This window comes from Paramisgurnus dabryanus, chromosome 7, assembly GCF_030506205.2.
Source record: "Paramisgurnus dabryanus chromosome 7, PD_genome_1.1, whole genome shotgun sequence".
Classification (NCBI taxonomy): Eukaryota; Metazoa; Chordata; class Actinopteri; order Cypriniformes; family Cobitidae; genus Paramisgurnus; species Paramisgurnus dabryanus.
Genome location: NC_133343.1, coordinates 48,464,789 through 48,536,877, shown reverse-complemented (window position 1 = coordinate 48,536,877; position 72,089 = coordinate 48,464,789). Strand labels below are relative to the sequence as shown.

General features: G+C 37.5%; 1 long non-coding RNA gene, 3 other non-coding genes and 2 pseudogenes across 4 annotated transcripts; 5 read left to right on the top strand and 1 right to left on the bottom strand.

Moving 5' to 3' along the window:
* Positions 1–26,076: 26,076 nt before the first annotated feature.
* LOC135735422 (U2 spliceosomal RNA) lies at positions 26,077–26,267 on the top strand. Its single transcript, XR_010527584.1, has one exon. It is a non-coding gene; the product is annotated as a U2 spliceosomal RNA (small nuclear RNA).
* A 2,547-nt stretch (positions 26,268–28,814) lies between these two features.
* On the bottom strand, positions 28,815–29,503 carry LOC135735415 (uncharacterized). The gene is made up of 3 exons (XR_010527580.1): positions 29,463–29,503; positions 29,283–29,362; positions 28,815–28,896 (listed from the first exon to the last, which is right to left on the bottom strand). It is a non-coding gene; the product is annotated as an uncharacterized lncRNA (long non-coding RNA).
* Positions 29,504–33,665: 4,162 nt separating this feature from the next.
* Positions 33,666–33,830, top strand: LOC135735420 (U1 spliceosomal RNA). Its single transcript, XR_010527582.1, has one exon. It is a non-coding gene; the product is annotated as a U1 spliceosomal RNA (small nuclear RNA).
* A 15,600-nt stretch (positions 33,831–49,430) lies between these two features.
* Positions 49,431–49,532, top strand: LOC135735423 (U2 spliceosomal RNA; annotated as a pseudogene).
* An 11,741-nt stretch (positions 49,533–61,273) lies between these two features.
* Positions 61,274–61,420, top strand: LOC135735424 (U2 spliceosomal RNA; annotated as a pseudogene).
* Positions 61,421–62,182: 762 nt separating this feature from the next.
* Positions 62,183–62,347, top strand: LOC135735421 (U1 spliceosomal RNA). Its single transcript, XR_010527583.1, has one exon. It is a non-coding gene; the product is annotated as a U1 spliceosomal RNA (small nuclear RNA).
* The last annotated feature ends 9,742 nt before the right edge of the window (positions 62,348–72,089 follow it).

Here is a 72,089-nt window from a genome sequence, read left to right as displayed (position 1 = left end):
TATCATGTTTTAGCCATACAAAAAGCTGAAATACAGTTACTAGCATTACAAAAATAAACCAATGTACAGTATTTGAAATTTAACTTCATAAAAAATAATGCATGGCAACACAAAAATACCCTTCACCACAGTAGCTTGCATGGATTGCCACAAAGTCACTGGGATAAAACTGCTCACAAATGGGACAGGCTGTCTTGAATGCACCACACTATTAAAAAAATTACATTGTTATGTACACCCCAAATATTTGTTTAAGCGTACTGCAAAGATAAAAATAAAGGGCCACCAAAAGAAAAAGGCTTATTTGTAGAGGTTCAATTGTGACAGATTTTGTTCAAATCTAACCAACAGGACAAAGAAAATGTCAGAGTGATCTAGCGTTTTGTTACAGGAAATTTTGTGATTGAATGGTTGCATATTGAGTATGAGTATTCTACTCTCATGCCCCCCGAACCGGAGCTCTTAATTTTGGTGACCCTTGCCTCTAACACTAAAGCTTAGAATCTGTAGCCAAAGCTTCTACTTTCACAATTTACAAAATTTATTTAGAAAAATTGGTATTTAAGTAGCATTACATTAGGATTAAATTAAAAGTATTAGTATTAATGTTTAGTATTAAAAAGAAGGTCAAAGTTAAGGTGGAAGCAGACGTGTAATGCATGCCTCAGTTATTGTCACGGTCCTGTCAGACATCTGTGCTGGATGTAGGTCTGAGTGCATCTGGCAGGACCGTGATAGTATTATGTTCTGTGTGGGGACATGTGGAATCACATTGTGTGCGTGGTTTCCACATGTTCCCGGTGTCTTGTTGCTGTCATGATCTTGCCAGACCTTAGTATAGGTTCAGGTCTGTGTTAGAGAGCAAGATCATGACAGCATTGTGTCTACGTGGGAACACGTGTGTTTCACATCATGTCTGTGTAACACGTGTTCCCAGTGTTTTGTGGCTGTCGTGATCTTGCCAGACTTTGGTTATAGTCCAGGTCGGATGTTGGCAAGATTATGGCAGCATTGTGTTTATGTGGGAACACGTGTGTTTTCACATCATGTATGTGTGACACGTGTTCCCAGTGTCTTGTCACTTTTAATCTACTCCCTTATGTACTCGTGTCTTAAGTGATTAATTATGTTCACCTGTTCCCCATTGATGTGCTGTCTATTTAATGCCCTCGTGTTCTCTGTGTGGTGTGCGTGCGTTGTTGTAAGTCAGAGTTTCATGTCCTTCGTGTGCTCTCATTTCTAGTTCCAGTTTTGTTCCAGTGTCTAGTTTATGTTCTGTTTTACCCCCTCGTGGGTATTTATGTTCCGTTAAATAAATTCATAGTTATATTTTCATACATTTCCTCTGCGTTTGGGTTCATCCTTTTGTTTCCACTTTCCGGTGTTAACCGATCGTGACAGAACGCACGCACCAATACTGAACCCAGCGAGGATGTTTGCTGGGAGCCGCCTGGCGATACGGGGAAGAGGATCCCGTCCCGCATACGAGTCGGGTTACGAGTTTTACGACCCACTCGTATGCGGACCCGAGGTGAATGCCAGGCGGCGACCAACTGGGCTTGCTGGACCCCGCCAGACTCAGTCCAGCGTGAGGGGGATTTTGACCGGCGCCATCAGGATGGGGAGGTCGAATTCCGTCTCCCCGACGCTAGAGACTACCCCAGTGACCAGTGGTCTTTCAGAGCTCCCGGTGTCTGGACGAAGGAGGAGGAGAACAAGGAAAGTCTCGCAGCCAGCACAGTCGGAGACACGTCACCTGCCGGCGCAGCCGGAGACTCGTTACCCACCGGCACAGCTAGAGACACGTCATCCGCCGGCGCAGCCGGAGACACGTCATCCGCCGGCGCAGCCGGAGACACGTCATCCGCCGGCGCAGCCGGAGACACGTCATTCGCCGGCGCAGCCGGAGACACGTCACCAGTCGGCTTTTCAGCCGCGGGACTTTAAGACTCATGTTCCCCATGGACATTTTGTTTCCCCTGTTTTTGCCCCACCACCCCTTCATCATATATTGTTTTTGTTAAATCACCCCAATCCGTTTGTTACGTATGTCTGTTTACCTTTGTTGTTTGTGGTAATGTTGTCGTGGTTGTCTTCTGTTGTGCAGTCTTTCGTTCCTCGTGTTTAATGTTTTGTTTGTTTTTGTTCATGGCGTCTTGTATCCGCCTTTTAAGAGGGGGGTACTGTCACGGTCCTGTCAGACATCTGTGCTGGATGTAGGTCTGAGTGCATCTGGCAGGACCGTGATAGTATTATGTTCTGTGTGGGGACATGTGGAATCACATTGTGTGCGTGGTTTCCACATGTTCCCGGTGTCTTGTTGCTGTCATGATCTTGCCAGACCTTAGTATAGGTTCAGGTCTGTGTTAGAGAGCAAGATCATGACAGCATTGTGTCTACGTGGGAACACGTGTGTTTCACATCATGTCTGTGTAACACGTGTTCCCAGTGTTTTGTGGCTGTCGTGATCTTGCCAGACTTTGGTTATAGTCCAGGTCGGATGTTGGCAAGATTATGGCAGCATTGTGTTTATGTGGGAACACGTGTGTTTTCACATCATGTATGTGTGACACGTGTTCCCAGTGTCTTGTCACTTTTAACCTACTCCCTTATGTACTCGTGTCTTAAGTGATTAATTATGTTCACCTGTTCCCCATTGATGTGCTGTCTATTTAATGCCCTCGTGTTCTCTGTGTGGTGTGCGTGCGTTGTTGTAAGTCAGAGTTTCATGTCCTTCGTGTGCTCTCATTTCTAGTTCCAGTTTTGTTCCAGTGTCTAGTTTATGTTCTGTTTTACCCCCTCGTGGGTATTTATGTTCCGTTAAATAAATTCATAGTTATATTTTCATACATTTCCTCTGCGTTTGGGTTCATCCTTTTGTTTCCACTTTCCGGTGTTAACCGATCGTGACAGTTATATTCTTACTTTTTCAGAACCTTTGGCGCTGGAAGGAAGATCTAAATTGTTGGAGTCCTTAAAATGTAAAATAAATTTTAAGTAGCATTAAATTAGGATTACATTAAAAGTATTACTATTAAATAATAGTCTACCCTTTTGCCATATATATGTTATTACCTTAACTTAGATGAATTAATACATATCTATCTTTTTTCAATGTGTGCTCTGTACAGCGTGTTATGAATGTGTTAGCATTTAGCCTAGCCCCATTCATTCCTATGGTACCAAACAGGGAAGCCACCAACACTTCCGTGTTTTGCCTATTTAAAGACTGTTACATGAGGAGTTATACCAGTAAGTATGGTGCCACAAAATAAAACTTTTTTTTGGTTCCAAAGAAATGAATGGGGCTAGGCTAAATGCTAACACATTCATAACACGCTGTACAGTGCACACATTGAAAAAAGATAGGTATGTATTAATTCGTCTAGGTTGCGGTAATAACATAGTTTAATATGGCAAAAGAGTAGACTATTCCTATTAATGTTTGGTATTAAAAAGAAGGTCAAAGTTCAGGTGGAAGCAGAAGTGTAATGCATGCCTCAGTTATATTCTTACTTTTTCAGAACCTTTGGCACTTGAAGGAAGATCTAAATTGTTGGAGTCCTTAAAATGTAAAATAAATTTTAAATATATATTTAAGTTTAAGCTTTAAGAATAACAGAAATATTATATAATTTAGAACACATGTCTGAATTTATATCTGCAGTTTAAACAAAGACACTTACTGTCACAGATGTCTCAATAGATGGAGTGTCATCTGGGGAGTTTTGCATGCTAATGTCCATGACAGGACTATCTAGGGAAAACACAGAAGTCTGCAAGAAAATAAAAAGACGTATTACACATTGGGCAACACAAATGTTATTAGTAATTTAGAATCAAAAGTAAAATATTTCTTGCCTGTTCATCCGAGTCAGTAAGAAGTTCTACTGTCTTACAAGATGCAACAAGTGCAGCCAATAACTGGACTGGCATGCTTTCAGAGCAGGTATGACATGATGCTTTTGGCATTTTTTCAAACTCCTTCGCAGAGTAGGGGAGAGGTGAAGTATCAAGGGTACCTTGGAGTGGTACTATGAAAAGTGTTGACTTTCCACGTGCCACTGTATTTAGGTAAGCACCTGAGTAGCCTTCTGCCTCAGGGGGAACTACACACAATTTTCGTTGTCCAGATCCTCCTACAGTACAAGGAAGAGATGTACTATTTAAAGCCAGTCAAATCTATCATTATACCAGGTAAAATAGTAGATTAATAATAGATAGCTTTAATATCTTACCGATAGCCTTGTATAACATCCATGCCCCCTTTAAATCAGCCATTTTGGAATAGGTTTCCTCAAGTTTTTTAGACAACTACAGAATAATATGAAAGTATTTCAGTAAAGAAAAGCCTTTGCATAATGTACATTCCTTAGTAACATAACTTTCATTAGCAGTCTAACGGTCAAGGATAATACTGTCATGACCTCCCAAACCACAAGTATGTTATACAAAGGCAATGCAGCTCAAATTTTCATTTTTAAGTATTACAATACAAATGTTAAAAGTGTTTTGTAACTTGAAAACATAAAAGAGCAGATTACTACTGAATGGTATGAAATAACAAAATTGCATGTATTAATTTGTATGTCCTAAGCACAACTTGTTTTTCAATCAGGGTGTAAAAGTAAATAATTGTGTACATTATTAAGGTCTGTCAAAATGTAAACTCATAGAATTTGAGAACATCAAAATATAGCAACACACAAGCTGTGATGGATTTATTAAATTATTTCATAATTGCAGCTTAGTGTGCTTATTTTAATGTGAATGATAATTTGAAATATTTATTGAACAACTAAGAGCAAGGGTGATTTTTTGGTACAGCTTACCCATAAATGGTCAGCATCATCTGTGATATTGATGGTTCTTCGACCCATCCCAGCCTGAAGGAGAGTTAACTTATCTAAAGCTTTTGGTGTCTTCTCCATATACTTGTTCACAAGATAAAATTGAACTGGAAAAGACTTGACAGTATTAAGTCTTCTTTTCAAGTCAGTAAAAGTAGAATGTGTTCCTCTTTTCCCAGTCACCTTTCTTCCAGAATTCTTCCCAAACAATCCTGGGAAGGATCTGTAAGAGTGAAGTAAGAGACAGCATAAGATAAATGCATCTAAAGCAATGTAAAGCATGTGTTTCCCAATCCTGGTCCTCATATAAAGTTTTAGATGTCTTTTTATTTAAAACACTCGATTCAACTCATCAGCCTCCTTCCAAAATGTTCCAGAATAGCCGCCCACGTGTAAACGTAGTCTAAAACTTTCTGAGGGGGGTACTCGAGGAACAGGATTGGGAAGCACTGATGTAAAACACTACATACATTTGTTTTTATTTTGAAATTTTCCTAAAAATGAATACAGCTCCCAATATGACAACCTTGCCATGTTCTGCTCCAATGAGGTACTTTGCTGTGGAACGTCTTGTGTAGTCTGCTGCTGATTTGCAGAAACTCCTTTTTGTAAACACAGAAAAGCAAAAAAATTTTTAACACTCAAAAAAACTACTATTTGACTAATTAACAACATATAATGTTAATATACCATCAACACATAGGCGGAGCTTGCAGGGGCCAGGCCCACATTGGCTAAAATGATTTTTATAAAATAAGTTATATTCCACAAAAAATATACATATTAATGTGGGTTCGTATACATTTTAAAAAGTTACTTTGTAAGATGATTGTAAAACAATTTTATTCTGGTTTCATTTTTATATGTGTATTTATCAAAACTACTAAAAACATAAAAGTTAATATATCTTGTAGATCACAATATAGCACTCCATGCTACCAGAATATGAATATGTCCTAATTAAACAATTATCTGCTAAATCTGATACTTATAAAACAGTAATTGGGTGAAAGTTTGTATAATAGCAACAACTGTGTTGTGTTTTAGAAGTACAGAAAATCTTTTCTTTTAATGTGATATACTAGTTAACTGTTTTCCTGCCCGCATTTTTGGAAAAAGTTGCCAGTCAGTGCCAGCATTTTTTATGACTTTTACAAAAGTACGTTTCATAAGTTGGGTAAGAGTGCCAGTTCGTGGATATTGGCGTTAATATGGATTGCCCTACAAATAGTTGGCAGGGAAGCGTACCCTCCTGTATCCTCTTAATTTAAGATAACTTAAAAATAGAAACCCATATCATGTTTTTTAAACTAACATTCTGGCTATGTTATTTTAATGTAATCAATGGAAATGCTTTGAGTTAAAGGTAAAAATCATAGCACATGTTACGTTGTAGATTATATGACAGACCAGTCTGGCCCCCAGACTCAAATTTCAAGCCACGCCTATGCATCAACATATGACAATTTATGCTATTAATGTAATTGTCAATATTAAAAAATAACAGACAGCATATGTAAAGGTAAGAAAAATCCTCACTGTCTTTGACTGCTGGCTGAGAAAGCGCACTTTGCAGCAGTGACACCACCCTTCGCGCAGCATCCTGCAGTTCTTCCTATTATGACAGTTTACACAACAAATAAGTGTATAGTTTGTTATATCTGTTAAATTATGAGCGGACAATGACTACTTTAAAGAACTCAATGAGAAGTAAAAACAAAACAATATTTAGACCATCTGCACTCCCTGTAAGTTACAAGCACTAACTCCACGTAAAGTTAATATCCTTGTTAACTACATGGATCATGGATGTCTCATCGGATGTTGACACAAATGGGTTGTGTAAAGTTCTTTTTATTCACGATTTACTGCAAATTTCCTTGTTTTACCTCTTGCTTCTCCGTCCCCGACATTTCGACCAGATTTCGATGTAATTCTGGGATAGCAAGGCGGCAAACTAGGTGCCTGAGGGAAAAAATTAAGTCACTGGTGATTGGTTACAAACAACCAATCACAGATGCGGAGACATCAGTCAATGTCCCGCCCCCAAGGTCCCAAAAGGTCTCTTGATCGAGCGAGCGCGAGTGGTGCAGCTGCACGAGCGTAGAGAGATTCGAGTGAGCGCACATCCCAGCCGTTGCTCGTGTGACTTCATTTGTACGCGCTGAGCGGAGGTGCGCCCTCGCGAGGACGCTTTTCCGCGCGCGAATAGTGTTCTGCGGGCTCGCGAGGACGCTTTTCCACGTGCAAATAGTGTTCTGCGCGCTCGCGGTTTTTGTGCGGGCGACTTTTGGGTCTGATTAAACGCCATAGCTTTCTCTACAATGCAAGATCAGGCTAGCTTAGCTTAGCGAAGATTAAAGATGGCTGACTCTCGTTTTGATTCGGGCTTTTCCGAATGCACTCGCAGTCCAACCCCTATGGGCGGGGAGAGAACATGCGGAAGTAGCTTCTAATACTGGCTGTAGTCTTTGCCTCTGGCCAAAATCTCTGCCAATGACGCAAAAATCGTCATTTTGCGTCATCGGAATAATTTTTTGCACAACCAGAATACAGATATCTCTCCTCTCACAGGAACATGAGGGTGGGAAACACGGTCATTCAAAAAGAAGTATTCCTTTAAGTGTGACCAGAATTTAGGGGAGCGTTTTTGGATGTGTATTATTAGGGGATATCTGCCTAATTCAGCCCTGGATGCATTAGTAGGTGTTCTTCTCTAAACTCTTAAAATATTTCTACAGAATTCAGCATGCAGGGATTCCATTGGATGTTTGTCCCATTTGGAGTAATCTGTTAGGCATTGTGGACCCCAAACCTCACAACCATATAGAGCTATGGGCATTATTACACTATCAAATATTTTACACCAAACTGTAGCAGGAATGTCTGTTTGTTTAAATTTGCGTTTGATGGCATAGAATGCTCGTCTAGCTTTCTCTTTAAGTGCATTTACCGCGAGGCCAAAACCGCCTGATGCGCTGATTTTTAACCCGAGATAGTCGTAGTGTAAGGTGTGATCTAGTGCAGTGTTTCCTAGAGTAAATGTGTATCTGTTATTCTGTAATCTGGCTTTTTTCTGGAAAATCATAATGTTAGTTTTTTTCAGATTGACCGTCAGGGCCCAGTTTTGACAGTATTTCTCCAGCAGGTCCAGGTGTTGCTGTAAACCTTGTGCAGTGTCTGACAATAGCACCAGATCATCTGCATACAGAAGAGCTTTAATCTCTGAGTTGTTTAGGATGAGACCGGATGTGCTGGATTGTTCCAGTAACACTGCTAACTCATTAATATATAAGTTAAACAGCGTTGGACTCAAGTTACAGCCCTGTCTCACCCCACGCCCTTGACTGAAAAATTCTGTTCTTTTGTCACCGATTTTAACTCCGCACATGTTTTCTGAGTACATGGATTTAATGATGTCATATACTTTTCCTCCTATGCCTGATTGTAGAATTTTATAGTATAAGCCGTCGTGCCATATCGAGTCGAATGCTTTTTTAAAGTCAACAAAACATGCATAAACTTTGCCTTTGTTTTTATGATGAACGTGTTGATTGACTAGCGTCTGTAGTGTGTAAATGTGGTCCGTGGTGCGATGGTTTGGTAAAAATCCAATCTGACTTTTACTTAAGACGTTGTGTTTGGTAAGGAAGGCCTGAATCCGAGCATTTAAGATACCACAGAAAGTCTTCCTTAGATTACTATTTACACAAATGCCTCTGTAGTTATTGGGGTCAAATTTGTCTCCGCTCTTATATAGCGGGTGTATTAAACCTGTACTCCAGGTTTCAGGAAAGTGTCCAGTTTGTAGGATTAAATAGCTGTGTTGCTCCGTTGGTAGCTTCTGACTGATGAGTAGAAGTGTCCATATTTGTAGATTGACTGAGGCTGAGTGGAGAAGGACTTGGTTGGCCTTCAGTCTGTTTTGATGTTGTTTGCTGTGCTCTGATGGGAGAGATGTTTGTTTGTAGATACCTCTTTGAGGTCGTATGCTGGTTACGGTCATGGCTGTTGGGTCTTGTGCAATGATGTTGTGAGGAAGAGTGTTGTGTCTTTCTACCAAGAGCTGCATCTTTTAGGTTTTTAGCAAAGATTCGTACACGCTCTTGGCTTAGGTGCACATGATTGTATAAGTCCTCTGTAGTAAGGCTAGGATGGTGTGCAACTTTGATTGCCGTGAGGCTGGAGCATGCGGAGGTGATCTTCTGGTTTATGCTGTTGATCAGGCCAGCTGGATAGTCCTTCCTGTGAAGTAATGTGGAGATGGTGATGTTGGCTTGTGGGAATATCCTGCAAGCCTTTTCAGCCACTCTTACAACACTGTCAGCGACTTTCTCTCTCTGGTTGTACAGATCATTTGTTCCGGTGTGTATGACAATGTTCTGTGGGTTGTGCAGAGTGGATTGGTGGAGGAGCTGGAGTGCGCTGTTGGTTGTGGGGCACCAAAATTTGCCAACCGCATGTTTGGGAAGAGCTTCTGATGGTGTAAGAATTTGCCATTCGAGTCTATTAGAATGGCAGTTTTTGGTGGTTGTGGTTTTTGAGAGTGCTGTGAGGTCTGACTGGTGCGTTTTTGGGGACTCTGCTGGGTTGGTTGTGAGATTGTCCTGTTATTGTTTCTCTGGCAGTTATCTCTGGTGTTTTGTTCATTGGCTGTCTGGGAGCCTGTGGATGTGCATCTGGGGTGAATCTTATCAGAGCTTTTGATAAAATTTTCCAGTTTTTCATTTATGCTTTGGATGAGTGTGTCTTTTTCCACTAGATGTTTCTTAAGCTTAGACACTTCTTCTGTAAGAGTTTTGTTGTCTCTTTGGAGATTTTTTACGATCATCTCCAGTGTGCATGTTCTGCTGTTGTTCTCCTCTTTTATAGTCTTTATTTCCTCTCTTAACTGTTGAGTAGTGTCAGATTCTTGGAGTTTGCTTTCTTTAAATTCAGCAATTTCCATCTCCAATTGTGAGAGGCACTCCTGAATCCGTTGGATTGACACTGCTGATCTTGGTGTGTGGGGGGAGGGAGGGGTTGTGTGTTTTCGTGCAGGTGAGGCTGCGATTTCTTCATCTGCTGTTGTTGCAGCTGATGATGATGTTGGGGGGAGGGATGACTTCTCCTTCTCTGCTAAAGCTTTCAGGCCTGCAAAGTCTCTCTCGAATTGTTCCAGTCTGTCCTCAGAGCCCTGGATCATAACAGTGCCATTATGATATAGGTTGATGTTAAATTTAGGTGTAGTGTCCAGATATAACTGTCTCATTGCTTTGTTTCCACCCATTTTAAGATCTTTGTAGGTAGAGCAGAGTGCTGAATGCCAGGCGTTTGGGTGTTCTGTGTGGAAAAGCAGGTCTGCTTTTACGTTCCTCTCGTTCGCTTGTATAAAGTCTGCTTTAAGTGTTTCTGGGGATTCTTTGATCAGTTTGGTTTTGAATTTCTTTCTTGCAGTTTCACTGGTTACATCATCAGGGTATATGATGGCCAGGGTGTTGGGGTCCCATCCCGCTGATGTGTTACCTCCATCCATTGTTACCTGTATTGCTGTATTTAGTTATTGAAATTTAAATGGTATCCAGCTGGCGGTCATCAGAATTTGTAATTAGATGGGTCGTTTGCAGACTGTTGTCCTTTCAGGGGAAAATTTAGCCTTTTGTTAGGCCTGGGTCCTTTCACAGTAGCCAATTGACACCTCTAGTGAAAAACTTTGGTTGTTGTTTAGCAAGTTTGGCAAGCTAAGGGTGTTTTCACATATACACTGTTTAGGTCGACCCAAATGACGTGTCGCTCCGAGTACGGTGCGTTTGGGTCAGTGTGAACACAACAGCCGCACTCGGGTGCGCACTAAACGACCGCTCCGAGACCGCTCTAAACAGGTGGTCTCGGAGCGGCTGTTGCCGAACTCTGGGGTGACCCACCTGTGTGGTGAACACTGCTGGACCTCGGGCCGAACCAAATACAGGAAGTTCTCCACATGTTTGAGCCACTGGGCTTTCGTTGTGACGTGAGCTGGGTGTTATATTGTGGGTTAACAACAAACAAGCAAATCCTGGTCCGTTGCATAGAGATTCGCTGTCTCCTTTACGTTTGAGCTGATGATTTTATAAATGCATAGCTGTCCTCCACACACAAATAGTGACATTATGGGCTTTTAGCAAACGGCTCCGTGAGAAAGGCTTTAATAGAACAGCTACGCAATTTCGCGTTAAAACAAAGAAACTTCGCAAAGACGTGCATCGTTTATCTCCACATCTTGATAGCTGCGCTCTCCCTGTCAAGCTGGTTGTCGTGGAAACGTGGGGGTGGTCATGAGACGGTAAGAGCTGTCAGAGACCAATGACAGCGCTGACCGTTGTCACATGGTGTACGGTGCGGCATTTCGAGTAAAGTAAAAAATATATATATGTGAACACGGACCGCACTAACTGAAAAATGATACAATGTATTTTGGTGCGCTCCGAGGCCGCACCACGGTGCGCACCAACATATGTGAAAACAACCTAAGATTGACTCTCCTTTTGCTTGGTTTAATTTAAAATCTTGGTATAAATATATATATATATATATATTTTTTTTATCAATATCTGTTTATTTCCTTAGGTTTCCAAGGTTCAATACATTTAGAGAGACTTACTGTTCACTGATATGGTCAGGTTGTTTTGGTAGCTCTTTGTTGTATCCTTGAATCCTTGTTACAGATTTTCTAAAGAGTTTGTATTTGGAGTTCAGATAAAAAGATATCTTAAAATCCAGCTATGAAATCCAGTAGAATCAAAAAATCCTAAAAATCCAGTGTAGTTTTGGGTAGTTGAAATTCACTTGTGGGCGGCAGTGGCTCAGTGGTTCATGTAGGTTGTCTACAAACCGAAAGGTTGGTGGTTCAATCCCCGGCTCCACCGGACCAAGTGTCGAGGTGTCCTTGAGCAAGACACCTAACCCCAGCTGCTCCCGACGAGCTGGATGGCGCCTTGCATGGCTGACACCGCCGTCGGTGTATGAATGTGTGCGTGAATGGGTGAATGGGTGAATGTGAGGCAAACTTGTAAAGCGCTTTGGATGGCCATAGGTCTGTTAAAAGCGCTATATAAATGCAGTCCATTTACCATTTTACCATTTACCACTTGTAATTTCTCTGTTGATAGTGGTCTCCCTCGCTGTCAAGGTTGCTGCAGGATCCTTTGTGTAGTGTCCTGGCTGTTTATTCCAAGAATTTTGGTTTTTTTAAGAAACAAAAATTGGTCCAAATTGTGATGATGATGTCAGCAAATATAATCCAGAGGGTAATATCCAAGAAAATCCCAAGTATTCTGTTTTTGAAGATGGTTTTTTTGCATAAAATATTATAAAGTAGCAGGAGCTCAGCAGTGCATGACCTCTCTCTCTCTCTGTCTCTCTCTCTACAGATGTGGCCTTTAAAAACGCGCGTTTTCTCCCGCGGCATTCGCCAAATCGTCTCGCGGAGTCACGCAGAATTCTGCAAGTGTTTTCGGGGGGGCTACTTTCCCTTTTCCCTTAATGTGTTTCGCTTCACAGAAAATCCACCAGGTGGCGCATAAAAAACTACATTTTTATATGCGCTGTCATTGCGGTTGTTTCCAGAAGTTAACCCTTGTGCATTGTTCAAATTTACTACCCTTTCGTGTTGTTAGTGGATGAAAACATCCACTAAATTCAACGGCTATAAAAATGTATCGGATGAATATTTTTTCCAAATTTTTTTACATAAATCTGTTAATCAACCTCAGTACTGATCAAAACTACCAAATCTTCACAAAAATTCAATGATTTTAACTCTTTAATTGCCAAGTTTATAAGTGGTGTCACTGATTTGGGGAAAAAACACACACAAAATGACCGATTTTCAATATAAAATGTGATTGTAAACTGGATTTTTTAAAACCTTTTTCACAGTCTTGGGCATGCCAAAGATTGGTAAAAACATTGGCTTTGAAGCATTTTTAGTTTTTGTGCAGCATCAGTTTACATTTTTTTCTCCCTCATTTATTGTTAGTGGCTGTTTTTGCCCCATTGACTTCCATTATAACCACATTTTTTGATTGCAGAGCTATGACACCTTTTTATCATGCATTTTTGAATGTTGGATTTTTTTCCTTTTGCTAAGAGGTCAAATTAGTCATTTGTACTGTTGAACACCATGTGGCACTATTAACCCTTTAGTAGCCCTGTGCAAAAACAAAGCTTAATTTCTGGCTTGTACATTGTGTTTTAAGGAGTATAACTCCATAATAAAAGCATATTTGTGTGTGTGTGTGTGTGTGTGTGTGTGTGTGTGTGTGTGTGTGTGCGTGCGTGCGTGCGTGCGTGCGTGCGTGCGTGCGTATGTGTGCGTATGTGTGTGTATGTGCATGAAAAAAAGATATTCTGTAAAAATCTTCTCTGCATTAGACATTAGATTTATGAACATCATTATTATGAACACATAAGTGTTTAGTCATTCCAACAGGACTTGCAGCATATCACTTGGTGCTCTCTGCAAGTTTGTCTGGAGGGACAGCAACTCATGCACGAGGGAGGTGAAAAGCTGTTTAGGAGAAGGCTTTCCTAGAAGACCTGGGAAAATCTCTGCAGCAATATTGAGGAGAGAGCATCACCCTCGCACACCACTTGCTACTGCACTGGTGAGAGAGATTCAGTCTCCTGCAGCTGTCTCTCTTGACACAAACCACAGGCACCAGCAGCCCAGGAGTGAAGAGGGGAACATGCAATTGGTGCAAAGAACAAACATGTCAGCACTTGCATCTGTTGTGGTGGACAAACTTGCAGAGAGCACCAAGTGATATGCTGCAAGTCCTGCTGGAAATACTGAACACACCCCCGGCACACATACACACTAAAAGTTAGTTTGATTGTTTAGTTCTCCATCCATCCTCTACTCTTGCTTCATTGTTCAATTTATTTGAAGTTGTTTTTGTGTTCATAATAAATGATGTTCATAAATCCGATGCAGAGAAGATTTTTACAGAAAATTTCCCTAACCCCAACCATCACAAAAACCCTTCTCCTACTTCACATTTTCAGGAACCATCATTTTGTTTGATTTATAAACTTGTTTCCTCATGGGGACATCAAAATGTCCCCACAAGGTCACAAAGACACTGGTATTACTATCTTTGTGGGGACAATTGGTCCCCACAACGTGATAATTACCAGGTACACACACACACACACACACACACACACACACACACACACACACACACGCGCACATGCACACACACAATAATATGCTTTTATTATGGAGTTATACTCCATATAACTCAATGTACAAGTCAGAAATTAAGCTTTGTTTTTGCACAGGGCTACTAAAGGGTTAATAGTGCCACATGGTGATCAACAGTAAAAATTACAAATTTGACCTCTTAGCAAAAGGAAAAAAATCCAACATTCAAAAATGCATGATAAAAAGGTGTCATAGCTCTGCAATCAAAAAATGTGGTTATAATGGAAGTCAATGGGGCAAAAACAGCCACTAACAATAAATGAGGGAGAAAAAAATTAAAACTGATGCTACACAAAAACTAAAAATGTTTCAAAGCCAATGTTTTTACCAATCTTATACATGTTCAAGACTCTGAAAAAGGTAAACAAAAATCCAGTTTACAATCACTTTTTATATTGAAAATCTGTCATTTTGTGTGTGTTTTTTCCCCAAATCAGTGACACACCTTATAAACTTGGCAATTAAAGGGTTAAAATCATGGAATTTTTGTAAAGATTTGGTAGTTTTGATCAGTACTGAGGTTGATTAACAGATTTATGAAAAAAAAATTGGAAAAAATATTCATCTGATAAATTTTTACAGCCGTTGAATTTAGTGGATGTTTTCATCCACTAACAACACGAAAGGGTAGTAAATTTGCCCACGGTATATCGTTGAGTTTTTAAAAAATTTCAAAGCATTTTCTTAAAATATATGTAAATATAAGATTTGTCACCAAAAATCATTCAATTTGCTAAAACAGAGAGAAAGTTACGGCCAAATTAAGAGTAAAAAAAACTCTGTAGTGGATGAAAACATCCCCAACAACACATGAGGGTTAATAAGGGCATTGCTGAATATTTAACATTTCTATTAAAACAGCAAAGTGACGTCAACCACTTCTTGCCAGCATAACAGCGCATACATATATTAAGATGACTGTACGTGCAATGGGCATTTATACTAAGTGCAACAAAGAATTTAGTGTGAGCCTAATACACTTAACTCTATTTACAATGAATATCTTAATTATTTGTGTTGTCGAATTTTGACACCGTTTCATTGTTTGTTCATAATATTAATAATTATGTCAGTTTTTCTAAAAGTATTAATATTTTAAAGAGATTCATGTGGTATAAAAATACATGTTTTAAAGTTATAAATGTTGTAAAAATATATAACTATTATTGTTCTTAATATATTAAGAACAATAATATGACACATGTATATTGCGCTAAATTGCTTTACATATGGAAAGAGGAATTCTTCTCAACCACCACCAATAAAGTTTAAAAAATATTCTTTAAAAACGGCGTTTAAACCCACCCAGAGCGAACAAGAAAACATGGGCCTATGCTTACATACTGTACAGTGGGCATATGATATCTTTATTTAGTTTGACATATTTAAAACTTTAATAATACCTTTCTTGCGCATATAGGCAGTCAGTGTTATGATTTTTTTTAATCCTTTCAGCCGTTATTCATAACAGTAAAAATATTCAGTGGCTTTGTAAATATATTACTAAAATAATGGATTAAAGTAACTTTATAAAATCTCTTAATGTCACTTATGTATTTTTTAGTTGGTCAAAACAAAATAAATGGCTAGAAATAGAACAGACATTTTAATTTAAAATGTACATATATTATAGGCGTATATTATAGGTCCTTCCAGATATCTTATCTCAGACGTTCGCAGTCAACACTTTTAAAACTTATTTATATAAAATCTAATATATATATTAAAAAACAAAGTTTTAAGTTAAGACAATAATAAATATGTTTATTTTTATTGAAAGAAAAACGTAGAAAATGTTATTATGGGTATAGTTGATGCAAATAAAGTGTGCAGTATACAAAAAATGCAAACAAATTATTTCTAAAAGTGGCAAGATTTTAAAAAGATAAAGGTGGTATAAAGAAAGACATGAGAAAAGTAGAGGTATGCAAAAGAGCACAGTTTAGTTATTGTTAATTAAAGCGGTTTTATACACCTTTGTTTTAATTGACAAGCATTTTATTCGCCACTTTCAACACATTTTGTGATTGATTTACTGATTTATTACAGAAAATTGTTGTCAGAAGCAAAGCTATTGTACAAAGCATCTTTATATGTATGTTTTAAAGTTAAAAATGTTGTAAAAAATATATTAGTATTCTTTTATATTAAGAATAACAATATGATACATTTATATTGCGCTAAAATGCAATATACATTATTCTGCAATATAAATTATTCTCAACCACCACCAATAAAGTTTAAACATTATTCTTTAGAAAAAAAACGGCGTTTAAACCCGTGTTGCGTGGAGCGAACAAGAAAACATATGCTTACATGCTCAATCGGCATATGATATCTTTTTTATTTAGTTTTACAGTTTTAAAAGTGGCAAAAAAGTTCTTAAAATCTAATGAATACTGGTTTTGTAAAATGTATATAACTGCAGATGCGTGCGTGGGATCCGGGCAGGTATCCTTTTCCTCCAGACCTTGACGCATGGTCGCGGGAAGGCGAGAAATATATATTTTTTTAAGTAAAAATATTTTGCACAATTGATATATTACTTATGAATATTTTAGGAAATTATTTTTGACACACGTAGGTTATTACGTGTATTTTGGATTTTAATTTCATTACTGTCTGTGCCTATCCGTGGCCTCATCCGAGCGCAGTTTCTTTGTCTTGCGTCTTTTGAAGACATTGGTAAGCAGCACCATGACCCAGAAAAGACTCACACACCTTTCCCTGATGCATGCCCACACAGAAATACTGATCTTCCTGGACATTCGTCCCCTAGCTCATGAAAACGCGAGTTTTTTCTGCGCGAGTAAAGAGCGCATTGATAATATGCGTATTAACGGAATGACAACGCGGGTTTGTTTATTACATACATGGATGCGCAGCAGCACAAAAACGCTTTTTAATATGAAAAATTAAAGGATTAAAATGTAACAGATTATTATTGAGTCTCTTGGACATAAATGATGACCAATTATAAGAGGTTAGAAGGCTTAAATAGCTGCTTCATCTGTAAGTTCATCTGTAAGCTAAGTAAATAAATGCTTTGCTTTAAACAAATGCATCTACTTTTAAATGTTTTTTTTTAAATGCTACCCAACGGATTTATTGTATATAATGACTCTGCACCTGTAGATATGGTGAGATGAGAAAACATTTTAAGTAATTCTTTTAAAAAAAAACATTTTGCTGTCCAAGTGCTGAAATGGCTCTCCACACGTTTGTAAATTCTTTATCTTTTGTTTGTAACAAATAGAGTATTTTTACAGTACAAACCTTATATAAAGCCTATTCTAAAAATGTAATTATACACCATGTATTTCTTTATAAAAGTATACAATATCAGAACTAAACCCATCATTATTTTTGTTCAAATTATGAATTATTTATAAGTTTAAAAAAGACAGTAATAGTACTATTTAGTAAAAAAAAGATCTATATAAAAATATACTAGGTATGTTAATGTGAGAATATTTTACATCTGTCGTGTGATTCTAACTTAAAAACGAAAGTAAAATATGTTCGTCCGCATGGACATTGAAAATTGTGAAGTTTAATTAATATTAGATGTTGTATGTTAATTGTAACGAAAGTAATTCCCCCTGGGATAAGTATTTTTGCTTCTGATTAATAGCGCATATTCATCTGAGAACTGATGATGTCTGTGTGTTTCAGACCCTGGCTGTGTGCCCTGAAGTGTATATGACAATAAAGTAGTAAATCTCAATATATTTATTTTTAAAATGTATTTTAAATAGGCCTATAGGCTCATAGGTTTTTTGGTTAAAAAATTCACAGCACCCCCTGTTCAAAATGACTTCCAGCGGCCCTGCCTTGACGCTTTGTGTGTTCGACTTTAAATGGTGCGGCGCTGACTGGTCGGCGTATGACATCAGAGTACCGCGAGAGCAAAGGTAAAGTCGGACCATTTGTAACATTTCGACTTGCTCTCGCGGTACTTTGATGTCTTCGTTGCCGAACTGTCTGCGCAGCGCCACATAGAAACGCCCTTTGACTCTTTAAGGCAAAGTACCAGCAACATGAGCAACAAGGGTTAAAACATAACCCTTTCATTGTTAAGTATGAGAAATTAAAATGAATTAAATCACGTTTAAACGCCACAGAGATATCAGAGCCAGCAGTCGATTTCTGATGCGCTTGCCGAGGCGAGGCTGCGCTGGGCGGGGTGTGAGCGCTTAAGCGCCGGTGATTTTCTGGAGCTCATATGGAGCTCATCTCCGTCCGAAAGTGTCAGAGCACACGTTTAAATAGACGCTATCTTTATTAACCGACCGCATATTTAAACTTTAAGCACATACATTCACGCCTGAACAACTCTTACAATTGCATTTTGTGACCAAATAACAGTAATATTAGGAGCATTTTGCTGTCAGAAAACATAGCTGTCATAACTCCACATATTTACCTGATTTGTCTTAATTAGTTCAGTCAACATTAGCCATTCTGAATGTTGACTGGATTTGAAAATAACCATTCATTTAATGTTTTAAACACAGATTTATCTAGACTTAAAATAATATGTCTTCTCAACTAGCTCAAACAAAAAAAATTGGTTTAACTTATATATTTTTGCCCGTCCAACATTTCATTAATTGGATTTTTTACAGTGTAGGTTATATCAACATATGTCAAATTAAGTTACCTGATATCCACTTAATTTTATAAGTTATAAACATTCATTTAAAATAACATACAGCGTATGTATTAGGCCTATTTGCTTAAATTACATTTTAACAAAGAAACTGCAAGGGTTGATATTAAAACCCAACACGCTGGTGAAAACTGGATAAACCGGTTTTCTTTGATGAGGTGATCGATTAGCATTGGGGGTTGGCAAAGAATTGGCAGACCTAGGGGTGGGTGGTTTTTAATTTCTTGACTCTGTGTCACTGGTAGCTGCTAAAACAAGCAGCTAAACCATGTACAATTAATTACATTTTGGAATTAACTTCCTTCATGTCTTTTTATTTATACACTGTAAAAAATATTTTCTGAATTTTTAAGTAAAGTTAGCATTAAATATGTTTTTACAAACAATTGGTTGACAAACTCTGGGATGTTTGTGATTATCATCATTCAGAAAAGTGGTGCTTGTGTTTAGACTTGTGTTTTACGTGATTAAATCAGGAAGATTACATTAGTTTCTTTTCAGTGTTGAACAGTTTGTCATCAAAATGCAAAAATATAGTATATTTATAAACATCGCTGAAACAAAGAGTGAATTAAAATTAAAAAAGTAATAAAGTTAAAGCTGCTGATAATTTTGTTTATATTTACTAGCATTTTCTGAGTGAAAAATGTTTAGATTTTGTTAAGTAGCCTAAATCCTACTCCAATTTATTTCAGTGTAGGTTTCTCATTTTTATCAGCTTTCTTTTGCTTTTTAAAGGGCCGTCTACCTTTGCTACCACCAGTGCTTTAATGTGGGCCGGTAGGCGCCAGTACTCAGTACCGCCACTTCCAAATATAGCGTACCACCACCTCTCCCTGCGTCCAGAACGTACTTCTAGCGTACCAGAACGCTCATTTGCACATCTTTTTAAATCAGAGGTTTAATTGAATTATTTGGCTGCGCTGCCGCTTTTCAAAGCGCCCTTCACAATGCAAGCTACCTAATTCGTCCCACCGAGAGCAGAGACTACATTACCCATACACCTTTGAGTTTTACAAGTTAAAAGCGCATGCGTAGCTTTTGCTGCTGTCAATAGGCTTGTTCGACTTCATGCGGCGCTCCGAGAATCGACAGCCGGAAGACGTCACAGTATCGCGAGAGCGAGGCGAAATATGATTTCTTGAATCATTCTCGCGGTACTCTGACGTCATCCGGCTGTCGGTTCTTGCGGCGCCGCATGAAGTCGAACAAGCATAGTGTTAACAACGTGGTTCGGAGAGGTGTGTGAAACGCGCAACCATAGCTGCTCTGTTAAAATGAAAATACAATGAATACTTAATATGCCCTCCTGGTTTTAGACTCTGAGGAGTAAAAGAACAAGGTCAGAATCAGAGGACTCTCGCTGGCTGACATGATCCCACCAAGCCAGAATGATATCGCTGCAGGTCAGATGCAAGCTTTTTCCAATACCCTTTTGTAGGTACGTGACAATCTCTGCTGTCGCGGCTGTCAGCTTGGTTCCCCTCGACGCAACTTCGGATTTCCTCAGACGATGTGCAGTGTAAAACATTATTGAAATTGTATTACACATACTTGCTAAACTACAAGTGAACAAAATTTCAATGAATTTGAACGACGCGCACAGGAGTTTTACCACACGCAAAATGGAAAACAATGGGACAAAATAAAGTGATGACTTTCGAGTTTCAAATTACCAATATTTTGTTATTCTTGAACCCATAGACATGGTCTTGGTGTCCAGGGATTATCTTTGCCCGATAGCTACAATATGTTATTAAAAAATAAATAACATCATCATTATGGAGAAATGAGTGCTTGCAGAATATATATATATATATATTTTTTTGACAAATGCTTATCAGTACATTACTTTTTTGTTTCTTCAACTTTAAAGATGAATATTCTCCTTTAGAGATGGGCACTTTTCAGCAATAGCAGATTATATTCAAAATTTTGAGCTCATAAAAAAGATTTTTCGCTTATTTAAATGACTTTTTTATGTTTTTATGCACGTTTAGTTTTGGTGCAATTTCATCAAAAGCTTGTAATTAGGAAATACACACAACATGCTTAACGTATATTTTCTATATGTTAAAAATGTTGTAAAAATTACGTATTCTTATATAATAAGAATAACAATATGATATATTTACATTGCGCTCAAAATGATTTAGAAATGGAAAAAGGAATTCTTCTCAACTACCACCAATAAAGTTTTAAAATTCTTCTTTAGAAAAACGGCATTTAAACCCACGTGCACCGAACAAGAAAACGTATGCTTACATACAGTCCGTGTATGATATCTTTTTTATTTAGTTTTACATATTTTTATTTATATGCATTTAATAATAGTCTACCGTAAGGTCATAATGTACACACTGTTAAAATTGATTCAGTGGCTTTGTAAATATCTCTAAAATAAATGATTAAAGTAACTTAATAAAATCTCTTAATGCAGTAATGCGATTTTTTTAGTTGGAAAATAAATTACTAAAAATAGAACAGATATTTTGTGTAAAATGTACATATATTATTTGATGTATACGCCTTAATAATATAAGTATTACATTTACAGATTATTTTAGTCAATATATTTAAAAAGGTCAGAGTAATATATTTAAGTTTTTAAAACTGTAATAATTGCATATTTCAAATTATTATTATTTCTATTTGACATCAAAAATGTGTAAGTTTTACGCCTAACTTGAAGTATGATTTACTTATATTTTCCCATTGCTATTATTTGAGTAAATGTAGGCAAAAAATTAATTAATAATAAGTAGAAAAAATGTCAATTTTAAACAATCACATAGCCAACGGTTTTTAATCGGCAACAAAGAAACTGCGCATTTTGCCGATGACAAACACCTCAGAAACTCCTCGAATTTATGAATATTTACACTCACAATATGATTTTATTTCCTTAGTACAAGTATAACATATTATACAAATTCTCAGTGAAATGTATTAAACACCAATGCATAGTTTTTATCGTGTTTCATACAATGTAAAGGGAAACATGATAATATAAAAAGTAGCCTACTGTTCAGTAATGCAGAAAAGCGCACCACAACCATGTTAAAGCTATTAAAACGTTCAGATGCAAAAATGAACTAAATGTAAAATTAGATAAACTAGTTAATGATATTGCGTAAATGCGCTCGGTCTCTTCAAAGGTCTTCGCGAATTATTTTGTTATAAGACTCGATTATCATACATCACGTCTCTTCTACTGTAAGTACACGGAAAAAATAAGACAAATGATGCGCGTTTGAGTCGGATTTTTATGAAGAATATGTGACTGTTTATGTAACTGGCAAAAGAAAACTTCGCCAACAAAATGTTTGCCAAAAAGCATGCATTTGTATGACATCAAAGTCTATCGCCTAAACATCGATAATCCGTGTCATGTTACTTCAATATCATACAGTATACGCTCAGCATGAAGTCGAGCACACACATTGTCGTCAGTATGGCCTACAAGAAACACGCCTGCCCTCTACAGGTTTTTATATTTCCTGCGTCCCCCACCGAACCCCCCTTTTGCGGGATCTCGCAGAATTTCGGAAGTCTCCGCGGCATTCTGGTCTCAGAGACGCGCATTTTTAAAGGCCACATCTGTATCTCTCTCTCTCATGAGCGTGAATCAGCTCCTGCATCAAGGCAAAAATGCGCATCCTGGTAAATTTCAGAAGTTAGACGACTGAGCTGCAGCGGGCAGCGTAAGATTTATGAAAACACATTTGAGAAGAAAGGCAAAGCATGTTTCACAGTTAATCCAAGACCATAATGACAATTTTGCGCTCTGTTTCCCGAAGCTCGTGGAGGCGTGGAGCAGCATACACAGTTAAGGTATGTGCGATGTACCGGCATTACCTTTACGAACGACGTATTGGATCTGCAAGCTGCAAGCAAATTAACTGAAGCTTTACTTCATGTTTCTGTTTGGTTAAGCGATAACTGCTTTTTCCCAACAGTTTGTGTGTGTTTTCTGCATGGGTTTCTTCTTCTTCTTTAAGCCTTTACATTCCCTTCGAAACATAGGCCATTGATGAATCGCCTCCATCCCCGCCTGTCTTGGGCCATCTTTTCAAGCAGTTGCCACGTCAGCCCCTCCTTCTTAATCTCTTGCTCTGTGCTTCTCCTCCAGGTGTTCTTGGGACGACCTCTTCCTCGTTTGCCTTGCGGGTTCCATGTCAGTGCCTGTTTGGTTATTGCCATTTTGTTTCTTCTCATTGTATGCCCAATCCAGATCCACTTTCTCCTTTTTATCTGTATTTCTATTGGTTCCTGGTTGGTGAGTTCCCAAAGCTTGATGTTGTTTATTGTGTTTGGCCAGAAGATCCCAAGGATGCGTCTTAGGCAGTGGTTCATGAATGTCTGCAGCTTACTAATGATGGTAGTATTGTTCTTCCATGTTTCTGATCCGTACAACAGTACGCATTTAACATTGGAGTTGAAGATTTTTAGCTTTGTCCTGAGAGAGATATTTTTTGTTTTCCAGATCTTGATTAGTATGTTGAATGCTGCTCTAGCTTTTCCGATTCTCGTCGTTACGTCTTCTTCTGACCCACCATCCACAGCTATCACACTTCCCAGGTAGGTAAATTTTTCGACCTCTTCGAGAGAGTGGCCTGCGAGTTTTATGGTATTCATGTTTTTGTTGTTTATCCGCATGATTTTGGTTTTTGGCCCATTTATTTTGAGTCCAAGCTCAGCAGCAGTTGTTTCCAGCTGTGTTGTCTTGTCCTGCATCTGTTGGTATGTATGTGAGAGCAGTGCTATGTCATCCGCGAAGTCTAGATCATCAAGTTGTTCCATCAGACTCCACTGAATGCCATTCTTTTTATTGTTGGTTGTTTGTTTCATAATCCAATCTTTACATAAGAGAAAGAGGAATGGAGACAGAAGGCAGCCCTGTCTTACACCCGTGAGCACTTTGATCTTTTCATATGTAACTCCCTGTTGGTGAACTTGGCAATGCATACCCTGGTATGTGTTCTTGATAATGTTTACATACTTTGGAGGGATGCCATGGTGCGCCATGAGTTTCCACAGTAGCACACGGTCTACACTGTCAAATGCCTTTTCAAAGTCAATGAAATTGACATATACAGGGGTGTTCCATTCTATGGACTGCTCGATGATAATCCTGAGAGTGGCAGTTTGGTCACTGCATGATCTTCCGTTCCGAAAGCCAGCCTGGTTCTCTCTCAGTCTTTCATCAACCCCCTTCCGCAATCTCTCCAAGATAATACGATTGAACACTTTTCCGGGTGTTGATAACAGCATGATTCCTCTGTAGTTATTACACTCCCTGAGGTCTCCTTTCTTGGGTACAATTGCAATGAGGCCATCCTTCCAATCCATTGGTATAATCTCTTCCTCTCATATCTGTCTGATCAGCTGGTGCAGCATTGTAGTTGAGGTTTCTAGAGCAGCTTGTAGTGCCTCTGCAGGTATTTCATCTGGCCCTTCCGCCTTGCCATGGCGCAAACCCTTTATTGCCTTCTTTATTTCCGATCTTGTTGGGGGATTGCAGTTTATCTCCAGCATCTTGTCAGCTGGTGGGATCTCTATCATCCGATCAGGGGGCTGTCTGTTGAGCAGTTCCCTGAAGTGCTCCGTCCATCTTTTCTGTTGTTCTTCCTGGGTTGTCAGGAGTTGCCCCTGTTTGTTGGGGATCTGTGTGTTTGTCCGCCTGAACTTGCCTGCTAGTTTCTTTGTGATCAGGTATAGATCCTTTAGGTTGTTTTTAGAAGCTGCAACCTCTGCTTGCTGTGCCAAGTCTTCTATGTAGTTTCTGTTGTCTCGTTTAGCACTTTTTTTCACTTCCTTGTTTGCAGCTTCATACTCTCTATGGGCTGCCATCTTTTGCGTTCGTGTTTTGCAGTTATTGTGTTTTTGTTTTTTAACCTTCCGTTCTTCTATTCTTTTCAGTGTTTCTGTTGACAACCACGGTTTATGGTTTGTTTTCTTTCTCCCCAACACTTCTGAACAGGACTCCTTCCATATGTTTTTAAGGTATTTCCAATGCTCCTCTATTGTTGTTTGGGTTTCTTCTTGCAGGGCTTGGAACCTATTCTGTATGGTGGTTTGGTACATTTCAGTTGTTCCTATGTCCTGGAAGAGCTGGATGTTGAATTTGACTCTACGGTCACAGTGGTTGTTGCAGCGCTTCAGCTTCAGTTGTATTTTTGCTGTCAGGAGGTGGTGGTCTGACCCGGCATCTGCTCCCCTCTTTACTCTTACATCTAAGAGAGAGCGTCTGAACTTCCTATTTATGCATATGTGGTCGATTTGGTTTTCAGTAATGTGGTCAGGTGATACCCAAGTGGCTTTGTGGATGGGTTTGTGGGGGAAGAGTGTTCCTCCTATGACCAAGTTGTTATCTGCACAGACGTCTGCAAAGATCTCTCCATTTTCGTTCATGGAACCAATTCCTTGTTTTCCCATTACTAGATGGTATCCACTGTTGTCCATTCCCACCTTTGCATTCAAGTCTCCCATGAGCACAGTGATGTCTCTTATTGGTCTGGTCTGGAGTATCTGTTTCAGTTGATTGTAGCAGTTGTCCTTTGATTCCTTATCTGCATTGTTTGTGGGTGCATAGCATTGTATGACTTGTAGCTTTATTCTTTTCTGTGTAGTTTGAAAACTTGCCGTGATGATTCTGGAATTGATTGGCTCCCAACTAATGAGGGACCTCTGTGCTTCTTTGGAGAGCATAAATGCTACTCCCTCCGTGTGTGATGCCTTATCATCCATGTGTCCAGAGTATAGTATGGACTCCCCACTTGCCAGTCTGACTTCACCTGTCTGTATCCATCTGGTTTCACACAGACCGAGGACAGAGATCTTGTACCTCCTCATCTCTTCTGCAATGGCTGACGTTTTTCCTGCTTGGTACATTGTCCTGATGTTCCAGGTTGCGATGTTAATAGGTCGCCTAGAAGATAGAAGATTCCGTCGCACCCTCTCCCTAAGGTTTTCAGTATGCGCCTTCATAGTCTCTTCGTCATGTCTTTCTGAAGAGTCTTCATCTTCTATGCTACAGGGTTTTTTACTTTCCATCAATGTTTCAGTAATCATTTTTATCCACGACACGGGGGATTGGCCCATGCGCTTCACCAGAGCCCTGTTAGTCAGCCTTACCTGCTTCCACCTCTCACGACAAGGACGTAGGGATGGACTTTGAGAGGCTGCATGGGTTTAGAAAACATGAACTTCTGATCTGCTAGCTCAACGTTCTACCTCTGGGTTATACAATGAGAATAGCTAAATGCCCGTTAGCCTCCACCCCAAAAGCCAGCGCCTTTGCCGGCTCCCCCTTTGGCTCCGTCTATATCGCTTCTCGGCCTTTTGGCTAAGATCAAGTGTAGTATCTGTTCTTATCAGTTTAATGTCTGATACGTCTCCTATCCGGGGACTATATGTTAAATGGATTTTTGACCTTCGGAAATGGAAGCGGAGCTTGCTCCTTCCACTCCATGCATCAACATGGTATTGCAGTGTTTCCATGAATGGTGCGCTCCCTTTCTCGGGGACAAATAAGTCAAGTATAAAAAAAAGAATTTGCTTCTTTTGTGCGTGAATGACAGTGATTTTTCTAATCTGTGTGTTTTAAAATTGCTGTGTTTTCGTTGGCTTTATTGGTTTAACGAAAAGCTTGCGTGGAAATGAACACGCTGATAAATAAATGTTTTGTAATGTATTTAATTAATTTCTTTACAAGTTTGCGGAGGTGATACGAGGAAGAATTAAACATCCTCGACACAGCTGAAGGCGCAACAAAAGCGAATGAGACCGATTGGAATGTTAAAAACACCTGAAAACTTTTTTTCACTACCCACTGCATGAAAAGAGGTGTATCCGTACTAGGAAACTCCTGTAAACACCACTGATTTTCGGAGGTATCTAGTAGTTCCACTGAGGGTAAACTTCTAATTCCACCAAGTTAGGAAACTCCCGTTATGATACCAATTCGGATGTATCTTGCTGAGGGGATATTCCTGTGGTATATGCAGCCATTTGTTGCCATGGCAAATAATCCCATTGAAGATTTTGTCAGGGGACATTTTCACACCTGCAGAGGTACTGGGATTTCACACCTTTGCACAATTCTAGTGTCCCCATTGGTGTTTAATCTCAACACTGATTGGTTGCTTTTAAAACCCCCTCTCAAAACTCTGACAACTATTGGGACACAACTTTGAAACTTTCCATTTGAGATTATACGATTGGTTACACTTTGTATTAAGCCCAACCCAAGCCCTCATAGCTTAGTGACTTGATTGGTTATTTGCCTGCTATGCAGATAGACTACAACCCCCCCCCCACTATATATATATATATATATATATATATATATATATATATATATTCATATACACCCCAAAACCCTTAAAAAAAATAAAAAAACTTGAATTGAGTTTGAAATGTTTATTTCATAAAAAACTGAAAAATTCACAATTGTCACAATCACAAAATAATATTATACACAAATATTAAAAGTTGCATACATAAACAATACTATTTAAACTCATAAATATACAGACAGAGAAAGCAATATTAGAGTAAAATAAAACAAAATAAAAGCAACAATGAAAACTACATTCAAAGCAGTACAATGTAATGTAGCAGTGGCGGCTCGTGACTGCTCATCCGAGGGGTGCAAATTCAAAATAAGTGTTCGGAGTGTCATGTGTGTTACTTGTGTTTTTAAAATGTGTTTGTTGCTTCATGTAAACCATGTGCATCACGTGTTTAGTCAAAACACGTGATGCACATACACGCAGAACACATATTTTGAAATTGGGAACCACACAAATGACTGGCTATATACATGTTGTGACAAACTTTGCATCGAGTGCTCACAAAAAAAGAAGTCACCAGCTGCCACTGTAATGTAGTAAATATCTAAATAAAATGAACAACAACTATACTGATCTTGCTTTAAGAAATAATATAATAATAATAATAAACTTTATTTTCTATAGCGCCTTTAAAGTGCACATCTCAAAGCGCTTTACAAAAACAATTAAAACAACAGAGATACAACACATAATAAAGATTAGGATTAAAAAAAACATTATAGAATATAAAACAAAGATAAGAGCAAACAATCAATTAAAAGCTAACATAAAAAAATGAGTTTTAAGCTGAGATTTAAAAATACCCAAAGAATTTGCTTGCCTAATCTCAATCGGTAGAGAATTCCAGAGTTTAGGAGCTGATGAGGAAAAAGCCCTGTCTCCCATTAGTTTTAAACGAGTTGAGGGAACAGTTAAAAGACTAGTTTCACTGGTCAAAAAAATCAGTCCTACACTGCAAAAAATGACTCTTACATAGTATTTTTGTCTCGTTTTCAGTAGAAATATTATTTAAATTAAAATGCTTTTTCTTGATGAACAAAATGACCCAAGAAAATAAGTCTAGTTTTAGACAAAATAAATAAATGCACACAATTTAAGTGAATTTGTGCTTAAAACAAGCAAAAATATCTGCCAATGGTGTGAGAAAAAAATCTTACGTTTTCTTTTTTCTTCAAAAGTTAATTCAAGCACAATTTTCTCACCCCATTGTTAGATATTTTTGCTTGTTTAGGCACAAATTTACTTAAATTGTATATTTTTGTCTAAAAACTAGACATTTTCTTAGGTAATTTTGCTCATCAAGAAAATACATGTTGATTTAAGAATTTTTAGTTTTTCTACTAAAAACAATATAAAAATCCTAAGTTAGAAACTGATTTTTTGCAGTGTAGATTCAATTGCAGAGCTCTGTCTTGGAATTATTCAAGAATTTCTCACTGTAAAACCTAAAAGTTAACTAAACTCAAACCATTTAAGAAAACCGGTTGCATTAAACCATTTAAGTTTTAAAACACATAGATTTGAGTACTGTGAACTTAAACAAATTGAGTCACATGCAGTTATGCACTTATATTTAAGTTCACACTAACTAAATATAAGTGCATAATTGCACAAGACTTTAAGTTCACAGTACTCAAATATATGTTTTTTAAAACTTAATGGGTTAAGGCAACCGATTTCCTTAAATGGTTTGAGTTAAGTTAACTGTTAGGTTTTCCATTGTAAAGCATATACTTGTCAGCAAACGTAACATTGATCCACCCTCATCTGGACAGACATCTCTTTGGAGCCCTTTGAAAATATAAAAGTACATATAAGTATTTGGCATAATACTAATACACATAAGTATACACATACACACACGACAAATCAAATGACATAGAATTAAAGTTGTACATTTTAGAAAGTTTACATTAAACCAGTGGTTCTTAACGTTATCCCTGGAGGCCCACTGCCCTGCATGTTTTGTATATCTCTTTTATCTGACAGACGTAGTTCAGTTTATGGAGATCCCTTCTAATGAGTTGATGATTTGAATCAGGTGTGTTAAATAAGGGAGACATACAAAATGTGCAGAGCAGTGGGTCTCCAGGAATAACGTTAAGAACCACTGCATTAAACTGTACAAAGATACAACAATATATTATCAAAGAACTTCTTAATATACATCTTCTTACTTCATTTTCTGTGTTGATGTCCTCAGAGTCTCTGTGTTGTTCTGCAGCTTCATTACAGTAGGCTACTTCAATATAGTTGTCTATCAAACACAGAATAAAAAAACATAGAATCACATACATCATAACACATCTATTTACGATTTAACCTCTTTAATTTAATAATTTAATTATTCAACTTACATCATTTTGGCCAGATTGCAGTGACATCAATTTCTTCAGTGAGATCAGTCTGATGTTTTAGCTTTCACTGTTACTTCATTATATTTCTCTGGCAAACACAGAATTAAAAATTAAAATCACATATCACAATACATCCGTTTACTATTTAACATGTTTGATTTTAATTTAATGTAATCATTGAATGATTAAACATACATCATCTTTACCCAGAAACCTCTTCATCGTCCACAAAGTTGACCATATTGTACATGACCTCTGTAAACACAAACATGAATAGACTTCATATTTAAAAAGATGAAGAACAGCAAACATATAACGTTTAAATATATTATGACTCCAAGCTTCCTTACAATTAGCATCTAGGTTCTCTTAACGTGAAGCTGGCTTTGTTACAAATCAATATAAAGCTATTAAAACAGTCTTGAAAAATAAATAAGCAACATCTACCAGAACTGAATGAGCTTTTAAAACAACAAAAGAGCGTCTGTACCATTTAAAATAGCAGAGAGACACTTGCTAGCTGCTAACATTTCAAACACACGAGTTACTGTTGTTTTGTTTGTTTAAAGCAAAGAACGTCTCATCTTGGCTTCTTTAAAGTTTTGTTTTTAAAAATTTAAAAACATCGAATTGATTCTTTTAACAGCCCGGTTTGAATGTTACTTCGCGTATTTCTAACCTCATGTTTACCGCTGTGTACCACGTATAACCTTAATGTTTTACTGTTTGTGCTTTAAATTCAAACAGTTCTAGTATAAAGACAAAAACGAATCATAGTAAATAACATAATATGAACAAATAGGCAACCGATCAGCGCGATGCAGACAAATGAATTAAATCAAACTTACCTTACTGTTAATGAGCAAACAAACAAAGAGACGGAGTAGTCCAGGCAGTAACGGTTCGCGATTTTCTTCTTCTTCTTCTTTACTTTATTGGCGGATCACATCTCATTGGTGCATACCGCCACCTACTGTACAGGAGTGTGCAAAGGGACTTAACAGACTATAATCAGACTATCAAAAAAAAAAAAAAAAAATTTAAAAAAATAAATAAATAAATAAATAAAAATTAGGGATCCTAGATCCTCTTAATTAAACCTGACTCACTCAAAAAGATAAATAGGGATTTGATCTTATCACTCTTCATTCCTTCTTCCTTAAGGGTGTTTTCTATGCCACTTTCAGCCTCTCTTTCTTTCCATTGTTGTCTATATTCTGTGTACTTCCTGCAATTAAACAAAACATGATCTACATTTTCCATAACTTGACATTCAGTACATAAACCGTTATTCTTCCCTATTATCCTTTAGTGTGCCATAAAGACCTGTATGACCCAATCTTAGTCTACTATAAACCACTTCTTCCCTTCTGTTAAGACCTAATGTTATTCTTTTCTTCCACACATTTTCCTGAATTGTATGGTAATGCCTTGCATTGTATTCTACCTTCCATTCATTTTGCCATTTCAGAAGCATTTCTGATTTTATTTTAGCTTTGGCTTCACCTTTTCCAATTGAAATATTAATTCCTATATGTTCTTTTTCTAACATTTTCTTCGCAATTTTGTCAGCCATTTCATTTCCTTTTAACCCAACATGTGCTGGAACCCAACAAAACTGAACTAAAATTCCAAGGCTCTTTGGTTCGCGATTTTGAATTTTCCCGTCAAGCCCATAGGTTGAGCAGTCGCACCTGAAGGGTGGGGGCAGTCAGATGAGTGGGTGCAGGTGCATTCTGGGAAATGTAGTCCTTTTCTTTAATATACTTTTTTATAATCCGCATTTTCACACTATGCATTGTTCTTTATACTTGATTATTAATAAAAAATAAAAAATATTTTTATAAAGTTTATTACGTTTACAAAACATGTTTAGTTGACAAACATGTTAACAGTTATTTCGAATGATGCTCAGATTTTCTTAAATATAAAATCTTTGTGAATCAGCACCTTCTTGATGAAATACAAAACTCTTTAAACATGCCTTAGGAATTATCTCTGGGTTTAGTGGATTAACTGCTCATCATTGGAAACATTGAACGTATACCTAAATGAATTCTTACTTAAATATAAGTAAATATAAACTAATGCTGAGTAAAGACATGTAACTTACTGAACTTACTTAACTACAACATGAACTCAAATTAATTTTTTGTAAATGACTGCATTAACTAACAATGAAAAACATGTCATGTTGTAGTTAATGATGACTCTTCAATAGTTTATAATTAGAATATGCTGTAACTCAGCATTAGTTCATGTTAAAGTAAAAATACATTTGTCTTTTTTCACTGTGATATATGGACCCTTATTATATTATAAAGTCCCCATCTCTTTTGTTTAAATTGATTGCTTGAAGACAAACATTATAATATGTGGTCTGACTTTGTGCAAGCATGCATTATCATATGCTAAAAGTTACCTCCTCAGATAGACTAGAACATTGATTGGTGCCCAAACATTTTCCTTACAAGGGCCAAACCTGACTGAGGGCCGTGGGCCAAAAGTAAATGTTGTTGTGTTATATTAAAATTAAAGTTGCCCTGATAACCCCTAATTTATAATTTTATAATATTTTAAAAATAAATAAGCAAACATTACTCTATTTATGCATAACTAATGCAGTTTTATTTTCCAAGGCTTTTTGTAGAAAAAAGAAATCGTTTTGCCAATCAATTTTAAATATCCTTTTCTCTGTGTGCCACTGCCGCAACCTCTTCATTTTTAGCCTATAGTACCCAAGTTCATGAAGTTTCATGATGCATTTTATACACCTTCAAGTATGCATGAAAAAATTAAAGGTCTTTTGTGGTCCAACTTTGGGCACCTCTGGCCTAGAAGTACAGTAGCTGACAGGTATCTGCAGATATGTTTACCCGAGTTTGTCAGTCTGTTTCACCCAACATGTTTTGCATCCACATGTGAAGGACTGTCTTTTAGATTATGGACCTGTCTATTGATATTTTTGTTTCTATTTTAAAAGATTTAATGAAATGTTAGGGTAGAATTATAATAACAATAGAAACAGTGAACTTCAAATCATGAGACATCAGCAAAATCAAGCAGCTTTACATTTCACTGACTAATTTATCAACATCCTAGCTAGCAAAAATTTGTTACATGATGTCATTTGAACGGCTTCTTTTAAACAATGTATGCAGCTTTGAGAGATACGTGCACAATATTCTGACCTAGGGCAGTTAGAGACATGTTTTCAAAGTGTTGGAAATCTATATTTGTTGCATTTCTCTTGAGTCAGAGACATAATTTTCACACATTAAAATGGTAATTGTGTCCATTGAATTTTAGTTATTTTGAATTATGCTTAGTTTCTTAAATAGACTAATTAAATTATATTAATAATAAACGTATTTAGAAAACACAGTTTTTATGTACCACAATACTGTATGTGCTGTCTTAAAGAGACATGTCTAACCCCCCACCCCACTCAGCTCTGAAAACAAAGAAGACACCTCTACCTGTGGGTCATTAACATATAAAAAGCCCTTCACACCTCACACCCACCGCTCCTCACAACCAGCTGTAAGGATTCCTGGAAACTTCCACCAGTTCCTATATACATCCACAAACGTAAGGTTTCTGGATGTTTCACGAGTTTACTTTGGTGTATTACCTTTCCAAGCACTCTGCCTCAAAAATCTGGCAAACCTAAAGTTTAGCAGGGATTTCCCATTCCGTATTTGTCCGTATACAGCTCTTTTCATGCAGTGACCCTTCATACTACAGCTGTCGAAAAACCACAGCAGCGTCGACAGACCTGGAAGCATAACTGTATTTGTTTAACTCACAACGACAACAGGTAAGTCATTGAGCCATGTGTTTTTATTTATCCACGTTCTAAAATTGCTATGCTTTCGTTGTTTCTTGATTGCTCTGTACATTTCTTTGTTTCTATTCCACGTAAAGTTACTTTGTAATAACGAAACCATATATTTGAACGCGCAATTTAAATCCATTTGATTTAAATTGTTTCACATATTTCACTGTACACGGTTCAACCGGGCTGGAAACGGAATAAAAATAGGGTAGATCTCGAAGAATGTTTGGTCTCAGACGTGGCTTCGTGCGCTTTCCACCTGGTCACACACAGTAATGAAATGTTAGTCGGACGGCCTTCGGGGGCGCCGTCGATGTGATCGGTCACAGGAAGATGCGGCCATCTGGCCTCAAAGGGTGTCGCTCATACTTACCTGGCAGGGGAGACACCATGATCATGAAGGTGGTTCACCCAGGGCGAGGCTCAGCCATTGCAGTCGGGTTGTGCTGACCCTTTGCGAATTCCCCAAATGTGGGAATCTCGACTGCAAAATTTCTGATAGTGGGGGACTGCGTTCGCGCTCTCCCCTGACCTTTGTATTAAAAATAGATTTGTTTGTCGTTTTACGTAAAATCCAAGAGACGTCTAACCACGGCCCAAGAATACATTAGTCATCAGAAAAGCGGCTATTCAACGACTACATACCTTCTAATAGACAGCGAATATGTGTCTAGGCTAAAACAAGGCTTAATTTGGGCTGTCAGTGAAAATCTAATAGACGTTTGACCATTCCAAAAGAATAGACTAGCCATTAAATAGAACCACAATCAAACGGCATCATGTCTAAGAGACATTCAACAAAATAATGCTTAGATCAGGGGTGTCAAACATGCGGCCCGCGGGCCGGATACGGCCCGCAAAGGTGTCCAATCCGGCCCGCATGGTGATTTGTACAGTTTTATTAAATATTAAATACATATTTTAAAAACCCTTTTAGGCGGGTGTCTAGTTCGTTTTTAATATGAGAGACTTGCGGAAAGCAGCAAAACGCGGAACATAGAGTAAACACGGTGCCCAAAAATCTTGCCGTTTAATTGTTACCGCTCCCCTAAAGATCCACTGATTCCAGTAATCCACTTCGTGTTTTCCCGCCCGCTCCGCAGCATCTCTGTGTCCACTCTCTGCCTGGAGAGCGAAGACGACAGTTTCCGAAGTTCGTTGCATTAACAGGTAGATTCATTACATTATCAGTTGTTAAACCGCAGAATTAGTAATTTGTAAGTATGTTTATGTATTTCTTCCGGTAATGATTTGCTGTCAGTGTTCTAAAAGTGCTAACAACTTAGCAAGCAAACAACAAAATATCCACATTCTTATTAACGTTACAATGCTTGTCTAATCGATTTAATGTTCCTGATCAGATCTAAGTTAATATAAACACAAAATTTGCTGTTGTTGGCACACTTTGTAGACAAAAAATACAAAAAACACCAATGCCTTCACAAAATAACGACAGAGAATGGAAAGAGAGGCTTTTAGCAGCAGTTCAACATTGCAAACATGGATTCAAAGCTCCATCAAGCCAGCAGGTAAATCATATTGAATATTTAGCAGATTGTCACACTTTAATTCTTATTATATTTCCCATTATAATCACTTGTCTAAGTTGATGCTAGTAATATAACACATAATATTTATAATACTTTATTAAAACCATAATAATAGTACCACCACCCATAGTGCCATTTTTGGTTTGGGCCACTGCCCCATCTAGCATTTTCTAAATGACTGTTCTCATTACAAATATATTCCAAAGAAAAGTGAATGGTTTATAAATAATTTTGGCATTAAGGCAAAAGAAGTTAAATTAAAGCTTTTCAACCTATAAGGCCAGTGGGTTTTGTTCAGATGTAAATTTGTGTGTATAATATACAGTATTGTGACCTTATGAAATGTAGTTTTCACAGAGCTGCGTGTTTCTCTGGTTTTCTTGCTAAACAAACTAATTAATTGGTTTGTTTAGTTAATTTTAACACAATTATCAGCACACTAAGGTTTAAAAAAATTATCCGGCCCACACTTCATGGCGTTATTTACCATCCGGCCCTCAGCCTAAAATGAGTTTGACACCCCTGGCTTAGATGATTCTTTTACTTCCAATATAAGAGGTTCTCGGGTATGGCAATCATCCAAACTAATAAATTATAAAGGCTTTTATAAGAAAATGACAACAGTTAAACAACCTAGACAGCGTTGTGCAATACAAAATGCTAATAAATACAAGACAAATTGAAATATTGTACATGCATGTACATTAAACAAGCCAACAAATCTGCCAATGGGCTACGACAATTTTTCTTGAATTAAGTGTTTATATCTAGATTTGTTTCTTACCCCTTTGGCAGATTTATTTGCTTGTTTTAAGCCCAAATTCGCTTAAATTTTGAGTTTTTTCTCCCTAAAGGCTAGGCTTATTTTCTTAGGTCATTTTGCTCATCAAAAAATGCATCTTATTTTAAGACTTTACAGGTATTTGTATAGTGCAAACAGTTCGAAATAACAAGTAAGAAATAATTTTTGCAATGTATTCATTCATTCGCTACCCTCCATACTACAGCTGTCGAAAAACCACAGCAACGTCGACAGACCTGGAAGCGTAGCTGTATTTGTTTAACTCACAAAGACAACGGGTAAAGTATTTTCTTGATTACCTAAATGACTTGCTGTAAGAAAATAAGTTTAGGTTTAAGGGGGGAAAATACAGTTTAAAGGGATATTTCAATTTATGATGATAATTCTGTCATCATTTACTCATGCATACAGGCTTACAACAACACGAGGATTAGTTTTTTTTCCGAGTAACACAAAAGAAGGTATTTTGAGGAATGATGGTAAACCCACAGCAGATAGTCACCATTGACTTCCATAGTAGGAATAAAAAAAATATGATGGAATTTAATAGGTACCATCAACCATGTGCAAAATATTTTCTTCATCATTTATCACGATACTTCCAAAATATTTTTTCCCTACTATGGAAGTCAATGGTAATGTATTTCATTATTTGCTTTACAAGCTTAAAAATGATGGTGAGCGGATTCCATGGTAATCACAATCAGTTAAACGAGTAAAAATAATCACCATTTACTTTTAAAAACATTTTGAAAATTGCTTGCTTATGCTTGGAGTAAAGGTATTTCATGCAGTGCGCATCCTGTTTTAAAGGTAATGTATGCTTCTTTTAAAGCTGACATTTGCCACATTAAAATAACAGAAATGTGTACTGTTTAAACTTTTTGGAGCCGGTGTGTCTGTGTTCTTGGGGCACACATCTACATGTAAAAGCAGAATTGCTTATTATTCTTCTCTATTTCTTGTATAGGTCAATTATGAGTGAAGAACCGTTCACCAAATGAAGACCGCAGCCAGGTGACGGGATTCTGTGGTAATCACAAACAGGTAAACCAGTAAAATAATCATCATTTATTGTTAAAATAATTTTGAAAATTGAAGTTCTGCGTGTTCTTATTGTACTTTATTTATTTCTGCAGGTAAGCACCATACCGTAAGCTTCATTCCCTTTATAACAGGTAAGGTTCATACTGTTTTATTCTTTTGTACTGTTTTATTCGTACTGTTTTAAATCATTCAGTAAATGCAAAGTTAAACTGATGTGTTTTTAATCTAGATTTAAAAGTGTCTACTGTTGAAGCACATGTCATGTACAATACTGTCATGTATTTCGGCCCGTAGCCATGAAGTGGTTTTTAAACAAGTAACAGTACTTTAAAATCCATTGTCCATTGCAATAATCGACCCTGCTGGTGATGAAAGCATGAACAAGTTTCTCTAAGTCCTGTCTTGAGACAAAACCTCTAATTCTGGCAATATTTCTGAGATGGTAGTAAAAGCAGAATTCCTTATTATTTTTCTCTATCTCAGGCTCTATGGCATATATGTCATGATTTTATTTGTCTATTTATATGTCTATTTACAAGGACTGCCTTGGCCAAATGTTATTGTTAATTAATATTGAAGCAGTTATTTAACATCCATATTTACTTTGAGTAGTTATTTGTGTAATGATCCATATATTTATTTTATTTATATTTTTAACTTAGGAATGTGATTTTAAAGCACATATTTGTTATTGTATGACACGGCTCATGTTATGAAAGTAAAAAATAAATGTATTTTCGGATGTCTTGCAGTTCTGTTTTTAAACTGTTAATCCTTATCAAGTGCTATACATTAGAAAGTGGATAAATAACAAAAATGTCACTCCTGACAGCTGATAAATTAATCGTTCTTTATAGCACCACTGAGGTGAGCACTTTTCAAGGCAAGATTCTTTATAGAACCGTATAAAAAGGTTCTATATAGTACCAAAAAAACGGGTTCTGCTATGATTACAAGCTGAAGAACCCTTATTTGGTACTATTTAGGAGCATTTGTCTTTAGAGTGTGGCGTAGGTTGTAAACTTTAAACCAAAGAAAAGGGCAACACGGTTTTATTTGTTGCGTGGACATGAACACGCTGCAGGCATTGAAATGTAATTTGTAATTTATTGTCTCATTTCATATTTAACAAATAGGAAGCAAAGTGCTATTCAATCAGTTTAACTGTACAACTGGTGTTCCTCAATTTTGGGGCCTATTTTGTTCAGTATATCAGTTTTGTTTAGTTTTGTATGTGCATGCAAAAAGCATTCAGCGAGCAAATTAACTGAAGCTTTACCTTCGTGTTTCTTTTTGTATGAGTGATAACTGTTTCTGTATGTATTTGTATGGTTTTTTTATACGTATAGAGTGAAATGCACACGGTGAGTAATGAAAGCAGACCTTCAGTGCCGGACCTCTGACCCGCTAACGTCCATCCCGACAGCCAGCGCCAGGGCCGCCTTAACCTAATGTGAGGCCCTGGGGCTGAGATCTTTTGGAGGCCCCCCATACCCTCAATTTATAGTCTCATTTTGAAAAAAAAAAGTGTAATATCTGTGTAATCTACATCACAAAATGTAGTTTTCCCTCTTTGACCCAGAAAACACCATATTATCATTAATAACATATCACTGAGCCCACTTGAGCATAAACACAAGACACTTTATTTAACAACCACACACAGCAACTTGTGGTGAAAATAAAACCAAAAGTATATATGTTTATAAGCTTTATGTTTATATAGTTTTTGGAATATACAAATTTGCAGAAAATTGCCACTCACTAACTAAATGCTCACCACAGTTGTAAAAATATAAGAAGTTAAAGTTAGTTTTAAAGTGAAAATGCATTAATGTTAACAAAAGATAAGTCTTTATAGACAGAATCTTGTTTTTTAATCAGTTATTTATTTTGTAGGCTATTGAAGATATAGTAGGCCTATGCATTGTGTTTAGTATTTATGCATACTACGCATCATGTAAAACGGAAACGTATGAATATGCACAAAACAGACAGGGAACATACCTGTATATAAGATCTTTAGATAAGGAGAATATAAATATGAATGGCGCGATCAGGGGATGATCATTTGAGATGGTCTTGTCACGCTTTGAGTTGCACATTTACCGTTGCGTCGTCTTTCTAAACCAGATGTGTGTACTGTGAGCTTACATCGCGTCAAACTACAGCGCTCCAGCTGCGCACGCGTCACTGATATAAACGCGAGTAAACTTAAACTTTATAACAACGAACAGCATTAATGTTCGGGAACCCCTTTATTATTTGGCGGCACAGTTTCTTGCGCACGGTTGGAGAGACTTCTGCATGCCAGAGACGCAGGTGTACGAGCACAGAGAGAGTGAGCGCACGCGCGAGAGAGAGACCTGCACCTCAGTGCTTATTATGAAATTTCGGAAATTACTCTTTCATTTGTTGGTGGATTATTTCCCGTTTCTCTGTCACACTCAGTCTAACATGCAGGAATGCCAAGTTGACAACGCGCACTTAATTACATTACACGGAATAGAAAAATCTGTTACGTCTGATATTTTATTTCACAGTAAGTTACCACGGACCAATCAGCAGCCATGTAATGTGCAGTTAGAGTGATTGACAGACAACCTGACAAGTTAAAAAACAAAATGAACGTGAACTTGGGAGGCCCCTGAACTTGGGAGGCCCCTGGGCTTCAGCCCAGGTAAGCCCGTGCATTAAGGCGGCCTTGGCCAGCGCCTTCTCCGGATGCCATTGCGGTATCGCTTCTCGGCTTTTTGGGTAAGATTGAGTGGACACCGGGGACTACACGTTTAAATGGATTTTTGACCTTCGGCTATGGAAGCCAGGCTTGCTCCGTCCACTCCATGCATCGACTCTGGCGCTTTCCGGGGACAAATAAGGTGAGTTTAAAACCAGAGTTTGCTTCTTTTGTACGTGGTTGCCAGTTTGTTTTCCAATCTGTGGTCTATAATATGTTCCGCGTTCGTGGTTTCTCCGTCGCTCAGTACTTTTCTGTTTCTATTTTACGTAAAGCTAACACCAAAACGATTGTGAAAAGCGCTATATAGATTGTTCTCAAAGAAAAAACGAGAAACAAACCCATGTGAATATGGGTCAAATTATCTAGGCGGAGCACTTCGTTCAAAGAAAAACGCAACAGACTTGTTTGCGTTGAACAAAGACAATGGTGCGTGCAGACATCGAATGTGTATTGTGGAAAAAAAATGGCCAGTGGGGTGGGACAATTTTTCTTGAAATAAGTGTTTATGAGAAAAGTTCACGATTTTTTTCTTACCCTGTAGGCAGATTTATTTGCTTGTTTTAAGCATAAAATAACAGGAGAAGAAATTGTGTAGGGGGAGCAGAGGGTTTTTTTTCGTTCAAAGAAAAGCAGTGTGGCACAAAGGAATGTTTGGCTGAAATGCTATCGTAATTTCCCCCTTCATTTTCCTTACAAACATGAAACCAGAGAGAAGGGTCAGTTGGCATCGAATTGCACCTTGTATTCGGTGATTGATTGAGGAAAAATATGCGAATGTGTATATATACACTTGTTTTGTTGAACAGAGACAATGGCCGCGTGCTCCACCTATATGCCTATTTCACAAAATGGCGGCTTTGACCGGAAGTAGGGAAAACATCGTGCACCACTACGATGGCCACTCAATATAGTATGGACTGACAGCTGCTTTGTTTTCTCCCACACATGAATTTACTTGTAAAAATAACAATAGCAGATATTGTCGATTGGTGTTATTTGGAAATAAATAATAACTGAATAATGTTACAAAATTTTTTTTAGCATTTCGTATTATCAAAATATATCATATGTTAGACAGCTGTCAATTTTAAATAAAATAACGAGACATACATAACTATTTGTGTCTGCTCCCGTTTATTGTAATGAGTGTGCACATTTGGAGAAATACTTAGACATTTTACTTCTTATGTCTTGAGACTGAATAATTATTTCTTATTAATTCCAAAGTATGCGACCCGATGATCTAATCGTGGTGTATGTGCTATTCCTCGTTAGTTTGCCTGCATCCATTGCTTTACTGCTTGCTTGTTGCGTTTAAATGCACATTTGATTTCTTTACCAGCATTGGATTTAGACCATTCAATGAGAAGAGTTAACAGCGTTTATTATTGTTAGAATATGTTCATAATGTCCTCAGTTGATCTGTGTTATGCATATGAGTAAGCCACAAGAGGGCACCAAAGTGTAAGTTATGTAAAACGCGTTCGCGTTAATGTTTGTCCCCTGTGGGTTACGGTAGTATTCTCCTCAGTGTTCATCAGTGTGTGTGAGAGCTGCTCCGACCGTGAGAATGATGTGTCGGCAGCCTGTTAATAAATATACTTAAAGATTAATCTCCAACCTCATCATTTACCTCCGAATGCATCGCTAGCTGCAACAGTAGCACAATTCAACAGGTTATGGGCCCAGGAGTTGTTCGGAGGAGCTTGTTTTCCACTGTTAGAAAGTCGCAACGGACCGTGTGCTAACAATGGCGGATGAACAAAGAAGGACGTACAATATGCCTCGACTAATGTTCGATGGAGATGAATCAAGGTATGAGATTTGGGAACCTAAAATGTTGGGACATTTTCATTTATCTGGACTAAAAGACACGGTGTTAAAAGAACCGCAGTCAGAAGCTGAGATAGCAGCGGATGCAAAGAAAAATGCAGACGCATATGCCGAACTCATTTTAATGTTAGATGATAAAAGTCTATTATTAGTTATGAGAGATGCGCCCAACAACGGAAGAAAAGCTCTAGAAATACTGAGGGGATATTATGCAGGGAAGGGAAAGCCCCGTATAATAAGTTTATACACGATGTTGACGTCGCTTCAAAAAGCAAACGATGAAAGTGTGATGGACTATATCATCAGGGCAGAGATCGCCATTACGGCACTGCGTAACGCAGGTGAAACGTTAGGAGACGGACTGCTAGTGGCTATGGTCTTAAAAGGACTGCCTGAGAGTTTTAAGCCATTCACAATACACGTGGCGCATACAGATGACAAAATCACGTTTGCTGAGTTCAAGACTAAACTACGCGATTTTGAGGAAACTGAAAAGATAAAAGCTACTGAGTCGAGCGACAGTGTGATGAAAACTCATGGGAAAGCTGGACAGAGACCCGCAAAGACGAACGCACGTGAGTGGAACAAAGATGAATCAGAGATAGTGTGCTTTAAGTGTGGTAACAAAGGCCATAGAGCTAGAGCATGTCGACGGAAAGTTTGGTGTAGTATATGCCGAAGAGACACACAAAGACGCAACATGTAGGCGTAAGGACATTAAAGACAGAAAAGATGCTGTGAGTAGAGCCTCAGAAGATGTCGAGGACTATGCTTTCAAGATGAAAGACAGAGAGACCCGTACCCAGCGGCAGCCAACGTGCAGCATCAAGGAAAATGGTCTAATGGTGGACACGGGGGCTACGTCTCATATCATCACGGACATAACTATGTTCAAGAGTTTCGACAACACTTTCAGGCCTGAAACACACAGCGTCGAGCTGGCAGACGGCACTCGATGCAATGGAGTCGCTCAGCGGAAGGGAAATGCTGAGGTTTTCCTAATCGACAGCGGAGGACAGCAACGAAAGTCAGTGCTAAAAGATGCTTTGTTTGTGCCATCATACCCCCAAAGCATCTTTTCAGTGAAGGCAGCGACCGCAAATGGGGCTACAGTTGTTTTTAAAGAAAACAAAGACACCCTGATAACCAGAAACGGTAACAGATTTAACATACATGTTTACGGCAAGTTATATTATTTGCATACTGGAACTGAATCTAATGATAAGTGTAAGGCCTGCCATGACATACAAACGTGGCACGAGATCTTAGGTCACTGTAACTATGAAGACATTGTTAAGTTGCAGGATATTGTCGAAGGCATGCAGATCAAAGGTAAAGCTGGCAGACCCGAACAAGAGTGTGAGGTGTGTATTCAGGGAAAGTTTGCCCAAACCAGAAATCGGGACCCTGATGCCAGAGCAAAGACACCATTACAGATGGTACACACAGACCTTGCAGGACCAGTAGCTACAGAATCGATGGACGGTTACAAATATGTGCAGTCATTCACTGATGACTATTCGAGCGCAGTGTTTGTATATTTCCTAAAGAAGAAAAGTGACACCGTACAGGCTACTGAAAAATTTCTAGCGGATGTATCCCCTTACGGGAAAGTGAGGTGCATAAGATCCGACAACGGAACTGAGTTTACATGCAATGACTTTCAAGCATTGTTGAGGAAAAACAACATCAGGCATGAAACGTCAGCTCCGTATTCCCCGCACCAAAACGGAACCGCGGAAAGAAACTGGCATACTCTTTTTGAGATGGGAAGATGCATGTTAGTTGAAAGTGCATTACCAAAGCAACTATGGCACTACGCAATACAAACAGCTGCAGTGGTACGCAACAGATGTTTCAACAAGCGTACAGGACAGACCCCTTATGAGTCGATAACTGACAAGAAGCCAAATGTGTCAAAAATGCAAAAGTTCGGATCTGTATGCTACACTTACAAGCAGGAAAAAGGAAAATTTGATTCCAGGTGTGACCAAGGTCGTTTTGTAGGCTACGACAAGAACAGCCCAGCGTACTTGGTGTATCAATTCAATTCAATTCAACTTTATTTATATAGCGCTTTTCACAATTTGGTAATTGTATCAAAGCAGCTTTACATAATAGATGTAGTGAAAAGCACAGAAAATCGACAGATAGCATAACATAATACACGATAACACAAGCAGCTAAATTTGCTGCGGCTATAAATCAACATTATAAGCAAACGTATTACTAATGTAACGTATAGAAGTTAAGCCCAAAAAGGCTGCCTCCCCGGGTTGAAAAACCACCTAGGAGAAAAAAACCCCCGGAATTTTAGCCGGGGAAGTAAAAAAAAGTCCTAGAAGGAAAAAACCCTTGGGAGATATATATATATATACACATTGAAACGGAAGGAGATTAAGCGGAGATTAAGCGGGTTCTGCCGGTGGTCTTTGGTCAGGCATCAGCTGGACATCACGTTGAAGAACAGCCAGTAGATCAGAGGTGTGCCGACTTTCACATTTACCGGAACTATCATCCAGATACCAAGAAAGTACAAAAACACAGACTAGTCAAATTTGTGAGCAAAGCGGCTGCAGAAAAAGAGACACAGACAGGTGAGCAAGATCTAAGTGATGTTTATGTCGGAGTGAAACCCAAGACTGGTGAGACTACACAGAGAAGGAGTACAGAAACTGCTCCAGAGCCAAGTGTACAGAGTAGAAGTACAGATAGTGATAGTCTAAATGAAGCAACCAGGTCCAGTGATCGCAGTCAATCACAAAATGTGACAAATAGTGGACCTGAGAGTAGAAGATATCAGACCAGAGAGAGAAAAACACAGAGTTACTTGGATGACTTCGTAACTGAAAACAGTGATAATGATGAGGTGAATATCACAATAGATTATTGCTGCAGAGCGGTGTGTGGCATTCCACAGACTTTTGAGGGAGCAATGAGGTCAGCTAACTCAAAAGAATGGATAAAAGCCATGGATGAAAAAATCCAGTCTCTAAACAAAAACAAAACGTTTACCCAGACGATACTGCCCATCAGCAAGAAAACAGTGGGGGGTAGATGGGTCTACTCTATAAAGACTGATGTAGATGGAAAAGACAAGTACAAAGCCAGGTTTGTGGCCAAAGGTTACAACCAGAGAATGGGAATAGACTATGGAGAGACATTTTCGCCCACTGCGGACTTGACAAGTGTAAGGGTCGTGCTACAAAAAGCTGCACAAGAAAATTTACTCCTACATCAAATGGATGTGAAAACCGCATACTTGCATGCTCCCATAGACTATGAGATCTACATCAATCCACCAGAGGGTTACCAAGAGAAAGAGGGTATAGTTTACAAACTAGAGAAGTCACTTTACGGTTTGAAACAATCCGGGCGAAACTGGAATAAGATTTTGCACGATTGTCTTTCTGAGAACGGATTCACACAAAATGCAGCTGATCACTGTGTTTATGCCAAAGAGTCAAAAGGAGAAAAGGTGATCATAATTACATGGGTTGATGATTTAATCATTGCTGCGAGCAATCATGAGAGACTGAAAGAAGTGAAAGAGATGCTTGCAGAAAAGTTTAAGATGAAAGACTTGGGTAAATTGAAACATTTTCTGGGTATTGACTTTAATCTGTCAGATGGGTGTATAAAAATGACACAGGAAAAATACACTAACAGGTGTGCACAAACTGTGGTACATGAGGACAATCAGGGAACAATTGTTCTTTTTGGACATTAATATGTGTTTGACAAAAAGGTCTACATGTATTTATGTCTTCTATTTTTGTTACATAACAACCTGAGTACAAGTGGGGGTGTTAGAATATGTTCATAATGTCCTCAGTTGTTCTGTGTTATGCATATGAGTAAGCCACAAGAGGGCACCAAAGTGTAAGCTATGTAAAACGCGTTCGCGTTAATGTTTGTCCCCTGTGGGTTACGGTAGTATTCTCCTCAGTGTTCATCAGTGTGTGTGAGAGCTGCTCCGACCGTGAGAATGATGTGTCGGCAGCCTGTTAATAAATATACTTAAAGATTAATCTCCATCCTCATCATGTTCCTCCGAATGCATCGCTAGCTGCAACAGTAGCACAACTCAACAATTATGATTGATAAGCCCTCAACGGAGAATGAAGTCTGCATACATTAAAAGCCTTATTTTGTTTTTATCGCGTGCCTTCCTAAATGTATGCGACGAAACTTAAATCACGCAAAATATGAATGGTAACTAGACGTGCTTGTTGTGTGCAGGGAGTGCATTTATTTGTAAACTTTTGCTAAATCAAAATGGTTTATTTGTATTTGCTTTTTACCTGGGTTTTATCAGGTTCGCAGTCGGGACATTTTTAATCCATAGTGTATGCAGTTATTTAGTAGAAAATGATCTGCTGTTTTTTGGTAGAACGTTGTGTGAGCTAAAGAAAGTGATTCCAACCCAGCAAATACAGAAACGTTATAAAAACTTTTTGTGTTTGCTGGGAATTCATTTATATATTTCACAGCTATATAATTAATCATAATAACGCACTTTTTGTTTATAAACGTGTTAAAATACATTAACACAGAATAATGTGACAACAAATCAAATGTGCATTTAAATGCAACAAGCAAAAAATAAATAAATAAATAAAGCAAATGCATGAAAAGGAAACAGAGGAATAAAACACACACCGCCTTTAAAAAAATCAGATCTCATACTTTGTAAATGAAAATAAATAATAATAAATTCCAAAGAAATAATAAATAAAATGTGTAAGAATTCCTCAAAATGTGCTTTGGATTAAGTCCCCCGTCATCACAGCAAACGGGAGCAGACCCGAAAAGGTATGTCTAGTTATTTTATTTAAAATTTCCAGCCGTCTGTAAATTCATGTTTGAAAGAAAAAAGTAAATTAATGTCTTTCTTACTGTTTTTGTCTTGTTTTCTAGTAAATATCTGACAATTCTTAAATGGAGATACATTTACTTGGTAAGCAAAGTGGCTTAAGATATTATGTATCGTAATAGAAAATTGTTATAAAAACGTTTTGTGTTTGCTGGGAATTCTTGTATATATTTCACAGCTATATAATTAATTATAATAACGCACTTTTTGTTAATAAACATGTTAAAAAATACATTAACACAGAATAATGTGGCAACAAATCAAATGTGCATTTAAATGCAACAAGCAAAAAATAAATAAATAAAGCAAAGGCATGGAAAAGAAACGAGGAATAAAACAAACACCGCGATTAAAAAATCAGATCGTATACTTTGTAATAATTGAAATAAATTATAAAAATCAACAGGTTTATATTTAAAACAAGTCAAAAATATCTGCCAGCGGGGTAAGAAAAATAAACTTAATTCTAGTTTCAACTTAATTCAATAATAAACTCAATTTAGGTTTATTTTTCTTACCCCACTGGCAGATATTTTTACTTGTTTTAAGCCTTAACCTATTACATTTTATAACTTATTTCAGTAAACAAGACTTAAATTTTAAGCCACTTTGCTTATTAAGTAAATGTATCTCGATTTAAGAATTCGTTTTTACTCGAAAACATGAAGAAAATACTAAGTAAACGAACAGATTGGGATGTTCAAAACACTTAAACATTTGTTTTCACTCTACCCTTCATATTACAGCTGTCGAAAAACCACAGCAAGACCTGGAAGCCATGATATATTAGCAGTTTTTAAAATAAGTTAAATATAGAATCTTTATTGGTTTTAGATACTTTAAAGCAATGAATGATCTTCTTTCTTTTGAATTGATTTGGTATTATGGAGGAGCTCTGTGTCTGGTTATTGAAGATGGATTTGGTCTTTGCTCCTTTGTTGGCTTATTTTTTTGTTATTTACGTTACTATATATATATATATATATATATATATATATATATATATATATATATATAAAATTATTTTTTTTCCTTTGTTTTTTCAGATTTGAGGTTATTAAAATGTTTTATTTTGTAATAAAGGTTTTTTGAAAATTCTAAATTCTCTCTCTCTCTCTCTCTCATGAGCGTGAATCAGCTCCTGCATCAAGGCAAAAATGCGCATCCTGGTAAATTTCAGAAGTTAGACGCAGGGGCGGAGTGGGACCCAAAAATCTACCGGGAAATTTCATAGACCACCAGCCCTCTGTGGTCAAAAAAAAAGAAAAAAGAAAATAGTTAGCTGTAAATAAGCAAATGCTGAAATCTAAAATTACAATAAAAAAGTGTAATAATTATTATTTAAAAGATCTTAAAGTCAACAGTTCCCTAGTTTTAGGTAAGCTAAAGCTTACTTTGGATGCAAAGCAGTTGCTTATAAAATTATTAAGCCTGTTTGGAGAGAGATATTTTATGTGACAAAATGTCAGTCATCGTGTGATAACGAAAATATAACGAGGCTTAAACTAACTTGCGTGTTCTGAGCAGGTGTTGTCACTGAACAGGCTGTAAACTGTTGGCTATGTTACAGACACTCGTGAAAAACTGATGCTGATTATCTGGGAAACATTCTTTAACAGCAGTCAAGTTGTCATTGTTTGTGTCAAAGTTGTGCATTTTTTGTAACATTAAAACAGGAGATCAGACTCTGTGCTGCTCAAAGTGATGCTCGGTTCCGTTCATCTGTGGGTGTGCGAGGCTATGCTTTTTTATTGGTTGTTGCGTAAAATCTTACCCAGATACAACAGTCCTATTTTCTGATTGGCTATTGTGGCTACACAATCTTTCTTTATTTTTTGATTGGCTGATATAGAACTCCAGGGGAGACGGGCTTCATAGAGAGCTGTGCTGCCAGATAAATTTTGAGCACTGAAGCATATTAAATATATGATAAATAGGTTTTAGTGTGGCCGGAGTGCATGACTAAAGACTGAAAGCACGGCTATTATCAGCAGCCCTCGCAGCCATCAAGTTTATATTATGCATGTTGTTATCTGGACTTCTGTAATAAAATACTATATTTATGATACTAGAGCAATTTAATCTCAAAACGGACACCATACACTGATGCTAAACCCTTAGACCTTTTAAGCGATGTATAGTAATGTTATTATTATTGTTGTTTGTACACAGTAGGCTATATATATATTGTTCAACATGATCTCACAAAGTTCCGTGGGATAGTCACGGAATTTTGTGCTCATTTTTCCGTGGCATTCTCACGGATCTCCGCATTTTTCCGTGGCCCTGCTACGGACTGTCTTTTTCCGTGGCATTCTCACGGATTGGTTACTCAACTGCTTTTTCCTATTTTCAAACCATTTTCGCTTCGGTTTAGGGTTAGATTTGGTGTTTGCATTAGTATGTCACTTTAACTATTGGTTTATATAATTTTTTCTGATTTATTCTTTTATATTTTCTAAACTTTAAACAATTGTCGCCTGGCGTTGGGGTTAGAGTTGGGTTTGGGTAGGGATGTCATTTCATGTAAATCTAACCCTAAACCGAAGCGAAAATGGTAAGAAAATAGGACAAAACAGTTGAGTAACCAATCCGTGAGAATGCCACGGAAAAAGACAGTCCGTAGCAGGGCCACGGAAAAATGCGGAGATCCGTGAGAATGCCACGGAAAAATGAGCACAAAATTCCGTGACTATGCCACGGAAATTTGTGAGATCAGGTTGATATTGTTAGCAGCATTAAAAAAAACTGACGTCTTTCCGTCCGCGAGCTAGTGCGCGTCGAGAGGTTAAAACACTACCGACCCTCCGGATTGCCACTCCCCCACTGGTTAGACGACTGAGCTGCAGCGGGCAGCGTAAGATTTATGAAAACACATTTGAGAAGAAAGGCAAAGCATGTTTCACAGTTAATCCAAGACCATAATGACAATTTTGCGCTCTGTTTCCCGAAGCTCGTGGAGGCGTGGAGCAGCATACACAGTTAAGGTATGTGCGATCTACCGGCATTACCTTTACGATCGACGTATTGGATCTGCAAGCTGCAAGCAAATTAACTGAAGCTTTACTTCATGTTTCTGTTTGGTTAAGCGATAACTGCTTTTTCCCAACAGTTTGTGTGTGTTTTCTGCATGGGTTAAGAAAACATGAACTTCTGATCTGCTAGCTCAACGTTCTACCTCTGGGTTATACAATGAGAACGTATATAGTTAAATACCCGCTAGCCTCCACCCCAAAAGCCAGCGCCTTCGCCGGCTCCCCCTTTGGCTGCGTATATTCCGGTATCGCTTCTCGGCCTTTTGGCTAAGATTAAGTGTAGTATCTGTTCTTATCAGTTTAAGTTTATTTTAACCCCTTTTTAAATAGATTTTTGCATTTATGTCTTTTAAAGGACAATTTAAATTGTAATTTAAATTGTTCAAGAAAAATACAGTAGTATTGGATCGGCAGATATCGGAATCGGCCGATACTCAGAATTCGGGTATCGGAATCGGATCGGAGATGGAAAAAGTGGTATCGGTGCATCCCTAGTTCAAACCTAAACAAAAATGACGGTGTGGCTATTCTGATAAATAACCCAAACATCTTGGTGAAGGGCAGCACCGTGGTGAAAGAAGGGCGGGCCCTTTTAGCAAACCTGACTTTTTTAGAGAGGGATTTTAACATTCTTAATGTCTATGGTTTTACAGAAAAGAATGAAAGGTATGAGCTTTTAAAAGACTTGCAATCCCACCTTTTAGGAAGAGTGCCTTTAATTTTTGCAGGTGATTTTAATTGTTGTTTTTAAGTAAAAAAGACAGGAAAGGGGTAGGGGATGATTTTAGGGTAGATAAAACATCAGTTTTATTACAGAATATAATTAAATTTAACCTAAAAGACTGTTTTAAAATAATGCATCATAGAGAGGAGGGCTTCACCTGGTTTAGTGGTGATGGCACCAGAGCCTCTCGGATTGATTACATTTTTACCAGAGATTGTCCGCCCACAGATGCTACATTAACCCCCCTGTTTTTTTCTGACCACATAATGCTATCCTGCACCCTCTCACTTCCCTCTGGTGTGACTTTAGGAAGAGGTCTGTGGAAGCTAAACTGCTCTCTGTTATTAGAAAAAGATATAGTCAGTAAATACAGAGAGCAGTATAATCAATGGCAGACCCTTCAATACTTTTAAATGGAAATGGTAAAGGGAAAGACACAGACTTTTTTTAGGCAGGCAGGGCAAAGAAAAAAGGAAAAAGAAAGACGACGTATAGTGGGATTGCAAAAAAGCCTACAGCGTTATTTTAACCTTTTTAACATGGGGTTTGATTTTAAGGAAGAAATAGAAGAAGTAAAAAAGGAAATGTCTGATCTGATGGAGGCCCAGATTAGAGGTATTATGTTAAGATGCAAAGAAAAGGAACTGGAAGAAGGTGAGAAATGCACCAGATACTTTTTTAAGAAAATTATTAGTAGGGACAAAGCAAAAGTGAAATTAAAAAACAACCATGGAGAAATTTTAACAGGAACAAAAGATATAATGAATGTAGTAGAAAGTTTTTATGAAGACCTGTATGGAGAGAAAACAATTGATGGAGACATAGCAAGAGAAGTTTTATCCCATATAACAAAAACAGTGCAAGAAAGTTCCTTTCTAACTAAACATTTTACCCATTTTGAAATTGAAAAAGCTTTAAGAAAGACCTTTAGCTGTTTTTAATGACTTTGACAAATGTGACAGACTACCGGACAGTTTTAGGACAGGGATAGTAACACTGCTACACAAAAAGAATGACAAATCAGACCTAAAGAATTGGCGCCCAATAACTCTTTAAATTTTGATTTGAAACTTTTTAGCAAAATGTTAATGAAACAAATGTCTATGGTTTTAACAGAACTGATCCACCCGGACCAAGCCTGCGCCGTCCCTGGGAGAAAGATCACGGACAGCCTAGTATGGGGGTAATTTGATGCCAATATTATTGAAAATGGACAGAGTAAAAGTCACAAATAGATATTACAACTTGTAAACACAAAACGCAATCTACAAATAGATTAAAAATCCACAAACACAGTCTTCGTGATCCGCAAATGTAAAACAAGATCTACGAATCGTCTTTGTGATCCACAAATATAAAACATGATTTACAAAAAGAAATCAGTGACTTGTACTTGAAAACCAGAATTTGAATGAATGAAAAGTGACTTCTTTGCAGATGAATATCATTTTCTATTTGTAGATTGTGTCACATTTGTTTTCAGAATTCTGACACTATTGTTTCGCTTTGGTGACAAAATAATGCCATAATCGTTGAAAATGAAGAGACTACAATTTGTAAACACGAAACAAATCTGCAAATAGGTTCCAAATCTGCAAACAAACTCCTCATGATCCGCAAATGTAAAACGAGATCTACAAATATATAAAAATCCACGAACAGACTCTTTATGACATACAAATATAAAATGCGATTTACAAATAGATTTAAAATCCGCAAACCAACTCTTTATGATTCACAAATAGAAATCATCGACTTGTACTTGACAAACAGAATTTAAATGAATGCAAAGTGATTTGTCTGCGCATGAGGGTCATTATTTGTTTGTAGATTGTGTTGCATTTGTTTTCAGAATTTTGGCACAACTGTTTCGCTGTTTTCCATTAAAAAAATCTACAAATGCCCTCCTCACAATTTGCAAACAAACACAGTCTAACTTGTATTTTCCAACCATTGTAAAAAGACATTCTTACACATTCTGTGCAAAGTTCAGCATGCAAGTGTTGAATCTGTGTTTGCAAATCACAGGGCATTCACGAATCCTTCTGCACAAGTCTACAGATCTTTTTGGCACTATCTTTCCGCAGAGTTTGTCACTACGATCCACGCGTGTAGTCAGCCAATCAGGGGTATTGCTTCAAAGTAATGCCACGCCCCCTCAATAAGCTCTTTTCAAAATAAAAGCTAGGCTCACTGCCATTTACCGTTGCCGGTGTTACAGCGCTGAAAGGCGGCCAGACCGCGTTATCGATATTATATTAATGATATTAAAGCATTTATGTATAGCATGGCAAATATGTAGCATTAACGTGAACTAGAACAACCCCTCGTTTAAGTTATTATCAGTGCCTGACAATTCAGCCGAGGTCATTAAATCGTTAAAAACACTGCATGAAGCGGTTTTATCCTTAAAACATCAGTGTCTCTTCAACGAACATTTGCCAAGCGTCAGCGAGCCAGCTGGATGGAGTGGAGCTGCTAAGGTGACGCAGCTAAAATAAAGCAAGCGGGTGCAACGATAATATTGGATGTAACTTGCCGTAATTAACAAAAACATGAGCCTTATTTGACAGCAGCACTAATTGAATTATTTGACCATATGCATTTGATATACATACCGTGACCGGAATGCACTTACAAAACGCGCTGTTATTAGAAACATTTAACTGTTTCCAGACTGAGCATGGAGACAAAGCACAAGCCGTTTATAGAAGCAGCTGCCTGTCAGCGTGTACGGAATGAAGTCAAAACGGTCTCGGTTTTTAGACCGGCAGTCTGCCTGTGCCATTCCACCCTAATCCGGACTGCAAATTACATGTTAATATTATATCCACCATTTACAATCCTTCCTTTAAGGTCTGTTCTGCTTTTAACAGCTCAAAGCTATTACTCTCTGTAGCTTTCGAGTCCGTTGTAGGCTACAGGTAAATTTTGCAGTTGTTTTAGTTAACTTTGCAGAGCATTTTATTGTCGGAAATGGTCCTGGGCTGGGTTTTCCTATAACGATTGAACTTAGCACTCAAGAGCGCTTTCTACAAGGTAAAACGATCGCTCGCAGCTGGGTTTTAAGTGCTACTTACGAGTCGCTATCCCTTTGTCAAGTGCTGAAATGTCACTTACTGAATGACTTGTAATTGTAGCAGAAGCTTGTTTAGGCTAATGATCTTCAGCCGATGTGCACTAATATTTTTTAAAATATTATTAATTATTTTTCAATGACTTATTAAATGTTTTAATAATTTGTGCATCATGAAATATTATTTTTTTCATATTTAGTTAGGACTCGTCCCACTGCGCAATGCCTTCTGCATTTTATAATATAGTTTAGATTATTCTTTTATTTGTTGTTTATTATCTATGTTTATTTATTATTAAGGATTATTGCATTGTACCGTATTTATTTGGTTTCTTTAATCAGATGCCATACCCTTCAAAAAAATATTTTTTTACTGTAGCCTAAATGAATTATAGCAGCAATTTGTAGGAACCATTTATCAATTTGCTAGTACCAACTTTTACCAAAATTGTACCAAATACGTTTTCCTTCTTAATTAATTTATGTTTAGTCATTTAAATTTAATTTCTCGTTTGAATTTTAAATATATTATATTAAAGTAATTTAAACAAATAAACAAAGAAAAAAAACCCAATAAATAAATATAGCCTACATTTAAAACATTACATTATCGTTATTGCAGGAGTGCAATTTGCTGGTTGTCCTGCAGGTGACCTTGTGACACTGCTGTCTTACGATGCACTTATAAATTAACGATTACTCCAGAGCACTCGTAGATCTACGATGATTTTCGAGTGCTACTTAAGCTACAAAGCTTTTGGGAAACGGCCCATAATTCTAAGATGAATTTTAAGATTGTTTTTACAATCTACTTAGCGATGCTTTTGGGAAACCCGGCCCTGCTCGTTTGGAATTTGCCTGGCGCACAGCTCTAGTCAGAAAGATTAAAAGGCGGGCTTTGTTTTAAAAAAATGTAATGCATTTCTTTATATTACAATAATGAACAAGTCACCCATTTATCAAGTATCGATTTATTATTTTCACTTAATCCTTTTTGCTTTTTACAAAAAGTAGAATAGGCACGCATATTCTGCATTTAGCCAAAATTATGACTGTGGCATGAAGAAACTTTCCTATTTTAGTGAAAAATAAATAAGTTCTTTTGCTATTATTACGTAATGATTTTTAACAACAAATATGACCGTTTTAAACAAACTAAGTACACTGATAAAAATAATATGAAAAAAATTATATGCTGGATTTACTAAAAAAAACTAAATACAGTGCATCATTTTTACATACACTTTTTTAAAGTAAGTTTTACATTGAATTTAAGCCTTTGCAATTTAAGCAATTGCAAGGTTTAAGTAAGTTTTACATGGAGAAGCAATTAGGCCTACTAAAAATTCCATGTAAAATTTACTTTAAAAAGTGGATGCAAAAATGATGCACTATATTTTTAAGTTAATACAGCCTATTATTTTTTTATAATTATTTAATTTCCTTCTCAAAATTTTACATGATAAAATTTAGGAATTTACTAAATAATGTGTTAATCTAGAATTACTCACATTTTTGCATTATTTGTACTCAAAAATAGTTTTTGTTTTAACCTATTTTTTTATATAATTGACTAATTTTATTTAGTTAAATTTACTAAGCCACAAAACATTTTTTACAGTGTAAAATAAGAAAAACGAAGTTGATAAAACCGCATACCCAGCTAGACACTCAAATCGAGCTAGGCACTCAAATCGAGTCAAAACAGTCTTGGCTTTTAGACCCGCAGTCTGCAATCCACCCTAACCCGGACTGCAGGTGACATGTTAAAATTATTCCACCCGTTACATCAAATCAGTAGTGGTTCAAGCATATGTGCCGAACCCCCCCTCCCCTTCATTGTCCCCCAACCCTACCACCAGTGAATAAATAAATACATTAAATAAAAACAAGCACTTTAAACAAAAAGCACACAGAATTCTTTTTTTGGTTTTTAACTGAATTCTAAACACTAAAGTTAATTCCTTAAAGTTAATAAGGGTTAATCCCTAGTCCCCCCCTCGCGAGTTGTTTTTTGTTCAGGGCCTAAATGTGCATTGAAATATAGTTGAATGTATTTCATAAAATTAATAAAAGATATACAATTATAAATTATTGTTGAATTATCCCTTTTTCCAAGTCATTATGCACAATGTATCAAACTTTGAAAATGAAACAAAAACAATAACTTAAAAGTCCTTTTAAAAGCAGTAGTTATTAATGACATAACTGTATATACTGTACATTGTATATTTTGCACGTTTCTCATCCTCTTTTTAATCCTGCTTGACTGAAGGCTTCCGTTAGAACGTTTCTCGTTTGTCGTAAAGTTTTTGTACATTAAAGCTGTTGAGTTTCTCCCGCGGACTTTTCCCCCTCGCGCTCGGGCACGCTGTCTGCACATTAAAGCTGTAGAGTTTCTCCCGCGGACCTTTCCCCCTCGGGCACGCTGTCTGCACGCTGTATATGAACTTGAACGCACCGCCTAAAGTCGAGGGCAGGGCGCACACTTCTAGTTCTAAACAGGTTAACTGAAAGCACAATGACATTAAATGAGGTGACGCCTATTTCGTTTTTTTTTTTTTCGCAGACGCGCACAGCTCCAGTCAGGACATATTAGCCAGTTTTGTATATCAGTAGGTTCCAAACTATTGCAACCCCATACGTATTTACAAGACCTACATTTTTTTATAGAAATATAGGGGAAAACACATTTGTTCCCTTTTAGTAGTTTTTTAACAAGTTTACTTAAATAATATTAAAATATAGGGCTGCACAATTATGGCAAAATCATAATTGTTTAGGCTACTGTAATTGCACTGAATTGGAAATGATATATTAGAAAAATACAATGAATTTTCAAGGCTGCAGATAACAGTATAGCAGATATGGCTACTGAGGATTTAATTATATTATTTTAATAGTCAGCGAGTCCCACTCCGGCCCTCATTTTGAGTGTCTAGCTGGGTGCACATTTTTACCGACGTTCTTTTTCTTATTTTGGTAAAAAATTAACAAGTTCTATTATTATGTAGCATACATTGATTTTTTTATAACAAATATGACTGACTTATTCATTGGCAAATGCAGAACAATGAGGAGAAAGCAAAGGTAGACTACACGCCTTTCTCCCTTATATGATTAAAGGCTTAAATGTCATTTTTAAAACGAAAGCACATGCTTGTCAAATTTATGCTGGCTGGATAAATGCAGAATCAACAATATCTTAATTTTTTTTTCGATTTATTTGTTCGTATTCATTGACCCTTTTTTTTCTTGTGCAAATTAGCACGATTGTCTTTTTCCTGTCACTCAGCACGAATTTCTATAGCCTATATTGTTTTCCATGAACACAAATACATATATCAAATACTGCCTGACGAAATTTTGTGACCGAGCCAGCATAAATTTGACAAGCATAAACAGTCCGCTTTCGGTTTAAATTTGTTTTTTAATTAAATACATTTTAAAATTACATTTAGCTTATGTTCCCCATGATTAATCTTCTCATTGCAAGGTAGAGGCGTGTCGCCTATGTTCTACATGTTCCTTGTTGTTCTGCATTTGCCAATAAATAAATAAATAGGCTACTTAGTTTGTTTAAAACTGTCATATTTGCTAGATAATAATAGCAAAATAACTTATTTATTTATCACTAAGGGAAGGTTCCTTCAACGCCACAGTCATAATTTTGATTTAATTCAGAATATGCCTGCCTATTCTACTTTTTGTAAAATGCAAAAGGGATTAAGTGAAAATAATTAATCAATACTTGATAAATGGATAATCAGTCCTGACTAGAGCTGTGTGCCAGTCACATTCCAAACGAACAGGGCTGGGTTTCCCGATAACGATTAAACTTAGCACTTAAGAGCGCTTTCTACGAGCTACTTAACGAACATTCGTTGTTCATTTACGTGCGTTTCCCAAAGATGTACGTATAACGATCGCTCGCAACTGGGTAATGCAATAATCCTTAATAATAAATAAACATAGATAATAAACAACAAATAAAAAGAATAATCTAAACTATATTATAAAATGCAGAAGGCATTGCGCAGTGGGACGAGTCCTAACTAAATATGAAAAAAAGAATATTTCATGATGCACAAATTATTAAAACATTTAATAAGTCATTGAAAAATAATTAATAATATTTTAAAAAATATTAGTGCACATCGGCTGAAGATCATTAGCCTAAATAAGCTTCTGCTACAATTACGAGTCATTCAGTAAGTGACATTTCAGCACTTGACAAAGCGATAGCGACTCGTTAGTAGCACTTAAAACCCAGCTGCGAGCGATCGTTTTACCTTGTAGAAAGCGCTCTTGAGTGCTAAGTTCAATCGTTATAGGAAAACCCAGCACAGGACCATTTCCGACAATAAAATGCTCTGCAAAGTTAACTAAAACAACTGCAAAATTTACCTGTAGCCTACAACGGACTCGAAAGCTACAGAGAGTAATAGCTTTGAGCTGTTAAAAGCAGAACAGACCTTAAAGGAAGGATTGTAAATGGTGGATATAATATTAACATGTAATTTGCAGTCCGGATTAGGGTGGAATGGCACAGGCAGACTGCCGGTCTAAAAACCGAGACCGTTTTGACTTCATTCCGTACACGCTGACAGGCAGCTGCTTCTATAAACGGCTTGTGCTTTGTCTCCATGCTCAGTCTGGAAACAGTTAAATGTTTCTAATAACAGCGCGTTTTGTAAGTGCATTCCGGTCACCGTATGTATATCAAATGCATATGGTCAAATAGTTCAATTAGTGCTGCTGTCAAATAAGGCTCATGTTTTTGTTAATTACGGCAAGTTACATCCAATATTATCGTTGCACCCGCTTGCTTTATTTTAGCCGCGTCACTATAGCAGCTCCACTCCATCCAGCTGGCTCGCTGACGCTCGGCAAATGTTCGTTGAAGAGACACTGATGTTTTAAGGATAAAACCGCTTCATGCAGTGTTTTTAACGATTTAATGACCTCGGCTGAATTGTCAGGCACTGATAATAACTTAAACGAGGGGTTGTTCTAGTTCACGTTAATGCTACATATTTGCCATGCTATACATAAATGCTTTAATATCATTAATATAATATCGATAACGCGGTCTGGCCGCCTTTCAGTGCTGTAACACAGGCAACGGTAAATGGCAGTGAGCCCAGCTTTTATTTTGAAAAGAGCTTATTGAGGGGGCGTGGCATTACTTTGAAGCAATACCTCTGATTGGCTTACTACACGCGTGGATCGTAGTGACAAACTCTGCGGAAAGATAGTGCCAAAAAGATCTGTAGACTTGTGCAGAAGGATTCGTGAATGCCCTGTGATTTGCAAACACAGATTCAACACTTGCATGCTGAACTTTGCACAGAATGTGTAAGAATGTCTTTTTACAATGGTTGGAAAATACAAGTTAGACTGTGTTTGTTTGCAAATTGTGAGGAGGGCATTTGTAGATTTTTTTAATGGAAAACAGCGAAACAGTTGTGCCAAAATTCTGAAAACAAATGCAACACAATCTACAAACAAATAATGACCCTCATGCGCAGACAAATCACTTTGCATTCATTTAAATTCTGTTTGTCAAGTACAAGTCGATGATTTCTATTTGTGAATCATAAAGAGTTGGTTTGCGGATTTTAAATCTATTTGTAAATCGCATTTTATATTTGTATGTCATGAAGAGTCTGTTCGTGGATTTTTATATATTTGTAGATCTCGTTTTACATTTGCGGATCATGAGGAGTTTGTTTGCAGATTTGGAACCTATTCGCAGATTTGTTTCGTGTTTACAAATTGTAGTCTCTTCATTTTCAACGATTATGGCATTATTTTGTCACCAAAGCGAAACAATAGTGTCAGATTTCTGAAAACAAATGTGACACAATCTACAAATAGAAAATGATATTCATCTGCAAAGAAGTCACTTTACATTCATTCAAATTCTGGTTTTCAAGTACAAGTCACTGATTTCTTTTTGTAAATCATGTTTTATATTTGTGGATCACAAAGACAATTCGTAGATCTTGTTTTACATTTGCGGATCACGAGGACTGTGTTTGTGGATTTTTAATCTATTTGTAGATTGCGTTTTGTGTTTACAAGTTGTAATATCTATTTGTGACTTTTACTCTGTCCATTTTCAATAATATTGGCATCATATTACCCCCATAGCCTAGTACTGATTAGAGACACCATCTGTTACGCGAGAGACAGAAACATTCGTTTAGTAGTCCTAAATTTAGATTTTGAAAAGGCATTCGACCGAGTCTCGCACCAGTACTTGTTTCAAGTACTGGAAAAAATGGGTTTTCCGGGGAAATTCATAGCTTGGGTGGGAATGCTGTATCTTGACTTAACTAGCAGAATTGTAGTAAATGGGAACTTGTCCAAAACAGTAAATATTCGCTGCGGTGTCCGTCAGGGATGTCCGTTATCTCCCCTCCTATACGTGGCCTGTATTGAGCCTTTAGCGCAGGTATTGCGAGGGGATCATTGGATCAAAGGACTGGACTTACCAGGGACAGGAGGACAAATGGCTAAGACGGTACTGTATATGGACGACATACATTTTTTATGCACAGACATTTTATTTATTAAGAGGACATGTGACTGACTGGTTTGGGAGAGCTTCAGGGGCCAAACTAAACAGAGACAAAACACAAGCACAATTCTTTGGCCCCTGGCAACCTATAGACACAAATGGACTGGATTTGACTGTAAAAAAGACAGACTTGAAAATATTGGGCATTAAGTTTGACCGTACAGGAGGAGGTAGTGGGAATTGGTCAGAGGTTTTAGCAAAAGTAAGACAGAGACTGGGGTTTTGGGGACTTCACCAACTTACATTGGAAGGGAAAGTTTTAATAATAAAAGCAGTGATTTTGCCACTAATTTTATTGTTGTGTTCAGTCTTTTATCCTCCTAGGTCCTTCATTTTAGCCCTGAATCGAGCTGTCTTTTATTTCCTGTGGGGGTCCAAATGGGAGAGGCTTAAGAGAGAGATCATGAAGCAAGCACCTAAGCATGGAGGCAAAGGGGTGCCGAACCCCCACCTGGTTTTAGGAGCACACTACACTGCACTACATATAAAATATGCTACAACCCCATCTAAAGACCACAAAACAATAGCCATGGCCAGATTCTGGATGGGGTCGTATTTGCGGTCCTTAAAGCTTTTAACAGTTAATTTAAAAACACCCATTGCATTTGATTTACCGCCAGCCTATGCTTTTATTAAAACCTTTTTAAGACAATACAACCTGGAAAAAGAAAGTATAGACGTTTTAACTAATCACCGCTTTATTCTCTCTGCTGTGCAGGAACGGGAAAAAGTGAGTCAAGTGCGCGGACTCATGGTAGATGAGGCCAAGAAAGTGTGGCGCGATGCGTCCCATTCAGCTCTTCAGAACAGGCACAAGGACCTGGCGTGGATGGCAGCCCATGAGATCCTCCCGGTCAGGGCCGTGATGCATTCCTGGGAATGTCAAGAAATCCAATATGTCCACGACTCAGTTGCGGCATGCCTGAGACCGTGAGACATGCACTCTGGGAATGCAGTGCTGTGAGGGACCTGTGGGCAACGGCCGGTCCCCAGCAATTCCCGTACCTGCCAGCAGGGGGGGGTCACAGATTACAGGATGGTCATGGGTGGAACAGGCCAGAGCCAAATGCCAGCAGACACTTATACCAGGCTCTGGCTTACCATTAATTGCATCAAAGAGGCCATATGGACCTCCAGAAACCTGCTGGTGGGGAAGTGCGTACAGGTGTCTCTGCAGGCCATGTTACAGCTGGCCAAAGAAAGGCTGCAGGAGTACGCCATATGTCGCCATTCGGACGTGGGGGTCGGAGCTTCACAGGGAGGTCCCCTCAGCCACGAGTCCTGACTGCCCGTAGATGCCCCCCACAAACAATCAGGCTGGGGCAGCGGAGCCTTGGTTTAAGAGGATCTCCTCTGGGTCCTGACATGCCAGGTGTAGAAATGTTCTTGGGAGCTGAAATGATGCTTTAAGATTGTTTAAGTCCCCACTTGTAGTTTATGCACAGCAGAAGAGTGAGCTTTTAATATTCATGTGTAAATTATTTGTGTCTTTTTAAATAAATTGACAAATAATTTGTGTCTATTTAAATAAATTGACTATTTGATGATTTATAATTTTTTATTTTTACTTGTTTAAACTACGAGGAATACATGCATTTTATTTTACTTGAAGTGATGGCAAGATGTTTTATATGATTGTGTGACAACATGCATTTTATTTTACTTGAAGTGATGGCAAGATGTTTTATATGATTGTGTGACAATAAAATTTTTCGAAAGAAAAAAATCTGTTCTTATCAGTTTAATGTCTGATACATCTCCTATCCGGGGACTATATGTTAAATGGATTTTTGACCTTCGGAAATGGAAGCGGAGCTTGCAGTGTTTCCATGAATGGTATGCTCCCCTTCTCGGGGACAAATAAGTCAAGTATAAAAAAAAGAATTTGCTTCTTTTGTGCGTGAATGACTGTGATTTTTCTAATCCGTGTGTTTTAAAATTGCTGTGTTTTCGTCGGCTTTATTGGTTTCACGAAAAGCTTGCGTGGAAATGAACACGCTGATAAAGAAATGTTTTTGTAATGTATATAATTATTTTCTTTACAAGTTTGCGGAGGTGATACGAGGACGAATTAAACATCCTCGACACGGCTGAAGGCGCAACAAAAGCGAACGAGACCGATTGGAATGTTAAAAACACCTGAAAACTTTTTTTCACTACCGTTCATACTACAGCTGTCGAAAAACCACAGCAACGTCGACAGACCTGGAAGCATAACTGTATTTGTTTAACTCACAACGACAACGGGTAAGTCATTGAGCTATGTGTTTTTATTTATCCACGTTCTAAAATTGCTATGCTTTCGTTGTTTCTTGATTGCTCTGTACATTTCTTTGTTTCTATTCCACGTAAAGTTACTTTGTAATAACGAAACCATATATTTGAATGCGCAATTTAAATCCATTTGATTTAAATTGTTTCACATATTTCACTCTACACGGTTCAACCGGGCTGGAAACGGAATAAAAATAGGGAAGATCTCAGACGTGGCTTCGTGCGCTTTCCACCTGGTCACACACAGTAATGAAATGTTAGTCGGACGGCCTTCGGGGGCGCCGTCGATGTGATCGGTTACAGGAAGATGCGGCCGTCTGGCCTCAAAGGGTGTCGCTCATACTTACCTGGCAGGGGAGACACCATGATCATGAAGGTGGTTCACCCAGGGCGAGGCTCAGCCATTGCAGTCGGGTTGTGCTGACCCTTTGCGAATTCCCCAAATGTGGGAATCTCGACTGCAAAATTTCTGATAGTGGGGGACTGCGTTCGCGCTCTCCCCTGACCTTTGTGTTAAAAATAGATTCGTTTGTCGTTTTACATAAAATCCAAGAGACGTCTAACCACGGCCCAAGAATACATTAGTCATCAAAAAAGCGGCTATTTAACGACTACATACCTTCTAATAGACAGCGAATATGTGTCTAGGCTAAAACAAGGCTTAATTTGGGCTGTCAGTGAAAATCTAATAGACGTTTGACCATTCCAAAAGAATAGACTAGCCATTAAATAGAACCACAATCAAACGGCATCATGTCTAAGAGACATTCAACAAAATAATGCTTAGATGATTCTTTTACTTCCAATATAAGAGGTTCTCGGGAATGGCAATCATCCAAACTAATAAATTATAAAGGCTTTTATAAGAAAATGACAACAGTTAAACAACCTAGACAGCGTTGGGCAATACAAAATGCTAATAAATACAAGACAAATTGAAATATTGTACATGCATGTACATTAAACAAGCCAACAAATCTGCCAATGGGCTACGACAATTTTTCTTGAATTAAGTGTTTATATCTAGATTTGTTTCTTACCCCTTTGGCAGATTTATTTGCTTGTTTTAAGCCCAAATTCGCTTAAATTTTGAGTTTTTTCTCCCTAAAGGCTAGGCTTATTTTCTTAGGTCATTTTGCTCATCAAAAAATGCATCTTATTTTAAGACTTTACAGGTATTTGTATAGTGCAAACAGTTCGAAATAACAAGTAAGAAATACTTTTTGCAATGTATTCATTCATTCGCTACCCTCCATACTACAGCTGTCGAAAAAACCATAGCAACGTCGACAGACCTGGAAGCATAGCTGTATTTGTTTAATTCACAAAGGCAACGGGTAAAGTATTTTCTTGATTACCTAAATGACTTGCTGTAAGAAAATAAGTTTAGGTTTAAGGGGGGAAAATACAGTTTACAGGGATATTTCAATTTATGATAATAATTCTGTCATCATTTACTCATGTATACAGGCTTACAACAACACAAGGATTAGTTTTTTTCCAAGTAACACAAAAGAAGGTATTTTGAGGAATGATGGTAAACCCACAGCAGATAGTCACCATTGACTTCCATAGTAGGAATAAAAAATATGATGGAATTTTATAGGTACCATCAACCGTGTGCTAACCATCATTTTGCAAAATATTTTCTTCATCATTTATCACGATACTTCCAAAATATTTTTTCCCTACTATGGAAGTCAATGGTAATGTATTTCATTATTTGCTTTACAAGCTTAAAAATGATGGTGACCGGATTCCATGGTAATCACAATCAGTTAAACAAGTAAAATAATCACCATTTACTTTTAAAAGCATTTTGAAAATTGCTTGCTTATGCTGGGAGAAAAGGTATTTCATGCAGTGCGCATCCTGTTTTAAAGGTAATGTATGCTTCTTTTAAAGCTGACACATTTGCCACATTAAAATAACAGAAATGTGTACTGTTTAAACTTTTTGGAGCCGGTGTGTCTGTGTTCTTGGGGCACACATCTACATGTAAAAGCAGAATTGCTCATTATTCTTCTCTATTTCTTGTATAGGTCAATTATGAGTGAAGAACCATTCACCAAATGAAGACCGCAGCCAGGTGACGGGATTCTGTGGTAATCACAAACAGGTAAACCAGTAAAATAATCATCATTTATTGTTAAAATAATTTTGAAAATTGAAGTTCTGTGTGTTCTTATTGTACTTTATTTATTTCTGCAGGTAAGCACCATACCGTAAGCTTCATTCCCTTTATAACAGGTAAGGTTCATACTGTTTTATTCTTTTGTACTGTTTTATTCGTACTGTTTTAAATCATTCAGTAAATGCAAAGTTAAACTGATGTGTTTTTAATCTAGATTTAAAAGTGTCTACTGTTGAAGCACATGTCATGTACAATACTGTCATGTATTTCGGCCCGTAGCCATGAAGTGGTTTTTAAACAAGTAACAGTACTTTAAAATCCATTGTCCATTGCAATAATCGGCCCTGCTGGTGATGAAAGCATGAACAAGTTTTTCTAAGTCCTGTCTTGAGACAAAACCTCTAATTCTGGCAATATTTCTGAGATGGTAGTAAAAGCAGAATTCCTTATTATTTTCCTCTATCTCAGGCTCTATGGCATATATGTCATGATTTTATTTGTCTATTTATATGTCTATTTACAAGGACTGCCTTGGCCAAATGTTATTGTTAATTAATATTGAAGCAGTTATTTAACATCCATATTTACTTTGAGTAGTGATTTGTGTAATGATCCATATATTTATTTTATTTATAATTTTAACTTAGGAATGTGATTTTAAAGCACATATTTGTTATTGTATGACACGTCTCATGTTATGAAAGTAAAAAATAAATGTATTTTCTGATGTCTTGCAGTTCTGTTTTTAAACTTTTAATCCTTATCAAGTGCTATACATTAGAAAGTGGATAAATAACAAAAATGTCACTCCTGACAGCTGATAAATTAATCGTTCTTTATAGCACCACTGAGGTGAGCACTTTTCAAGGCAAGATTCTTTATAGAACCGTATAAAAAGGTTCTATATAGTACCAAAAAAACGGGTTCTGCTATGATTACAAGCTGAAGAACCCTTATTTGATACTATTTAGGAGCATTTGTCTTTAAAGCAACACCAAAGAGTTTTGGCTCTTTGCTCCCCCTACAGGTTAGAAGCGTAATTGTCCATTACCCACTGTCATAAATACTGAGGCATAGCTGGCTCTGATTGGATTGTAGGTCTGCCGTAAAGCAAGTTTTTGTAGTATTCACTCGGCCTACAGGACCACTACCCGACGGTTGGAAACTTCTTTAGTGCGGTTTTGGCCGATAGAGGGCTGCAAAGCGAATGTGAAAGTGCCATTCACCCTGTTTAGAGTGGATGAACCACTGAAACTTTTTTGGAAGCGTTATTTTAAGGTAAAAAAAACTCTTTGGTGTTGCTTTAAAGTGTTGCGTAGGTTGTAAACTTTCAAACTTTAAACCAAAGAAAAGGGTCACACGGTTTTATTTGTGGCGTGGACATGAACACGCTGCAGGCATTAAAATGTAATTTGTAATTTATTGTCTCATTTCATATTTAACAAATAGGAAGCAAAGTGCTATTCAATCAGTTTAACTGTACAACTGGTGGTCCTCAATTTTGGGGCCTATTTTGTTCAGTATATCGGTTTTGTTCAGTTTTGTATGTGCATGCAAAAAGCATTCAGCGAATTAACTGAAGCTTTACCTTCGTATTTCTTTTTGTATGAGTGATTACTGTTTCTGTATGTATTTGAATGGTTTTTTTACACGTATAGAGTGAAATGCACACGGTGAGTAATGAACGCAGACCTTCAGTGCCGGACCTCTGACCCGCTAACCTCCATCCCGACACCCAGCGCCTTCTCCGGATGCCATTGCGGTATCGCTTCTTGGCTTTTTGGGTAAGATTGAGTGGACACTGGGGACTACACTTTTAAATGGATTTTTGACCTTCGGCTATGGAAGCCAGGCTTGCTCCGTCCACTCCGTGCATCGACTCTGGCGCTTTCCGGGGACAAATAAAGTGAGTTTAAAACCAGAGTTTGCTTCTTTTGTACGTGTTTGCCATTTTGTTTTCCAATCCATGGTCTATAATATGTTCCGCGTTCGTGGTTTCTCCATCGCTCAGTACTTTTCTGTGTTTCTATTTTACGTAAAGCTAACACCAAAACGATTGTGGAAAGCGCTATATAGATTGTTCCCAAAGAAAAAACGAGAAACAAACCCATGTGAATATGGGTCAAATTATCTAGGCGGAGCACTTCGTCCAAAGAAAAACGCAACAGACTTGTTTGCATTGAACAAAGACAATGGTGCATGCAGACATCGATTGTGTATTGTGGAAAAAAGTAGGGAAAACATCGTTCAGGTTGCACCACTGCGATGGCCACTCAATATAGTATGGACTGACAGCTGCTTTGTTTTCTCCCACACATGAATTTACTTGTAAAAATAACAATAGCAGATATTGTCGATTGGTGTTAGTTGGAAAAAATAATAACTGAATAATGTTACAAATTATTTTTTTAGCATTTCGTATTATCAAAATATATCATATGTTAGACAGCTGTCAATTTTAAATAAAATAACGAGACATACATATTATTCGTGTCTGCTCCCGTTTATTGTAATGAGTGTGCACATTTGGAGAAATACTTAGACATTTTACTTATTCCTTTAGACTGAATAATTATTTCTTATTAATTCCAAAGTATGCGACCCGATGATCTAATCGTGGTGTATGTGCTATTCCTCGTTTGTTTGCCTGCATCCATTGCTTTACTGCTTGCTTGTTGCGTTTAAATGCACATTTGATTTTTTTACCAGCATTGGATTTAGACCATTCAATGAGAAGAGTTAACAGCGTTTATTATGATTGATAAGCCCTCAACGGAGAATGAAGTCTGCATACATTAAAAGCCTTATTTTGTTTTTATCGTGTGCCTTCCAAAATGTATGCGATGAAACTTAAATCACGCAAAATATGAATGGTATCTAGACGTGCTTGTTGTTTGCAGGGAGAGCATTTATTTGTAAACTTTTGCTAAATCAAAATGGTTTATTTGTATTTGCTTTTTACCTGGGTTTTATCAGGTTCGCAGTCGGGACATTTTTAATCCATAGTGTATGCAGTTATTAAGTAGAAAATGATCTGCTGTTTTTTGGTAGAATGTTGTGTGAGCTAAAGAAAGTGATGCCAACCCAGCAAATACAAAAACGTTATAAAAACGTTTTGTGTTTGCTGGGAATTCTTTTATATATTTCACAGCTATATAATTAATCATAATAACGCACTTTTTGTTTATAAACATGTTAAAATACATTAACACAGAATAATGTGGCAACAAATCAAATGTGCATTTAAATGCAACAAGCAAAAAATAAATAAATAAATAAATAAAAGCAAATGCATGGAAATGAAACAAGGAATAAAATACACACCGCGATTAAAAAAATCAGATCGCATACTTTGTAATTGAAAATAAATAATAATTAATTCCAAAGAAGTAAAATGTGTAAGTATTCCTCAAAATGTGCTTTGGACTAAGTCCCCCGTCATCACAGCAAACGGGAGCAGACCCGAATAGTTATGTCTAGTTATTTTATTTAACATTTCCAGCCGTCTGTAAATTCATGTTTGAAAGAAAAAAGTAAATTAATGTCTTACTTACTGTTTTTGTCTTGTTTTCTAGTAAATATCTGACAATTCCTAAATGGAGATACTGTCATGACTACTGGGTGATCGATGGCTGTGTGATCTGTGTGTGTGTGTGTGTGTGTGTGTGTGTGTTGTTTACCTGTGGTGCCGGTTCCTCGTGTGTTCACTAACTCCGCCCCCTTGTTTCGGTAATTGTTCACCGGTGGTGTCTCGTTTACCTTTTCCTTTATATTGCACGTAGTCCTGTCCTTTGTTGCGCGCTCATTGTTTTATCACAGTCCTGCTGCCCTGCCTTGTCTTGTCAGTCGCTCTCTGTCTTCTCCTCTGTTACCCCAGGTTTGGTTTCGGCTTTCAGGGACTCGTCTTCAACCGGACCGCTCGCTTGTGGAGTATTGGATTATATTGACTTTGTTTGTCTCTCGATACAGCTGGTTCGCTTCGTTTCTAGGCGGTATACCAGCTGTCTCCCTCTCTCTCCGGTTTGCATCATCACCCGTGAGTGGAGTACACCCATTTCACCTTTGTGGATTATATTGACTCTAACGACTGTTGTTTCTCGGAACCGCTGGTTCGCTTCGTTTTTAGGCGGTGACCAGTGGTTTCTGGGTGGTCCTTCTACATCTGGATTACACAGTGGATTACCCGTCTGAGAACTTGGACTTCCATTTTCCATCTCCGCCTGTCATCCACCTTCAGGGCGGCGTGTTTCATCCCTCTGTTGCGTGTGGTGACGGTGCTGGCGTTCTTGACGGAGCGCGTGGGTGGCTCTCTCTCTTCCTTTGGATCTGTACTGGATTATTGTGTAACGCCGACTCACTCTCTCCTACTGTGGGAGTGCTTCATTCCCACAGTAGTGTTTCCACCAGAGTGAGTCAACGGGTGTACGCCGTGTGTGGATCTACCAGTGACTTTGCTCTCCAGTTCTCTATTTTTCTAAATAAACTATACTAGTCAACATTTGAAGTGGATAAAAAACTTTCATCCAAGTTGTCCTAAGACAAGAACGGATATTGGGTATTGGTTTTAAGGCAACTTTTAGGAAAGGTTTTGATCCACTTCAAATGTTGACTAGTGTATTTAACTTGCACTTGACTCTGAGTCCGTTTTCCTGACAGAAAAATGGAAGTCCAAGTTCTCAGACGGGTAATCCACTGTGTAATCCAGATGTAGAAGGACCACCCGGAAACCACTGGTCACCGCCTAAAAACGAAGCGAACCAGCGGTTCCGAGAAACAACAGTCGTTAGAGTCAATATAATCCACAAAGGTGAAATGGGTGTACTCCACTCACGGGTGATGATGCAAACCGGAGAGAGAGGGAGACAGCTGGTATACCGCCTAGAAACGAAGCGAACCAGCTGTATCGAGAGACAAACAAAGTCAATATAATCCAATACTCCACAAGCGAGCGGTCCGGTTGAAGACGAGTCCCCGAACGCCGAAACCAAACCTGGGGTAACAGAGGAGAAGACAGAGAGCGACTGACAAGACAAGGCAGGGCAGCAGGACTGTGATAAAACAATGAGCGCGCAACAAAGGACAGGACTACGTGCAATATAAAGGAAAAGGTAAACGAGACACCACCGGTGAACAATTACCGAAACAAGGGGGCGGAGTTAGTGAACACACGAGGAACCGGCACCACAGGTAAACAACACACACACACACAGATCACACAGCCATCGATCACCCAGTAGTCATGACAGATACATTTACTTGGTAAGCAAAGTGGCTTGAGATATTAAGTATTGTAATAGAAAATTGTTATAAAAACGTTTTGTGTTTGCTGGGAATTCTTGTATATATTTCACAGCTATATAATTAATTATAATAATGCACTTTTTGTTTATAAACATGTTAAAAAATACATTAACACAGAATAATGTGGCAACATATCAAATCTGCATTTAAATGCAACAAGCAAAAAATAAATAAATAAAGCAAATGCATGGAAAAGAAACGAGGAATAAAACAAACACTGCGATTAAAAAATCAGATCGCATACTTTGTAATAATTGAAATAAATTATAAAAATCAACAGGTTTATATTTAAAACAAGTAAAAAATATCTGCCTGCTGGGTAAGAAAAATAAACTTAATTCTAGTTTCAACTTAATTCAATAATAAACTCAATTTAGGTTTATTTTTCTTACACCACTGGCAGTTATTTTTACTTGTTTTAAGCCTTAACCTATTACATTTTAGAATTTATTTCAGTAAACAAGACTTAAATTCTAAGCCACTTTCCTTATTAAGTAAATGTATCTCGATTTAAGAATTCTTTTTTACTCGAATTTCATAGTTTTCTGAATAAATTTGTCATAAAATGCGATCTAAACTTTATCTAAGTCAATGGCATTGACAAACATAATGGCCCTCATTTATCAAAAGTACGTACACCAAATTTCCAGCGTACACCTAAAACCACGGTGACTTTGAGATTTATCAATATGGACGTTGGCGTACGGCACGCTCAAATCCTACGCCAGCTCAGGAGGTGGTGTACACACATTTTGAGTTAGTGCAGAAATGCGCAAACAATTCCTAACACCACAAAATGCACTGACAAACTAAAATATATGATATATTATGACCCACTGTAAAAAACTAAAACATAGTAATTATAAACTTCAGTGTTTATTTTTATGCAACATGTACTTCAATGTTTAATTTGTGAGACTTTAACAAAGCATTTGATTTGTAGGCATATGTATTCCTTCAGTTGAGAGCCTGGGCGCTTTACCTGACGTTTCAGGGCAAAGCATGTGAGCGGAGCGGAGCCTTGAGCGGTGCGGTAATATTACCATCAAAGCGCCTCTCTAAAGATCCGCTCGTTGAACCCAGAACGCCCTTTAATAATTTGCTAATTCGAGAATCTGTAAAAACGTCTAGCAATAAGTTATGGAATTCAAGCCTTATACATAAATGTAAAGTAAAAATCAAAGTTAAGATTGGTCAGGAAGAAAACATCGAAAGGAAGTGCGGAGAGACTGTAAAAGTCAGCAAATATTCATCCTGGAATCTGAAGCGGCACATTGCAAGAAAGCACAAGGATGTGCTACGAAAACATGGTAATAATGCATCAAAAGGTAAGCTACTTACATACTATTCGATGATAAATAAATAGCTACACATGAATAGGTAAGGTAAAATGCTTGTGTTGAATGGAGCCATAAATCCGATCATGATGACATGCGGACAAAATCATGGCCACGAATTATCTTTTATGCTACATTATGGACACTTCTTTTTCTTATTTAGTTTAAAGTAAATATTCAACAGTTTGTTCCTTGGAATTAATTATTATAATATTTCATAATTACTATTACAATTATTATTATTTCAAAATATGAATTAGCCTAGTAAAACATGTGGATGTCTTGGAAACAAATTGTTAATTTGAATTATATCCAGAGCTCTGTATCAAACTGGATCTTAGCTAACTCGACACAACAACAAAAAAACTAAACAAAAATTAGTGGAAGTGGCAACGAATATCCAAAGATGATGAAATTGTGGACAAAAAGGTAGCACAAATTCCTATGGAAGTGGTTTGGCTAGCTAAAAAACTGACGAGGCGCAGGTTACAGTATAATGAACCCTCTTATTTTTGTGGCTTCAGTCATTGTTGGCATACTGTTTTAAAGCTGGAAGCATTAACAACTTACATCGAAATATATATATCGTTATCGTTCAATATGGATTTTTTTCTGAGATCACATTTTTGCCCTAGGCTGATGTATTTTGGCTGTCACTACAACAATGCTACTGACAAGCAACCAAATCTTTTTTTTTATCATAAGACTATACTCATCTTGTTTTACTTTTCAGGCATCTGTATTAAATGTAAAAATATTAGTTATTAGAATCTATGATTTAACATTAGCAATAAATACACATAAAACACTGCACAGTCCTCACTGTATAAATTAAATGTTCAGCTGCAAAAGTTGTTCAGTTAAGAATAGTGAGTGATTTTCATTTTTGGCATGTAAAGAACATTTCTGACACAGAAAGCAGCAGGCTACTGTCACTTTAAGAACCCAATACAGCTTTAAGACTGCACTGCTTAAATATACTGATACTGACACATCTAGCTGTTTATGTTCACTTAAACAAGAAAGAACTTAGTTTAGTGATCACGCATGTGTTGACTGCGCACTGTGTGCGTGCTTCGCAAGCCCTCATGTCTGAGGAACAGATGTCAAGCGTGTTGCGTTGTGGGAACGCCGAGTTGCACACTCATACAGAACAGTATATTCACTGCAATGGTGGAGCCGCTACTTTTCTTAATCTTTTCTAAATTTGTGAATGTCCTGTAAATAATATATAAGCGGTACGGATGTGTGCGTGGGCAAGGCGGACATGGAAAGAAAGTATACTGTACCTTTTCTGTCTGCTCTGTTCCGGCCTTTAATGAAACCTGCTTGTTCTCTTTTAGACACATTATGTTATTTATGTATATTTATTCAGAAAACCATTACATTTTCTTGCTAATGTATATATACATAAATATACAATACATATATAATATTGATGACTCTTGCTTCGTTCTGAAACCCTAGATGGCAG